The following is a 67,500-nucleotide window of genomic DNA, read 5'->3' on the forward strand; positions in this document are numbered from 1 at the left end:
TATATATATATATATATATATATACATATATATATTTATATATATCATACATACATGCATACACTACATACATACATACATACATACATATATACACACACACCAGTACCTCTTACCAGGCTTGTCATTCCCAGTAATCCATATTTTTGGAACCATGCTGACTAACCCTCGAAGTTTCATCTCACAGAATTTGTACGAATTCCGTCCGTTTTTGCTATTTGTATTCACTCTCGGCCTGAAATGCAGCTCGATTAACTAGTATTTCGAAATAAACTATTGGACCTTTCTTGTTGGAAATAGTACCTGCCGAAGGTAGCCTTTTAGTAGCTGTAATATATATTATATATATATATTAATATATATATATATATATATATATATATATACTATATATTCTATAAAAGGTTTAATGTCTCCTCCGTCCGTCTGTCACTCAATCACGGCCAAACGGCTGGTCCAATGGGCATGACACTTGGTGGGGTAATAGTGGGGACCACTAAGATGGTTTATAATGAGTTTTTATCCTACCTCCTCCCCTCCGAAGGGGGTGGGATTCCCTGAAACGGAGCTGGTCCTGCCCGTGAAAAGAGGCTGGTTACGCCCGTAGACTTAGTTAATTTATGATTTTCATACATATTTTCTGTATACATAGTTTGCTTATATATATATATATATATATATATATATATATATATATATATATATATATATATATATATATCACTGCTTGTTTGTACTCATCCATGTATACCACATACCCTGAATTTTGTAAATATCACACTGATTATTTCAAAGAAATCCATATACTAGATACTTCATACGGGAGATTAACCTAAGTGAGGTAGGAATTTTAGGAAACTAAATGTATAGTACCCACCTGTGCCTGGATTTTAAAAATGACCTCTTATTGATGCCATTACAGGATACCCTTGTCCACACAAGAGCATTTACAGTTTGCCATCTAAAATCCTTTTCCATTGATTACTGGAGGATTAGATTTAATCCGCCTTGCAACATTTAGTTTTATGGTATGATCTCGTTCGGTTTCTATTTCAAAAAAAGAAACGAGCTTGATATTATTGCGTTCTTGAATATCTAGCTTACTACCCCTTATTCTCATGTGTGCTGAGGGTAAACTAATCTCCTTTTCTCTTTTGTTGGATTGGTAAAGAGTAATCGCGGAGAAATCAGGATAGATATAGAGGAAATATTCTTTTGAAATAAGTGTCCACAACCAACATTTATCAAGGAATATATTATATATATATATATATATTATATATATATATATATATATATATATATATAATTTTCATTGATTTTTCATCTTTGCTGTAATTTTTCTTAGCATTATTGATACTGAATTGTGATATCAACGTTTCCACGAGGTTTGGATACGTCAGGAAAGACATTAAATGCAAATAAGGGTCTGAAAAGATCTCGCCCTCAATGTATCACTAAAAAGTCTAGTTTGTGTACGTGCGTGATTTTGTACTGGTCAAGCCTTGTAACCAAAAGCAAAATATGGAAAATCAGCTTTCGAAATAAGGGAAGGGACATTGTACCCACGAGTCGAATTCCCTACATCAAACGTTGAAACCTGTCACTGGTTTCCTTGTGAGATTATCATTTTCATTTTGGTAAATGGGCAGTGATTCCGAGATTCCCACTCCATCTTGATGCCTTGCGCTGCTTCTAAATCGGCTCAAAAGCAGGGGACAGTGTTAATTGATAAGCTCCCTTGTCAATTAACAAATAAACAAAAGCGTCCATCGGTTTTTGTTTAGACTAACCAACTCTTATTTAGCATTTCGTTTTACTAGCTTTTATTGAACATAATAAAGAAGCTCAGTGTGACTCACATCGTATTCTTTGCTTTGTTTTCTTGCAGGAACGAGATTCTACAGACGACAAACTCTTACTCAAAATGAAAATGACTGTCCAGCCTCATGTCCACATGAAATGACTCCGATCTCAGCTTTCACTTCGTTCATTTATCCATCACATTAGCCAGTAAGGCTACACCTTTTTATATAAATAATATATACTGCAGTTTTTACGTATTTCCACAGTTCTTGGGCAGATAATGTCTGTAAATTCAACCGCTACTTTATGGTTCTTATACTGATCATTCTAACTCTGGACTTCGTAAAGGTCCGAATGTGTATATACATGTCTTTTGCAGATGTGAGATAAATCTTCAGTCTGGCTAGCATGCAAGCACGTAGTTTATGGAAGCCCATTCACATCTTTGTCCCCGCTATAAAAATTTTACAAATCGGGGAACTCTTGCATTGGATACTTTCTTAGTTTGCTGGATGCCAAAACTAACAAATTTGCTGTTATTAAAAAAAGGAAAAAAATGGAAGAATTTGAACTGATTCATTTGCGTGATACATTTAGCATTGCAGAAACTGAAAGATGATAGGTGTGGAGAGTCGTGAAAAGTTATAAAAACGCGAGACAAATGGTTAAATGTTTCGACGAAGTTTGTGGACAGAATCAGAGACGATAGCAATGAAAAGATTGTATAATTCCTGACAGAGTGTTGGGAGACTGTCGTGTGCATGCAGTGATGGCCAAGAGTGCAGTGTTCGAAACTGCAAAGGTTGTGGAATTTTTCTATTGAGCTACCCCTGGTTGGCAGAACCATAACAATTTGACGTAATCAAGGCATAATCCGACCTCCAGTTTACTCGGAGCGCGTGCTAAAATCTATGCTTATATAGAGCATTGTTTCACCGACGCAAATTAAAATAAATATGCTATATTTTATTAGAAATAATTGTTCTGTACTGTTTAACATGCACATTATTTTGTACATTTCATTCTGATAAGTAAGTCACAAATACCCTATCCTAAAACTCTTGACCTCAATCCGAAACACTTTTCAGACACTTTTAAGCTTTCCTAACCGCCCCCCCCAAAAAAAAAAAAAAAAAAAAAAAAAAAAAAACAGCAACAAAGTAGTAGGCTTACTCCTCGAGTGTAGGCGACAAGAATGAAACCATATGCATTTCTTGTGGTCTAAAGATTACTTACAGAGATGACATCGGTCTAGATTAATCCTTTGTGTCAAAATATAATACATTCGTCGAACGGAACCCTCTAGAGTAGTCGGTAGCAATTCTGCTGATGAATGGGAGAAATATAAGTATGCTGATGGAGAATAGACTCGGAAGTTTTTATTGCTGCGTATTAATCAGCTAAAGGAGATCATCATCTTAATAGTCCTTTCTGTTAAGAATGCCTTGATTCTCCCTGGCGAGTGAATAGAGGGTCTCAATTATATAGAATAAAGTTCCCATTTTAGAAGATACCGAATAAAAAGAAAATAACTTTCTGATTCGTGGAATGTTCCTCCTCTCTCGAAGTATAGAGAAAAAAAAAGTAGTATACGTCAATCTTGCATAAACCAGGCATTTATTTACCTAGCCATTTTCTCTCCTAATTCCAGCAAATGATATCACAGGCACATTTTACCCGCAGGCTAGCTTTCCTCTATGAATAAACTACGCATTTCAGATAGTTCTTGTTTGTTTTGGACTGAAAACTTATTTCATTTTAGCCAAAACTTATAACGTCTAAGTTACCTTGGTCGGTACGCTGAAGATCGCTGGGTCCATGAATAACTGATGTCTCAACGACTGGATAACCTTTCGGTTTGTTTCACGTCTTATCAGTTTGTAATGTCGTCCATGTCTGCTTTTGTTAACCATAAGAATTCATCGAATTAATGTTTAGTAACTTTGCTAATGCCAACAGTCTTGGCTTTAAGAAATATGGGCGATATTTTTAGTCACTGGAAACTTTTATCAGTGTCCTTTCCAGTCTAGTTCATAGAGAAAATCCAAAATTATTCCATTTGGTTGTCATAAACGTCAAATACACATGGCTGACTGGGTTAGATCAAGTCTTTCTTTCTGACCCTGATCTTCAGTATGTCTACCAGTCCCACTTTATCAGATGCCTTTGTTTCAAGTTACTTCTATCTGTTTGATGTAATCCTTAGTACGCAGAAAAAATAGTCAAATACGTCTTTTCATTACAGTTATGGTCTAAGTTCCAATGATAGCATCAGAGGAGATCCCAACAAAGCGAAAGATAATGAGTATATTATATTATGTCATTATTGAATGCACGACAGGAATTTCATCAAATTAACACCTGACGAACTATAACCATCTGATTTCTAGCATATGTGTATCAATATAGAAAACACATGACTCTGCAGTCATAACCGTAAAAACGATTATAATATTTAACAAGAATTCTTCCGTTCTTTACTGCGTACTTTCCCGGCCTTTATTGAACCATTCGGTTATCAAAGACTAAGTACTTGTTAAAACTCATTTCCAGCTTTTATATTAATCAGGGGATGCGTCCTTGATGTTGGTTGTATAATGATTCGGTTCATACCTGATTATTGCAAATAATATAGGAATAATGGTTGGATTAGGAGGTAGTCCTGGAAAACCTTTTAAAAATACTACTTAGAATATAGTACATTGGCGGGAAATCAAGAATTAATGCTTGAATCTGAGTCGGAAAACTATTGAATTTGAACGTTATTTGGATATAATCTTATCCATTCGAAATGTGGGCTTCGCGGAGAAAAACATTTCCCAAAGAAAAAGTGGGCACTTACGTATACGTACATTTAGAGGAAGTCAGTTGAAAGTTGGTCGGTTGTGTATGGCACAGTCACTCATATAAGTTCAAGGATGTCTCCGGGTGTTTGTGAGAGAGAGATTTCCATTTCACCCCTTTCTGGATGACAGGTGTCTGGGAGCGCGAAACTGGCCAAATGTTCAACTACCTAACTCTGCAGTATAGAGAGTTTCGGTGTGAGCCCGTCTTACGTCACTATCCAGACCCGTTGTCCAGAAAGGGGTTTGATGGAATTTAGTTTTATACCCGGAGACATCCATGAACTTGTATGAGTGACTATACATCATTATGCCGTGACCAGAGATAGTGAGCTGAAAGCTCCTGTTTTTAAACGTTATGTATTTTTGAAAAAAAAAAAAAAAAAACAGTATCAAATACATTATTGTGGCTTTTACGTAATTACTGATTGGTTGTGGAAGAACACCTCTTTTCAAGAGACACATGCTTGAACTTACAAAAAAAGAAAAAAAAAAGACACAGAACACGAATTAGTTCCTTGGATCATAGATGCAACAAACGTTTAAATATACGTTTCAATTTCCCTCATTAAAGATAATCAAGATTCAGCTGTGGCCTATGGCCCCCATATCCCTTAATTGGCTGTGATGCAGGCATTGCCATCTATAATAAATTAAGCTTCATTGTACCACTCAGATCATAATTGCTTGGAAATGGGAAAAATTAAACGATGGTGTTTTCCTGTTAACTCAGTTTTGATCAGGATACACACACACACACACACACACACACACACACACACATATATATAAGATATATATATATATATATATATATATATATATATATATATATATAAATATATATATATATATATATATATATATATATATATATATATATATATATATATATATATATATATATATATATATATATGTGTGTGTGTGTGTGTGTGTGTGTGTGTGTGTTTGTGTGTAAAAAATTCATAAAATGCAATAAACGAAAATACATTAATTGTAATACGAACAAACATCGGTGAGCCGATAATAATAGCAATGATAGTGATTGACTTAGTACTATAAAAAGAGACGTCATGACAACATCCGGTGGAACTACTCAAGTATATATATATATATATATATATATATATATATATATATATATATATATATATATATATATATTGTGTGTGTGTGTGTGTGTGTGTGTATGTGTGTGCGTGTGTGTATGTGTAAGGAATTCATAAAATGCAATAAACGCAAATACATTAATGTAATATGAACGAATATCGGTGAGCCGATATGATAGCAATGATAGTGATAATTGACTTAGTACTACAATAAAGAGACGCCATGACAACACCCGGTGAACTACTCAAATAATAATAATAATAATAATAATAATAATAATAATAATAATAATAATAATAATAATAATAATAATAATAAACTCATGTTACCATCAAGGAAGCTAGAAAAATTCACAGCATTTAACCTTCAAGTAAGCTTGAAAAATCACAGAATTTAACCGTCAAGTAAGCTTGAAAAAATCACTGCATTCAACAGTCAAGTAAGCTTGAAAAATCCTCTGTATTAACCGTCAACGAAGCTTGAAAAAATCACCGAATTTAACCGTCAAGTAAGCTTGAAAAAATCGCTGCATTTAACAGTCTAGTAAGCTTGACAAATTCACCGTATTAACCGTCAATGAAGCTTGAAAATTCACAGCATTTAAGGAAGCTTAAAAAATCCACAGCTTTTAATCATCAAGGAAGCTTGAAATATTCACCGCATTCAACCATCAATGAAGCTTGAAAAAATTCACAGAATTTAACCGTGAAGTAAGCTTGACAAATTCACCGTATTAACCGTCAATGAAGCTTGAAATATCCACAGCATTTAACCCTCAAGGAAGCTTGAAAAATAGCACAACATGAAAAGCACGCACTTACCATCCCCAATTTCATTTTCTACCTCCTGTAGAATCCTACAGGACCTCCTCCGTGAGAAGCAGTTGAGGTGAAAAGATCCCTACATTTTAAGAACATCCTGGTATACCTTGAGCGACGCCAGCCATTACTTTTGTATTTATATATTTTTTTGCGTTTTTTTTTTTATCACTCCCCCACGAAGGCGGTATGCTAAACTATTCATAACAGCAATCAAGTAAAAAGAGGAGCAACATTTGGACCTAAGCGGGACGCCAGGAAAGCTTGTAAAGCAAATGAGATTCTTATCCTCCGCTGAATAGACAATGTTTCAAAGACTCTAGAGGGAGTAGTATCCCCTACCTTTTTTCCTCTCTTTAGCTTTTTGTGTGATTTTTTTTTCTTTTCTATTGTCTTTTCCCTCTCTGGGGTGTGCCGGTAGAAGCAGTATTGCTATTTTTTTCACCACATGGAAAAGAGGTTTTGTTCACTATGTTGGGAAAACTTTATGGTCATTTATTTTGCAGGAGAAAGCTCCTACTTCAGAACAAATCTAAAAAAATAATAATGAGATATATTCCATGTTTATGTCCAAAGAACACTTCTTCTGTAACGTATGGGTAAAAATAATCAAAATAAACTTTGGCTTAAATGATATACAGGAATAAGCATGTAAGGGTCAAGAACTATTATTATTGAATATAAAATGTCCTGACAAAGACATATTATGATGAAAAATGGGCGACTAAGATGATGTCTGTTTTTGTATACAAAGACAATATATATATATATATATATATATCAATTCAAGCTACAAATGTCCTTTAATATCTAAATTCACTTTACCTTCCAAATGATATATTTTCATATATGTGAAAATATATCATTTGGGAGGTAAAGTGAATTTAGATATTAAGGGACATTTGTAGCTTGAATTGATATATAAATGGATCACGGTTCGATGTGATAATTATTCATATATATATATATATATATTATTATATATATATATATATATATAAATATGTGTGTGTGTATGTATGTATGTATGTATGTATGTATGTATGAAACGGCAGAAAATTTAAGCTTGTTAAAACGAAGACCTTTTACAATACAGACCTGCCAATGTAAGCCGTACCTACCTATATCGAGAAAGTTAATGCTCATTTTTTATGCAAATGTTGAATTCACCCTTTATAAACAGCAATCATTCACGATGGATGACGCGTGCTCTATGTGTTAAACGGTTCCAGCTTTTATCAGTAAGTCACAAGTCTTTTTGCAGGGATCCATTCCCTCTTAGTTAGGACGCACTGAAGGAGGTACAGTAGATACCAGACAGACGCTGCAATGGACGTCGTCTGAGATCAGTGACGATACTTGAATGCGCAGTTGCTCAGAATCGAACGACGGATCCATTGAATCTTTAAGCAGAACATTTTCCTCTTGCTCCCAGGAACTGAGATCATTCTGGCAATTAAGAATTAAGAATCATGAGAAACAGAATGACTCAGTTGTTACTTGAATGTTTGATAATTCATTCCGTAGCGTCATAAAATACGAGAACATTTGGAAGAAACGTAAGAAAACGAAGAAGAGGAATAAGATAAAAAGCGAGTGTTAGTATTGACGGACGTAAATCAGTTAAATTGAATGGAGAGATAAAGTGGAGAACCTCTTTGAGCAGTTTTGAGAACTGCCGATAAATGACATCCTCCGTTGGGAATTCTTAACCTAATGATCAAATCTCGACGGCCTCGTGGAATATTCCAGTGCCAATATAACAGTAAACATCAGCAAACAAACGGAGGAAAATAGAGTGCTTCGCCAATTCTAAAAAAAAAAAAAATGTCATTCCTGACATATCATCGAGAAGTTAATATATCACAGCAAAACGAGATAGATCTCGGTAATTTCTACTTAATGAGATATCCGTCAACCTGATGCCTCGATGTTGATTCCTACATCGAAGAAATTCACAGACTAATTTCACCAGAGTTTTTCAAAAGACAGTGTTTTATTGCAACATGGTCTCATAAGCATCTTCAGGACTTGGACGCCCAGCTCAGTTTATCCTTATTGATCTCGTCAGTCAATTTCAACTTGAGTGGGAAAGAATCTTAATTGAAAATATTTCATTTCGAACATACAAAAAAAGCAGAAAATTTTAAACGACGAAACCTAAGAAAATGAAAGTAATTGGAAGTTCATTTTTTTCGCAAATATTCGTTTAAACGCGATAGATTCCTGCAAATTCCTCTACCAGAGCCCTTAAGTAAAACATTACATAGAAATAATTTCAAAATTATATAATCTGATGTTACCTAATTAATTTTTGAGTAAAAAAAAAGTAGAACGATAGGTATATGTTAAGATGATCCTGTCCCTAGGCCTCAAGTTCTGCAAGAATACAATTACCGAATTGATAATGTGTTGATTATTGTCTGCATGACAAATGAAGCTAATTCTTAATATCTGAAAAAAAAAAAAAAAAAAAAAAAAACAAGCGCCTCAGTGGCCTTGAGCGGTCGGTATGATCTTCGCCTGCCACCTCGGTGGCCGCGAGTTCGATCCACGGGCATTCCATTGAGGGGTCAGAGATGCGTATTTCTGGTGATAGAAGTTCACTCTCGATGTGGTTCGGAAGTCACGTAAAGCCGTTGGTCCCGTTGCTGAATAACCACTGGTTCCATGCAACGTGAAACTCAAATTCAAACGAACAATCAAACAAACAAACAAGAAAACAAACATTCGGTAAAAATAAAAAGAAATAAAATGTAGCATGTTTAACTGAACAGTGGCCGATATAGATAGCAATGAACAACACTGAAGAAAATTACCCTGGTGTTTTAGGGTACGGAGAAAAAAAATGGGGCATCTTTGCTATATGAACCCCACGGGTTTTAACAGGTCGATGTATACACCTTTGCGTCGTGTTTAGTAAAAACCCGTCGAGTATTAACGTAACATAAATGAAAGATTGTAACTATCATAAAGATATGACGCCCAAGAAATATTAGCCATAGATCACGAACAACCTCCTCCCCCACACCCCCTAAAACCCTTGCGGGGGTTGGGTGGGAGGTCACTACCAAGGAAAGATCCAATTTCTTTTATATCTACCCTTGGGGAATTTTCTTTCTGCTAAACGTCGACATCCCTCTTACTTCTAACACAATGCGATCAATGGCAATTACTCGACCGTAAAATGAAAGCAGATCTGTATTTAGCGCAAAAAAAAAAAAAAAAAAAAAATTTACACAGCTGATCGAAAAAAGTTCGCCATATAAGTTTTAAAAAATAAATATAAAATAAAATAAAGATATAGAGAGTTTTCGTTTTACTAGTTTGTCGTCTAGATGACTTGAAATAGCGCTGCTGCTATCTATCACTTCCAAGGAAATCACGTTAGTCTTCAAGACTCATGAAATATCATATTTTTATTTCTGTTAATTTCCCTGACAACAATTCTTATCGTGAACTTGAGGCAGTTTTTGTTATTTGCTAAATGTAACTCAAGATCTCGGCCTCTTGATTTTTTTTCATTTTTTATTTTTTATTTATTTATTTATCTATTTATTTATTTATTTATTTATTTATTTATTTATTTATTTATTTATTTATTTTGTTTTTTGACCAAACTAGAATCCCACAAGCATGAAAATTAATTTTGCACATACCAATACTAGAGAAGTACCAGTAGGCTGAAATGTATATATGTATGTATATATGCGTGTATATATCATATATATAATCTATATATATATAATATATAGAACATCGAGCTACAAATGTCCTTTAATATCTAATTCGCTCTACCTCGGAATTAATATATTTTCATATATGCTTGACCGAGGGGGAATTTTTTAGGCGATAAGAGAATTGTCGGCGCCTGGTGGTGGGGTGGGTTAAAGCTTCACTGTCGTCCTGGGTTTGTTTGGTTTCGAGGGTTCGCGCCCGGGAGCCGACAATTCTCTTATCGCCTAAAAAATTCCCCTCCGGTCAACCATATATGAAAATATATTAATTCCGAGTAGAGCGAATTAGATATTAAAGGACATTTGTAGCTTGATGTATGTATATGAATCATGGTAATGTATGGACATATGATATATATATATATATATATATATCTATATATATATATATATATATAATATATCTTTATATATTTTATCTGTCATGTTCTATGATAATTATAATCTCTTTTTAGGCCCTTATTATTGTACAGTTGGCTTTGCGCACACACACACACACACACACACACACACACACTGACATCAACCATAACCGATAAGTATTTTCATACCCTTCTTCTCTCAGTACGTAAATTGATAATATTCCATAATATTCGTATTTAATTTTAATTTTACACCGATTACACAAAAAAAAGTAGAAATCATACTTTGTGATTTACGTTTTAAAAAAACATTTGTCAACTTAACCCTCGAAATTTACTAACAATGTGTCTCTAGTATTGGAACCAGCCTTCACATATGTCCGAGGGACACGTTGCATACAGACAACGAATAGCAGAAGAGCAAATAAGTCCTCAAGGCCTTTGTAAATTTAAATAAACATCGAAGTGAATTCATGAATTCCTCGTACTCCCGTTATCGCCTTTTTTACTTCACTCATCTGTTATTCCTCGTAAAAGGTCACGGTGATATTATCCACCAGACTTTCATTTTGTCCTTAGAATGATTATGGTAAATAACGTTTCGTTGTTGATATAATTTCTAATAAATCCCATGAATATTACTTTAAAATGATCCCAAAGCTTGGCCCAAAAATATGCTTAGTCTTCCATGACTATTTTTTTTATATATACCTCAGTTCTTTTTTTTTTTTTAGTCTTGAGGCATAACACTTTTGGCAAACTTGTGAGACTATCGTAGGACAAACAAACTTGGTCTGCTATTAGCATTTCATTTTTTAGTTATCTGTGAAAGAAGGCCATTGTGCTGGCTTTGTCTGCCTGTCCGCACGTTGTTCTGTCCGCACTTTTTCTCTCCTACCTGAGATCGTAAAAACTGCTGACGGTAGAGGGCTGCAAATTGGTATATTCAACATCCATCCTTCAATCATCAAACATCCCAAATTGCAGCCCTCTAGCTTGAGTAGTTTTTTTTTATTTTTTGATTTAAGGTTAAAGTTGGCCATAATCGTGCTGCTAGCAACGATATACGATAAGCCATCATCCGGCCTTCGTTAAAGTTTCATGAGCCGTGACTCCTACAACATTATACCTAGTCAATTGTTTATATTCTGGTTAGTACTAAAATTTATTTTACAGCTTAGTACCAGTATTTACTGACAGGTTATGATCAGTATTTATTTATAGGTTATTATCAATATTCATTGACAGGTTATTATATTTACTGACACAGGTTATTATTGATTTACCAATATTTATTTACAGGTTATCATCAATATTCATTACCAGGTTATTATATTTATTGCCACAGGTTATTATCGATTATCAATATATTTATTTACAGGTTATTATCTATATTTATTGTCTGGTTAGAACCAATATTTATTAACAAGTTATTATCAGTATTTATTTACTTACAGGTTGTTATCAATATTCATTGACAGGTTATTATATTTATGGACGCAGATTATTAGTGATTATCCATATTTATTTAGAGGTTATTATCTATATTAATTGACAGGTTATTATATTTATTGACACAGGTTATTATCGATTATCAATATTTATTTACAGGTTATTATCTATATTTATCGACAGGTTAGTTCCAATATTTATTGACAGGTTATTATTAGTATTTATTTACAGGTTACTATCAATATTCATGGCCAGGTTATTATATTTATTGACACAGGTTATCATCGATTATCAATATTCATTTGCATGTTATTATCTATATTAATTGACAGGTTTATGTCAATATTTTCGATATTTATTTGCATGTTATTACCTATATTCATTGACAAGTTTGTGTTAATGTTTATTGACAGGTTATTATCAGTATTTACCGGCAAGTGCAATCATCTGGCATTATGCTAAAACAATGAAAGTTAATTCTTATTAATCCTGAGAACGAAATCTTCTGGTAGCCATTTCAAATCCAACAGGGAATGATACCTTCGCCTGAATGACTAAAGCATAGGGTTATTGATATAAAGAGATATAGACTAAGATTGCTAAGGGTTAACTGGGGATGCAGAAAAATGACACAATTGTTTCTGTTGTCTTAAAATTATCATAGTCATATAGAAAGGTCAACTTTAAGAGCTGAGATGATCATAATCATATTGAAAGGTTAACTTTGAGAAATGAAATATCATAGTCATATAGAAAGGTTAACTTTGAGAGCTGAAATCACCATAGTCTTATAAAAAGGTTAAATTTGAGAGTTGAAATTATCATAGACATATAAAAAGGGTAACTTTGAAAGCTGAAATTTTCATAGTTTTATAGAAAGATTGACTTTGAAAGCTGAAATTATCATAGTCTTATAGAAAGGTTAACTTTGAAAGCTGAAATTTTCATAGTAACATAGAAAGGTTAACTTCGAGAGCTGAAATTAACATAGTTTTATAGAAAGATTGACTTTGAGAGCTGAAATTATCATAGTCATATAGAAAGGTTAACTTTTGAGCTGAAATTACAATAGTCTTATAGAAAGGTTAACTTTGAGAGTTGAAATTATCATAGTGATATAAAAAGGGTAACTTTGAAAGCTGAAATTTTCATAGTAATATAGAAAGGTTAACTTAGAAAGATGGAATTATCATAGTCATATAGAAAGGTTAACTTCGAAAGCTGGAATTATCATAGTCATATAGAAAGGTTAACTTCGAAAGCTGAAATTATCATAGTCATATAGAAAGGTTAACTTAGAAAGATGGAATTATCATAGTCATATAGAAAGGTTAACTTAGAGAGCTGAAATTATCATAGTCATATAGAAAGGTTAACTTTGAAAGGTGAAATTATCAAAGTCATATTGAAAGGTTAACTTTGAAAGGTGAAATTATCAAAGTCATATTGAAAGGTTAACTTTGAAAGGTGAAATTATCAAAGTCATATTGAAAGGTTAACTTTGAAAGGTGAAATTATCAAAGTCATATTGAAAGGTTAACTTTGAAAGGTGAAATTATCAAAGTCATATAGAAAGGTTAACTTCGAGAGCTGGAATTATCATAGTCATATAGAAAGGTTAACTTTGAAACGTGAAATTATCAAAGTCATATAGAAAGGTTAACTTTGAGAGCTGGAATTATCATAGTCATATAGAAAGGTTAACTTTGAAAGGTGAAATTATCAAAGTCATATAGAAAGGTTAACTTCGAGAGCTGGAATTATCATAGTCATATAGAAAGGTTAACTTTGAAAGGTGAAATTATCAAAGTCATATAGAAAGGTTAACTTCGAGAGCTGGAATTATCATAGTCATATAGAAAGGTTAACTTGGAGAGATGAAATTATCAAAGTCATATTGAAAGGTTAACTTTGAAAGGTGAAATTATCATAGTCATATAGAAAGGTTAACTTTGAAAGGTGAAATTATCATAGTGATATAGAAAGGTTAACTTTGAGAGCTGAAATTATCATAGTCATATAGAAAGGTTAACTTTGAAAGGTGACATTATCAAAGTCATATAGAAAGGTTAACTTTGAGAGGTGAAATGATCATAGTCATTTCGAAAGGTTAACTTTCAGAAATGAAATATCATAGTCATATAGAAAGGTTAACTTTGATAGCTGAAATCAACACTCATGTAGAAAGGTTAACTTTTAGAGGTGAAATGATTATAGTTATATAGAAAGGTAAACTTCGAGAGCTGATACTTTTGAATACTTTCCATATTTGCTACTTCATACACCGCTGTCGCATCTTTTCTTGTATGCCTTATAAACCCTTTCCTAATTACTAACCTCGCCAAACTCGATATATCTTTTTAGTTTTCATCCGAGGCTTCTATATTTGATTTTGGTCATTTTTTTTTCTTTGGCTTTTTCTTTCTTCCCATTCCTCGGGAGTGTGGTTCGAACCATCTCCTGTGGGATTAGAACGAAACTCTGGGTTGCCGTGTAAGCTTTGGTCATACGATACCCGCTTTTTTTCTAACTATTTTCTCTTTTCTTTGTATGGAGGGAAGCCTTTTACCTTTCAATAATTCCGTTACGCAGCTTTTGTTACCCAACATACAAAGAAGGACTCTAGATTTTTTTCCTGTGCTTCTTTTTTCATGATAGATTGGGCAACAGAGACGGAGAATATGGATATCATTTTCGCTGTAAGATTCTACCGGGTATTTCTCACAATGCTGTATAATATTCGAACGGACCTAAATAAATACACACATACAACCGTACATGTGGCTCTTTTAATTTAATATTGAATTCGACATACTTCAGGAATAGCTGACGCCGAAGTGGATTGATAAATAATGTTTACTTAAGATTTGTTTTTGATGGATGTCAGGGTAACGGTACGAAATTTTGAGCCACCTAGACGTATTGGGCTTAATGGTTTGAAAATCTCCGGGGTTCCGTGGAATTTTGCACCTGTATGGACGCTTCTTATGCATTAAGCCAAGCTCCTTATGAGAAGAATTAAAACATTTAGGCATTCCTGTGAATAGTGTAAGCGAGGAGTATCAGTAAGTTCGTAAGTTAGCAAAGTACAGAGAAAAAAAGATCTCGAATTCTCCCGTAAAACTCAGTACATTACTGGAGAAATCTTCTAAGAATAGGGCATTTCTTCTATGTAGAACTTGCAGTTAGTATACGGAAGGCATTAAATCAGAGGGTATTCTAGAAATACCGTGTTAGGAAGGACCCGTCACCTCGCGTCAAATTCAGGTCCAGGTACACGGCCTATAAAATAAGCATGGCGTCCAGCGCTCTCAAAAAGGAATAATTAAATCAGCAGAGTTCCAGTATACTCTCTGCCACAGGGTATCGAAGCATCCTTGAAGCCTCTATAAACCATTAACCGTCCATTAGGCCTATGGCAGCGTTTGAATAATGCAGTCAATAAATCGGCCATCCTTCACTGATACAGAACTGACACAAAGAACAACCAGCATCCCCCTCATTTATATTCATATTCTATCAATGGATTTATACATTCAATTAAAAGTTTAATTCATTGTTTTTGTTTTCTGACATAATTTTAAGTGCCTAGTGAGGCACTTAAAATTGTAGTTATTGGATATCTGAAAAAAAAAAAATCTTTGTCAACGTCCTGAAAATAAAGTGAAGATTAAAGAATAAACAGGAATGTTTTGCCGGCACAACAGGCAAACACATTCATTAAGTTTTAAAGCAAAAGTTTACTCTAGAATAAATGGTGCCTAATCAAACCCACATGAAGATATCTAAAGATTTTTATACTTCCATTATTTGATATGTCCTCTCGATATTTCACCTTTAAAGATCTATTAAATGTGTGAGCCTGTGTGCGTATGTGTTAATGGTGCTGTGTATGTAATGGTTTTCTGTCTCATTCTTTCAAGGTAGCAGAATTTTTATCTTTGGTATTTAGTCTGAAGAGTGAAGGTCTGGTAATGATTCAGCCCACGCAACACATACTACGAATATATGGATATTTAATTACCTATCTGCCTGTTTGTAGTATGTTTTTCAACATACGAAACATACCACGAAACACTATTGCCGATGAGTATTTCGTAGTACTTTGGTATGTTATGCTGAAAAAATATAAAATCTATTTGCCACATTCACCACAACCTTATATTTATTTTTTTGTCTTTAATAGCTACCTTTGACTCCTAATAACTCGATTTCCTTAAACTTTCTAAACACACTTGATACTGGCTGAACAAGCTCTTGTCTTCAGCAAGGTCAGTCTTTCCATTGTGCGATTGAAACCAGCACACGTCGAAGCAAAGAGATGATAATTTATTTCAACTTATATTTATAATCACTCATATAAGTTCATGGATGTCTCCGGGCATAAAGCTGAACTCCATCCAACCCCCTTCTGGACAACGGGTCTGTATAGTGACGTAAGACTGGCACACACCAGAACTTTCTATACAGCAGAGTTAGGTAGTTGAGGATTTGGCCAGTTTCGCGTTCCCAGACACCTGTCATCCAGAAAGGGGTGAAATAGAAATCTCTCTCTCTCAAACACCCGGAGACATCCATGAACTTGTAAGGACGGTCCGCCCCTCCTCGTAAATACCTTTTTATCTCTGTATACGTCCTTTCTTATTATATGCTAAAATGTAGAGCGATTCACGGCCTTTCCGCTAATGTATGCATCGTGCGAATACGTTTCCTCTGCACCAAAATATATGTGTATTTCGGCTGTGAAGAAACAATCACAGCGGGGGTCCATCCCTTTTTGTTCATGTTTGTATGTGCGTGCATGACGGACACTACTACGTTCCCGTCCACACGCCGCCTTATGTCAGCTATCTCCGTAGAATAAAGCCTACAGGCTGCTCTGTGAGGAAGAGCCCGTGCTGGCAAAAGGCCAGCTTAATCTCAAACAACAACTGGAATAAAGTTAGAGCTTTCTCCTTGTCTGACTCCGTCCTCACAAACTTATATGAGTGAGTGACTGTATACATTCATCGGTGGAATTGAGACATGTTCTAATAGAGCTAACGATACTAAAGCCATCCTGCACAGTTCCAGCGAATGATCTGTTGGACCGACGCTTATCTCTAAATTACTTTAGCAATTTTGTTATCCTTAGATATCTGAGGAATCGGTTGCATTTCACTCCTTTCGACCCACTCCAAATCCTCCCTCACTTCACCACTTTCATGCAGTACTTTGCTTGCTTCGTCCTGGCCTTATAGGCTCCACCTTAGTCCCATTCACTCCACCTTACCAGAAGTGATGAAAGGATGTACATTTAAATAAAAAATGCCACGAAGCTTTTTTTTTATTATAGAGGAGTACAAAAAAGAAAAATAACTAACAAACAAGAATCCAAAATAAAACTTTAACAGAAATTTCACAGTCCAGAAAAATAAAGATTAAAACGTTTCACAGGCTAGGTTGTTTCTTCCTCACTTTAATCTACAAGCAATCGAATGAAAATATAAAAAAAAATTCATATTTAGTATGAAAAGGGAAATTTCAGGCTTAGTTGACATACACACACACACACACACACACACACAAATATATATATATATATATCTATATATATATATATATATATACATATATATATATATATAGTATATATATATATATATATATATATATATATATATATATATATGTATATATGTAGATATGTATATATATATATATATATATATATATATATATATCTATAGTATATATATATATCTACATATACATATATATCGTATCTATATATAATATATCTATATATATATATATATATATATATATGTATATATACATATATATATATATAATATATATATATATATATATATAATATCTATATTATATATATATATATACATATATATATAATATATATATATATATATATATAATAATATATATAATATATATATATATGTGTGTGTGTGTGTGTGTGTGTGTGTGTGTGTCTGTGTCTGTGTGTCTGTGTGTCTGTGTGTATGTGTGTGTGAGTGTGTAGTGTGTGTATATGTCACCTAAGCCTGAAATTTCTTTTTCATACTAAATATGATTTTTTTTTCATTCGATTGCTTGTAGATTAAAGTGAGGAAGAAACAACCTAGCCTGTGAAAAGTTTTAATCTTTATTTTTCTGGACTGTGAAATTTATTCTTGTTAAACAGTTTTAATTTTTGGATTCTTGTTTGTCGGTTTTTTTTAGTTTTTTTACTTGCTTACATAATATATATATATATATTATATATCCTAATTCTAATATATATATATATATTGATAGATATATATTAGGTTGTGTGTGTGTGTGTGTGTGTGTGTATAAATCTATATATATATACTATATATATATATAGATATATATTATATATATATATACTAGATATATGTGTGTGTGGTGTGTGTGTGGTGGTTGGTGTGTATAAATATATATATATATAATATATATATATATATATATATATATTATATATATCGTAATATATATTATTATATATAATATATATGTGTGTGTGTAGTGTGTGTTTTGTGTGTGTGTGTGTTCAAAGAAGAAATGGAAAGGCAGAAGAAAGAGAATTACCGATAAGTAGATTTCGATTTTAATCTGTTGACTTGTACCCACTATTTACATAGGCCCTTGCTTCTATGTATATTTAGTTGCTGTGACCATGTCTTGGTAATAAGACGAAAGCACTGAGCATCTCCAGTCTTTAAATTTTCCTTCGTGGCTGTAACTTTATTCGTATAATCGTCACGTTTTATTATGGTTTTATGATTTAAAATCAAACATATATCCGTATATATAATGGTACAAGAACTACAATACAGGCAGTGTATAGTGAATCCCCTTAGGTAGGGGAGTTCTGGTGTCCGTAGGGGCCAGGGGAAACCTACGGGGAAAATTACCTTTGTTTAGAGGAATATAGGGGAATTTCACTTATTTCTCCTGTGAATATGATTTTCTTCAATATTCCAAACGGAAACAAAATGAAACATTAATATAAAACGTATCGGTGCTAAATATTAAACAGCTCAGCATAATGAAAAACTCAGCACTTGCTCATTTTAAAGGACATCGTGTTTCAGGTTCAGAGTTGTGATTTTTAATCTCAGTTTAGCTTCATCCTAGCCAGTTTCCGATGAGGATTGCGAGATGAGCTTTAATATTAATCACAAAGATGTTGTTTGTGATTTATTTATTTATTTATTTATTTTTCGTAATTACGCCTAAAGTAACTGATAAACGTTACCGTGCCCAAACAATATAGGTGGGAATGGGAAGTGGAGAGCTGAAGTGCAGACAGTGAAGTGAATTAAATTCTCAGTGATTGAAAGATTTTTTTTATAATGTTACAAAAAAATGTACTTTCATTAGTTTCCTGAGTCCCGTCCCTGTATCCTTCTCATTGATTAAAGGCATTAATGTTTTTACAACCATGACTTTTGCGGTGAAACAGTCTATAATCTATTTACATGCAATATAAATTCAATACATTAATATAATTTTTCATGTCAAATCTCATTTTTTCTCTTTAAAGTAAACAAAGCTCTGTGACTAATTCTTAGAGTTGAATCAATTTACTTTTGTAATGAGATATTCATTTGCATTTTCTATAAATGCATTAAATTTGTAAACACATTTTCTTTAACAGAGTTCATTTATTTACCTAAAATTTGGAATGGTTACTTTCACTGTGAATTGAAACTAAAAACTAATACTTCATTTTCGTTTTTCCTATTATTACATTTAGTGTGTGGGGGAAAGTATGGGAAAATCACCTCTGGTGCAGGGGGAAACGGTTTTAGTGACGTGGCAACTCTGACTGGAAGTCTGGAACGCTTCCTACCTACAACTCAAGTTCAGAACTTCAGATTCCAGAACTGCAGACTGCACTTTCACTACTCCAACTCCACCAAACCTGTAACCTTATCCATCGGAACATCATCGTCGGGATAATTTCGGGGAACTCCTAAAATAAAGGTAAGATAAAGTACCTGTGCATGCAGCATCTGTATATGCAACTTCAGTAGTTATTTTCATGATTTTACTTTAAACAAGAGTTTTTGTAACAGCATAGAACCTTGGGCCACCACCCTTGCCATATCAGGGATCAATAATAATGAGTTATTTTCATGGTTTGGATGAAACAAGAGTTTAGGTAAGAACCTACGTAGATACTTATAATGATTGGTTATTTTCACGGTTTTACGACAAACAGAATAGTTAAGGTAAGAACCTAGGACCTTAGGCCACCACCCTAACTTGAAGGTTAGTTCGATGACTGCCATTTTCTTAGGCTATTTACATATTCCATTGCATAGGGTCGCTTGCAACAGCTAGATATTTGGTTTTAATATGGGTTACTTTAGGTAGGCTGTCATGAACCTAAACCTACCACCTTAGGTTAGGTAAAGATGAGGGTGGTCATGTTTGATGTAATTTTGTTTCCGGTAGATCTAGGTAATAAATCTGCATAGGCATTTCTTTGGAAATTGCAGTTTCCCATAGCATTTCGGTTGCTTATTAAGAATTTACTGTTATTTTGTGGGGATCGACTGTAATTAAACCCCAGCGGCCATTACTAAACATGGCAAAATACATTGGATTCCCCAATCCCTACCGGCTGTCACATTCGCAGGACCGTTCCTTTCAGTCCGTGTAGAGTTAGGTAATTCTATACAATAGCTCCGCCAGCAAGTTATCAAATTTAAGTACTTTCACTAAAAAGAGGGAAGTCCAAGGTTTCATTTGATATATAAATCTAAGCAGTGCTAAGTCTGGAAGTGGTTTAAAAATCAAAATTAAATTTGACCCACCTGAATAAAAACTAAGTCCCTCGACTTCATAACTCTCTCAAATTCCACTTAAGACTGAGCTCTCGTTTGTTCGTTTGTACGTTAAAAACATAGATTATGTCATTATTACATCAACTGTATTCTACGTAGCAAGACGTCACCCAAACATCTTAGTCTTTAACCAATGAGGATTATCCACATTTTACTTGCGACTAGCATTTTAACAAAACTAGAATCACGTGACTTGGATACTCAATCAGGTCACAGTTTTACTAGGAAACTAACACTTTTCGACACTTATCACACAATTTCCACCGCTAATTTTTCAGTCTTATGAGAGCCATGGAAGCGTGTGAACCTTCAACTTCTGGTGTGGTTTCTCATTTACCATCTACTTTGACATTAATTTCTGTGGATTTTCTCCCAAGTTCTTGTCTCAATTGTTATTTAAATTATAAAGATTTTGTCTTGCATTATTGTGGTAACATCGAAAGAATAATGAAGTACTGCCAAGAACACGATGTTATTAAAAGTGAAAGTGATTATATAGAGCTCGGCACTACCATCATTTCTAACTGTTGGAAGGCATACGATTGCCTAAATGAGGAGGGATTTCTTCATTTAAGAGTCAACCACTCCTTGAACTTTGTGGACCCACATACTGGAGTTCATACTAATACTATTGAGAGGCGGTGGCAGGATTTGAAGAATCTGTTGCCTAAATACGTTCGTCGAAAGGATCAGTTTGTTGGATACTTGGCTCTTGCCTATTTCAAATTATATTTTAAAGCATTGGATCATAGGCTCCATGCATTCTTAAAGATGGCAGCTCACCTTTACCCTCCAACCTAAGTAAGTACCCAAAGGGTTTTAGGCTATCTTATATTTAATATGGCTGTGTAAGGGGGGTTGCAGGGGGGCTAAGCTTCCCCCCCCCCTGCTAGGTAATGATACGGCTACTAGATTAGGTTAGGTGTTTTTTTTAGGTTAGCTGGTGGCCTTGTTTATTGCTAGTTCTACATGTGCCATTATTCGTATGTTAAAACGGATTCTTTGATTCATTTCCCACCCAGAAACCCTGGTTTCCCACTGGTGGTCCCCCAAGATTGTAAAAGTTAACAAATAGGGTAAAAATACTGTTCCTCCTCAAAAAAAAGGTCAGCTTTTGATAAAACACTAAGTAATTCGTCAGAAAAAAAATATTATCAAAATTATTTGTGGCGGAGCTATTGTATAGAATTATCCAGAGTTATTGCCAAGAATTACCTTATTTCCAATTGAATGCACCAAATCTTAAAGTTAAGGTATTGTCTTATAAAATGTTTGAGAATTTAAATGCAAAAATTAAAATTATTTGTAAGCCTTAAAATATCAATGATCCAATTATTTTCCAGAAAACCTTCAACAGGCCTTTGGACTGCATTCTTCTACCAAACCCTGTACTAATTTTACTATCCTTTGAAATTTGTAATGTCAGCGCCTGGGAAGCTTCAGGAAACTTCAAAAATAAAAGTAAGATAAAGTATCTGTATTTGAAGGTGTAAAAGTTTAGGTAAAGGTAAATGTGAAGACATTTAAAACGTACCCTGGCCATTCAGTTAGTGTTTAAAGTTTAGGGTTGACTCCAGGGTGTCTTATATCACTTAATTTCGGCCATATATGTGTCTCATGTTTCGGTAGGTTGTCATGAACCTTAGTGTACTACCCTAGCTAGGTTAGGAATGTATGAAGTTGGTTATATTAAATGCAATTTTCATTTCCATTTGCATAGGATTGCATGCAATATCTGTATTGGAAGGTGCCAAAGCTTAGAAAATGTGAACTTTGAAGGTATTTACTTATTTTCATGACTCTACACAAAATAGACTAGTTCATGAAAGAGCCAAGGACCTTAGGCCAGCACCCTAGCTTTGGGCTTAATTCAAATGTGGTAATTTTCTTAGGCCACTTGCATATACAATGTCATAGGATTGAATAAATTGTCTGTCTATGAAATATCACAAGTTATTTAAATGGTTTTACATGGATCGGAAGAGTGTAAGGTAAGAACCTGGCACCTTCGGAGCAGCCTAGCTTAGGAGTTATTAAAGATGCGGCTGTTTCCATACACCACTTGCATATTCAATTGTACAGGATTGCATGCAATGTTATTTATGCAATTTCATTAGTTATGTTCATGGTTTTACATGAAATAGATTATTTTATATATATAGTAACTTATCCAGTAATTACTTAGTTTAGAGTTTTTTAGGCGATGATAGCTTAAATTTTGAAAGTACATAAGTGGTATCGATCACGTTTTGTTTATGTAGGTGACTGGCCCCCTCCCATTTTTGAGGCAACCGAAAGGGGAATACCTCGGCCAAGAGCTCAATTTTGTTTCTGCCAGCTTCAGACCAACAAGATGTTGGAAACTCGACTTCATTTTGGTTTGCAGCTGAGCTCTTCCCAGATTTGGTGAAGTATTTTGTGCCTTGATAGCCTTTGGCTTTTTTTTTTTTTTTTTTTTTTTGGTGTGGTGGGGGGTGGGGGGCAGAATTGATTACGACTTAAACAATTTTGACTCAAAATTATTCAGGGGACTTACCGACTTTGTCCTTTATCGACTTTAGTGGCTAGTAGGCAAGTCTAATTCTAGAGCGTTGAGTATTCGGTATTGCAGCAGGGGCTGCAATACTAGGTTGACTAAGGCTTGCTATGACCCACGTACTTTATGTACAACATGTAGGGACCAAGTTTGCACTAGGGATTTGACTTGTAAGGAGTGCAGTAGATGGAAAGAGAAACAGCGGATGAGTTTATCATCGAATATTAAGATAGAGATAGATAAAAGAAAAGTGGCTTCTAGAGCCAGGACTAAATCTCTAGCAATGCAAGACGCGACTAAGAAATCAGGTGTTTCTGATATTCTTCTCACACCCCTGCTAAACCAATATCTCCTATTCCCAGTCCTCCTCCACAATCACTGTCTCCTATCTCCGTTTCACACACTCAAATCAGATCGCTACAACAGCTTCCAAGACAGGTTTGACAAAGTTTGATACTCTTGCTTCCACAAAAGCCCATATAGGGGAATCTATGAGGGTACTTTTGGATAAAGTGAGTGAGAATCATTCAAATGAAGTGCCAGTGGAGGAGGTGGCTGTCCGTCCCACTGACTCTCCTAGGCGGAGGTCATTGCTATACTCCCCCAGCCCTGGGAGGAAGCATGCTGGAGGCCCAAGGGAGGTCGTTGGGGTCTGACCAGTCACCCCCACGGTTACACCTGGAGCATCCCAGGTGCTGACAAAAGATGGCCATTGGAAAGACGTCTTAGTGAGGCATACTTTGTCTAATTCCTAGTGATTCTAGCCCCAATCAAGGGCACCAGTGGAGATTTTTGGACAATCTTGTCCACTGAAAAAGCTCTCCTTGTTCAAAGATAGTTCCGCTCCACTACCTAGAAAAAGGTTTTGGAGATCTTCATGTAGCCCCCAAACTTCGTGCAGTAAGTGGGACAGCCCTGAACGATTTTTGCAGCCAAAGAGGCTTAATGTAGCAACCAGGCAACCTTTGGATCTTCATGTGTATTCTTGTAATTCTCTGGAGCGCCCATTGTCAGCTAAGCACCCAATAACTAAAGAATCCTCTCATTTCTCACAGCGCCAGTCTGCAAAACAGTGCCCTCTAGTGCCTACTCATGATTTGGCACCTGAGAGTTCTTTGGCATCAAAGCATTCGAGCTCAGGTGAGTACTCAGTTTGTGTGGTGCCAGGCTCTGCTGCTTCGTCCACTTCATCCAAGCGCCCTGTGCTTTCAACTACTAGTGTGACTGCTTCTGTTCCACCGTTTCTTACTGATGTAGACCCTTCTTTAGTTTCACTTCAGAAGCAGATGGACAATATCCTGGGTCCCCTTCAGAGGTTGGCTGCTGCTTCATCATTGGTAGCACCTGGTGATCGTTTGCTCTCCTTGATCTCTTCAGATGAAGAAGACTTGGACCAAGAATCGACTACCACTTGTGCAGCCTTGCTCAAGTATCCTCTAGTGAACTTTCATGACTTCCTCACCCCTTTAGCACCTTCGTCTCCTGCTTCCTCATTCGTGATAAACAATCAACCCTCGGACTTGAGCAAACTTCCAAAAATGGTATTTTCATCTTCTTCAGAGAAAGCCATTTGTGAGACAGAGACCTGGCTTTCTGAAAAGAGATGACATGGCAAGTTGTTTTGCTATTTCACCTTCCTGTTTGGCTTTTAATGATACCACTCATATGCTACTGGAGAAGCTCTCTCCTTGGGAGTGGTGGCCTTCACCCAGGGGTACATCTCTGGATTTATAGACCCAACACGTAGATCAGCTTTTTTGGGGCTAAAAACTATGTTCTCAGCCCTGGAAATGGAGTATTTCTTAAAAACCTCTTTAAGTTACTTGAAGTTATTAGTTTTTTGGACTAGTCCACTGAGGCATTAGCGAAAAAGATTCAGGACTTGGACATCTCGGAAGATATTGCATCGGACTGGTATAGTGTGCTTTCATGCGCCGACAAAGCAGTGAGAGATGGCTCCATGGAAATAGCATCGCTGTATACAATGGGTGATCTCCAAAAGAGACTTGTGCATATCCTTTGCAAGCAAAGGATTTACCACTTCTCTTAATCCCCTTTGGATCATATGCATTTTTCCACAGGAGGCAGTAGAGGAGATAGGTTTGCATTCACAAAAAAAAAATCGATGCAGGACTTACTGATTCAGTCAATGAGGCACTCCAGAGACTGGACCACCACTGCACCCAAATCATCCTCTCCATCGCAACCTCCCTCTTTTGAGGCGGGAAACAGAGAACACAGTCAAGACTATGGACAAATGTTTGCTTCACCCCAAAGACTATCAAGAAACCCTCTAAACCTAAAACTCTCAAGTGAGATTCTTATTATTATCCTGCATGCACCAGTGTGGGCAAGATTACAGTTGTTTTTGGAAAAATTAGGAACAAAAGGGGCCAGATCAGTGGGTGATAGAAGCATAAAAAGAAGGTATTCCATCTCCCTCTGGGGAAGAGCCTTACCTTATCCAGCACTCCTATTTCATTGATGGCCTACTTCGTACGATCAAGGAAGTATTTAGCCTTCGCCAAAGAAGTTGCTGTTCTCATAGAAAAGTGATAGTTAGTCGAGAACGACTCTGATGGTTTTTGCAACAGACTATTTGTGGTACCCAAGGCCACAGGAGGCTGGAGGCCAGTACTAGATGTGTTTGCTCTGAACTTGTACCTAACCAAATGGAATTTTCGTATGTAAACAGTTCAGTCAGTCCGAGCATCCATACACCAAGGGGACTGGATGGTCTCTTTAGGCATGATAGACACCTATTCCAATATCCCTGTTCATTGGGATTTAAAGAAATACCTTAGGTTTGTATTAAAAAATCAAGTGTTCCAATTTCAAGGCTTATGCTTCAGGTTGTCAAAAGCAACAAAAGTTTTTACCAGAGTACTCGCCCCATTAGCCGAATGGTTTCATCTCCTGGGAAAATATTACTATACCTGGACGATTGGCTAATTCCTTGCCCTCAAAGGGCAAGTGCATGAAGGATCTTGAAAAGATGATTCTATTAGCTCAAGCCATAGGCTTGCTTCTAAACCTAGAAAAATCGCAACTGACTCCATCTCAACAAATGCTTTATTTGGGGATTCAGAAAAATAATCAGTTTTTGGGCTTCTCCCTCTCCCTAAAGGGTTTGAGACTGCCTGAAGAAGGTCAACCTCTTTCTCTCTCTCGGCAAGTGGTCAAACATGCAGTAGGTGACCCTGCTGGGCACTCTAGCATCATTAGAACAATTTGTGAGGTTGGAGAGACGTTTCATGAGGCCTCTTCAGTTATAGACAGGTTGATGGAGGGAAAATTTCTTTGTGTTGAACCCCGACGACCTGAGCTTTTCTCCAACATGCTGGATTAAGGCTGGAGAGTTTTCTTGGGAGGAAAAGAGATATCAGGAACACAGTCTCATCATCAGAAGTGTTTGCATATCAACTTGAGAGATTTAAAAGTAATTCTTTGAGGTCTGCAACTTTTCTTGGAAGTCTGCAACAAGGTAAATAGCAGTTCGTGCAGACAACACCACGGCCTTAGCTTACATCAGGCTTCAAGGGGGGGCACATTCATTTTCCCTTTACCAAACAATCAAATGCCTCTTGATTTGGGTGGACCAGAATCAAACGCAACGATAACGAGGTTCATTCAAGCCAAGTGCAATGTTGTTGTGGCGAGCTAAGCTGTCAAAAGCAAATACTTCCAACGGCGTGGACATTGGACCATTGAGTACATGCAAAACTTTGGAAGTTGCAGGGAAAACCAAAGTTGGATTTATATGCAATGTTCAAAAACCACTGTCTCCCACTATTCTGTTTTCCCTTTCAGGACCTGTTAGCATGGACGACAGAAGCGATGATGGTAGATTTGTCAAATCTGGACCTATATGCCTTTCCTCCCTTCAGAATGGTCAGGGAAGTTCTTATGAAGTTCCAGTCACACCAGAATGTCAAAACAACCCTAATAGCTCAATCCTGGTTTTGGGAAGAACGGTTCCCAGAACTTCTCAATCTACTAGTGGACCCACTAAGACTCCTTCCATCAATTCCAAGTCTGCTCAGACAATATTTTGGGTATGTAAAATGTAAAAAACCCATATTGTAGTACACTCTTCCACTCTGGAGGTTGAGAAGAGATTGAGTGAGAAACGAGTGGGTGTGTCTTCTTACCTAACTCTTAGCTAAGCCAAGGACAGGTGTTCAGATATCTACAACAAATGTTGAGGAAATTGAAAAAGTTCAAGAGCAAATTGCCTGAATGTATTCTGGTAGTTCATTATATTGCCCAAAATCCGGAGCATCTAAAACATGCTGTGCCAAAATTTCAAAAAGATACAGCTGATATACAAAAAGATATTCAAGAAAACTTACGCAACAACGGGCTTGAAATGGTTAGTAAATAATTACTAGGTAAGTATATTTAAAAAAACTCATTTTACTATAAAATGTCATTTTTAGGTTGGAGCCTAGACCTTAGGCCAGCATACTAGCTTAGGGGTAAGTACAGATGTGGCCATTTTCTTAGACCACTTGCATATTCTATTACTAAGGATTGCATGTAACGTATTTATATGCATTTTCAGTAATCATTTCCATGTTTTACACGAAATGGAAGAGTTAAGATAAGAGCCTAGGAGCTTAGGCCTGCATCCTAGCTTAGGTAGTTTTATAATAAAATCTGTAAAATTAAAATTTTAGTAAGAATCATATTAAACATTTACAGTTAAAAAAAAAGATGAAGAAATACTGAGAGTCATGACTGAAATGTTGGTTTGTTTTTGGCATAAATTTGTTAGGAAAATCTAACTTATTCAGTAAAAATGGTGAGCCTAATGTAGATTTTCCTTTTCAGGTGTACTTCATAAACAGTGCTTACAGTTCACGTTATACAGCAAAGGAAACTTAATTGATTACAAACCAAGAGCAGCATTACTTCAAGGTGAGCGTAGTCTTTTACCCTTGAACATTAGTAACAATGTTCATAGTTGCCTTAAGTTTGTACCATACATAATTATTCAATTGAGGTTTTAATCTTTCAGTTATCAGTCTAGTAAACTTGTAACATTTTAATGGATGGCGCCTATCAAATGAACCCATTGCCACTTTAACACAATACTGACTTTTTTTATCTAAGATTTATATCCTCAATTATAGGTTTAAATTGATGATAGACTTTTAAAATTTAAGATTATCTTTAACATCGTTTTAACAAAATTACCGTATTTGGTCTTGCATCAGCTTAAAACATAATTTGAATCAAATATCTGACTCATCAATGTATCGCTTCAGAGACAGTAATCAGTGCAAGTAATCAGTGCAGTGGAAACTATCTTTGTTTTGCTCCAAGATACAATCATTACATTTATCGCCACATTCACTCTTCAGTTTTGGGTGCTCGAAATAAATGTTGTAGCCAGAGTTATGTCTTTGTTCTCTCTCAGGTTTTTTGAAGAAACAATGTATTATGTGGTGTGTTCGTTTGAGGGGTAGGGTACAGCATTTGTTCATTAACACCCAGCAGCCATAGAATTTGGCTTGGGTGTTCATGGGTACTCTTGTGTAGAGGAGACTCCTTACCCTGGTCCCTTGGCGGTAGTCACTATTCTTGGAGTCTGATCCAATAGCTTGCCAACAGTATCATAAACTTCAAAGCATGTGAAAGGGTTTTAGATATGGTACTTGGCTGTTCTGAGAGGTTTTGCAGCTTCGTCGGAAGCCTCCGGCTGGTGTTGACTGGTGATTTCTTAGGCCTCTCCACGCTAGTGGGCATGCGTTTCTATAACTTCCAGCTGTTTATATTTTTCTCTTGCTTCTGAAGCAGTGTCACCAGGCAGTAGCCCATTCTGGCTCCATACTCTGTCAGTCAGTATAGTGAACGGATTATGGGAACAGAGTTTGCCTATCGGGCTGTGCCCGTTAGCGTGGGCAGGGCTTCAGATATTTGAGGTGATCTCTTGTTTTTTCTTTATTTACTTTTTGCCAAAAGTTGGCAATCTAATTTTATGAGAGTTTAATTTCCTTTTTATTTTCGTATTTTGTTGTTGGTTGGCATGCATTTTTGTACTGTGGTTTACATGCTTACACTACTGTAGATGCCTGAATTGTTAAGTTTCTCAGAATTGTCTACCTCTTAAAGTTTTTAACCTTGATTACATTATTAATTTGGATTGAATGTGTGACGTTCATGGGGTTGTAGAAAATTGGCTCCAGTTTATCAATGGATGGCTGTTTTTTGGTTTGAGCACTGGCCACCCCACCTTCCTTGTACAAGTCATGGAATGGATAGTTGTTAGTAAGTACAGAGGGTGGTGTGCCTTCAACACGCTTTGTTACAGTGCTGTAATGTGGTCCAAAAGCATTAAGGTTATGGCATATTGCAGTTTATTGGAATTTTCCCTTCTGGTCAAGTAAGCATAGCCTAATTTGTTAACCTAATACCGTACAATGATTAAACTCAGCAATGCATTAGTGTCAAGTTAAGGGCTTATGTGCCAGGTCTTTCACTTTCCAGTTCATGCCAAGTTAAGGGCTTATGAATCGGCTTTCTTCCATAACGATGTTCAATTGTTCTAAAGATTGTAGCCAGGATCTTTGCTTGATTTCCTTAACGTTCAGTGACCATTCAATTTGTTAGCTGAATGTTTTGTTTCTATGGTTGGTCAGAATTGGGAGTCTTGAACTTGTACCATTATGAATATGCTCTTGCAAAACTTAATTAAATCATGCTGGTTTTATAAAAGATTGCTCGTCTGAGAAAGTAGTCTGCTATTCCTTGACCAAGTTTGTACTTTCTAAAGCTCATTCTTTTATATAGAACTACTCAAGAAGAAGTTTGTACCATATGAAGCTCATTCTTTGATATAAAACTGCTCAAGTTGACCATGTCATACTGGAACTAATATCTTATTTTTCAATACCTCCCCTGTGTGGAATTAAGTTAGAAATAACCACTGGAGCAAATATTGCATTTTATTTTTCATTGCGTCCCTGCTGTGGGTTTTTGTCTTTCTGCCAGTACTCTTACTTATTTTCTCCTATTCATTGCTGTGTATTTCCAACCAGTATTGTACTTGTATACTCCTTTTCCTTTGTTGATTCTTTTGTATTTACATCCATTATTTCCCCAATGCCAGGAACTACCACAGGGACAAATATCCATTATTTCTCCAATGCCAGGAACTACCACTGGGACAAATATGTCATTATATCCCCCTACAGTGGATTCTGGTCTTTCTGCCAGTACTTGTACTTCCTTATTTTCTTTTGTATTTTCAGTCATTATTTCCGGAATATCAGACATTACCACTGAAAAAAATATTGGCTAGCTCTTGTGGTCTTTTACAAGAGGTCTTCTGTGGTTTGGTTTTTCTGCCAGTACCTGTATAATTCTTTCAATTTATTCGTATTTCCCACCATTATTTCCTGGGTGTTAAGGATTGTCACTGGAAATCCAACCATTATTTCATGGGTGTTAGGATGGATGGATTATGGAATTTAGGGCATAGCCCAAGCGCTGGGACCTATAAGATCATTCAGCGCTGAAATGAAAGTATGGCTAGATGTAAAAATGAAATGAAATTGATAAACTGATGACAATCCTGCACTTGAATAGGACTGTACATCAGCAAAGGCCAATTTACTCTCCCCCCAGCATTCCGATCATCCAAATATGAAAAATCCCTGGGTGTTAAGGATTGTCACTGGAAAGAAGTCTGAAAAGTTTTGAGGACTTCCCTACTGTGGGGTCTGGTCTTTCTGCCAGTAATTGGTTACTTATTTTCCGTTGTTCGTTCATGTGCATTTTCAATAATTATTTCCAGACTGCCTAGGATCATCACAATAGTAAATGATTTAAAATCTTAAAACAATTAACTTCTGAATCCCTCCCTACTGTGGAATTTGGTCTTTCTGCCATTTCTCTTAAAATACGTTCATCTTTTATTTCCCCCTTTTTTTCTAAATATCAGACATTCCGGAAAAAATTAAAGACTAATGCAATTTTGACGGTTTTGTAAGACATCATAACTTTCTTTAATCAGATCTTGAGAGCGTGGCAAGAGTTGGTAGCTGTTGCTTTTAATATGATAATTCTAAAAACTGGGTATGATGCTTTTATCAATCATTATGGGGTAATTTTGCCAACATGCAGCCCCAGTTTAAACTGATGGAAGTTAATTTCCATTATCTAACATTTTATAAGAATGTTTTTCTTGTTTCTATAAAATTGTGAGATTAGCATTTCACAATTTTGTGGTAAGAATTATGTTAATGTCAGACTATGCTTTGGTTCTACCTGAAGTTTACAATTGAAAAACAAGGTATTAAAAAATCCGTAGTTTATTAAACTAAGAAGTTTTATTTTATTCTGACAATTCAATTTGTTTTTTTTACAGTTACTAGAGGAAAGATGTCAACAAGAGAGGTACAACAAAAGCAGGTAACGTTTGGTGTTTCTAAAGGAGAGAGAAGTCTAAAAAGTGGCACCATTGAACACTATTTTCCTTGCATCGCGTTCATTTTCTCTTATTTTTTTTTTTTTTTTTTTTTTTTTTTTTTTTTTTTTTTTAAGGCGAGAGAAGTCTATATGAGATGTTCCTGAAGAAAGAGACAGGTCCGTGATGAAATGTTAGAAGTTTCTGAAGGGGAGAAAAGTCTGTATTTAAATAGTTCTTAAAGAAGTGAATAGCCGAAAAATATCACTTATTTTTATCTAAAGGGACAGAAATCTACATAAACTGTTTATGAAGAAGAGAATAGTTGAATGAGAAAACTATTTCAAGAAAGGGACAGAACTTTACATAAATTGCTGTTACTGTAGAAGAGAATTGTCGGAGAAAAAAAATCCTGAAGGGGAAAGGAGTCAACATAAACAAATTCCTGAAAGGGGCGGTAGTCTATATAACTGCTGTTCCTGTAGGAGAATATAGTTGAAGAAAAGACTAGTTCCTGAAGGGGAAAGAAATTTGCATAAGCTGCTGTTCCTGTAGAAGAGGATCTTCTAAGAAATGCAACTGGTTCCTGAGGGGGGAAAAAGTTAATTAAAGCTACTTTTGCTGTAGAAGAAATAAACTAGTTCCTGATGAAGATCAAATGTTGCTGTCACCGAAAGACACTCATAAGCTCTTCGAGACTTCCCTCCAGTATCACTCTCCTTGCTTGACCAGTTCCATTTTTAAATGTGGTGCTGGGGCTCCGTGTAAGTAAGATGAGAATTCTTGCTATATCTTCTAGTTAACTCGAGGAACGTTGCTTTAACTACTACCAAATGTTGAATCTCTGCTAAATTTTGTCACCTTCACGAATGTTCCCATAACTAATAAGAACATCTGCTGCATCTAAAACCACAGGAATGTTACCACAAGGCTTGCGTTATGTATGCTTTTATATCTTGTATTCAACTGCAGGAACGTTGCCATAACTAGTATGAAGGAATACCTGTTGCATCTTTATCTCCAGGAATGTTGCCCCAGTGTTTACGTTATGTAGATGAATGTCTGCTGCATCTTCAGGAACGTTGGCATAGCTGTCATAAGGCGTACGAATAAAATGATTTACAAGGTAGAAATGTACTAAATTCTTTAAAACCATTCCAATCTCAGCTTTAGTTTTGGCGAAAATGAGCAGATTGCTGAAGGCACGTGAAACAAGTCAAGGGTACTTTGTGAGAAATAAGGTTAGAAACTGAAATGACTTTCTAAATTTAAAGAAAGTTACATTCATGTATTCAAGCCTTCATTTAGGGTTATGGCATCAAAGTTGGGTAAAGCTACTGATCAATAAAAAGTAATGCAATCTTCACTCAAGCTTAAAGCATCAAGAAATATGGCCAAAGCAACGTAATATTGATTAATGTCCAAGTCGACTATGATTAATCAAATGTAGGTTTCTTAAATTACACAAAATACACCAAGTCGACTATGATTAATCAAAGGTAGGTTTCTTAATTACATCGAATACACAAGTATAACCAACAATAAGAGGATCACAAACCAATTAACTATTGGAAGCAAGCATCTCTACCAGAGCAGAAGATTAACTGGTCCATTAAAATCAAGCATCTTAGTGACTGACTCAATAGCTTCCAATCCCACAATCATTAATTTTAATTATAAAGTAACGGCACAGAAAACTAGGCCCCAGTTACCAACTGCCTAATGCCACATTCATATTTACCTAACATTTAACTAATCAGTATTAGTAGAGAAGTGGTAGGTGATCATTGTTATAAGGTAGATTTCTACCATCTTTATACCAGAATAAAGTATTGAGTATAGTCATACATAGATATAATTTGCTGTCGCAAGAGATAACTGTCACTTCTTCACAAGAACCCATTCTTTGCCGATTTTGAAGATTAAAACATTACCAGATAGAAAAACATTGGCCATAATTATTCTGCTGCCGCAAAGGAATACTTGACTGAAGTCCGGTATTTAAGTCAGGGTCATACTCAAGCTCCTTTGAGGATATTAAGAGATCCAGTAAACCAAAGTAATTTAAAATGACGTGCATAACACCTGTAGATGTGAAGGCAAAGAGGAACTTGAGTATTGATCCAGCACCTGAAATTGTGATTTATCTTACAGCTCTCCAAAGACTGGGGAGAGGAGACTATATATATCAGGATAGCAATTTACCAATTTTTCGAGGTTTGAAAAAATACACACAAAAAATTACATCTGAAATAGCCAGTGTGACATGCTCACCAATCAGCAGTGAACACACTAAGGTCTCATTTAAACATACATGTGAAATTCTTCTGTAGCTTGGAATGATCATGCTTCAACCCAAATCAAGCTGCAAATGCTTGCATCACAAATGTAAGGAACTTCAGTGTTATTTCAAGGTAAATTGCGTCCAATTGAAAGTGACAGCTCCTGGTTATTACTAAGTCAGTCCCAAGTCTCTCCAGAAACAAAAAATTTCACCTTAATATCGCAGTCAGCGTAATTGCAAATCCATCAACAGTAAAATTCTAAAGCCCCGTCCACATGGTCGAACTTTGCTTGACAGTCTTTGTTCAATGTGGCGTCAGAAGCGGTTAAAGTCAGAACCTTATCTGCAGTTTCTCCGCTTCTGACATCACATCGAATAAAGTCTGTCGGGCAAAGTTTGACCATGTGGACGGGGCTTAAGAGCAAGCTTGACAAATACAACAAAACTTAAATGCAGCATTTTGCATAGGATGTCCAGTGCAGGCTCACACTTTTAAGTGCCAAAGAACACACCCCCAAGAACAATCGAGTCTGGGTAATTTTGCCACCCTCTGCAATTACAAGGAGCACAGTAGACACCAGTCAATACATAGGATGCAGAAGAAAATAGTTCCCTCAAGAGTAGTTTCTTTTGGTAATATAAAATACCTGCACGAAGAGAGATGAACATTAACGCCAAAAAATAATCACCCAAGATGTCACTATGACGACTAATATTGCACGCCAAAAAGCATCAACCAACCTGAGAGCAGTTCCATGAATCCAAGGTAATGTTATTAAAGTGTCACTCAGTATTATTTTGGGCAACTTTCTTTCCTCAGGCTTAGCGGAATTATATTTAGCCAGATCAGTTCAGATTAGTGCACACATCAGATTTTGTACATATCTACCCAATCTTCCTCACTATTAACACAAACTACAGAAGAGTGCTCTTATACCTTTGCAGCGCTCATAAACACAGGCTTATTTATAGCATGTGGAGTAACCTAAAATGCTTCAGACAGCCCATCTACTACCAACTGATGAAAGAAATCTGGCTATACCAGAAGTATTATTAATTTGGTCACAAAACCAAGGTCATACGTCCCCATTCTTTCCTGCCATTAAGGGTTTCAATGCACCAGAGTGCAAAATAGCAAAAATTAAACCAATTATACCCAATTAACAGCCAAGAGCAATTTTTAGTGAATATTTTTAAAAATGAAAAAAAAATATCCAATACCTACAAGCATCATGGGATTCAATCAGTCCTAAAAATAAATAGGGTATCCATTATTGTTAGGATATTTAATCTGCATATTCAGGCCCAATGAAACAATTTCCTGTGTACAGACATTCCCAAGAAACAAGGCAATCATAACTACCTCCCCTTACCACTTACAATACAAAGTGGCATTAACCTGTCAATCTTTATGGCATTAACATTTCTATCCTCATGAAGTTCTTAAACCACAGGACCAAAAACGAAGTTTCATTGGTCAACAATTCGGAAAAAAAGCAAAAACCTTTCACATTACAATTCCATAGAACAGGAAGTTCTTCGTCACCGAGTATTGGTACTTTACAATATGTAGTTATTAACTGGTAGCTTCCCTCAAACCTTATGGGCTGTCCACACGGTCGAGCTTTGCTCTACGAACTCTGTTCGATGCGACATCAGAAGCGGAGAAACTGCAGATTTAGGTTCTGACTTTTCCCGCTTCTGACGTCACATCGGGCAAAGTTCGACCGTGTAGGCGGGGTTTTAGAGACTTGTGAGAAAGGGCCTAAGTAAAAGTAATAGCCATGCAGTGAACAATGCCTTTTAGCACCATATAAGTAAAAATCTCGGAGCAAACAAAGCCATCAAACAGCCAGTAACATTCAAATCTATTCAGTGGCAAAGGTTACAGCCCTGATGTCTACGAAACAAACTAGGACCACTTGGTACTGTTGCTATTGGATAAATCACAAGTCTACCAATATTTTTATGTCAGAACCAGTATTAGATCATACCAATGTGTTAACTGGCTATTGGATTGGAATATAACCACGAATTCACAAAAACGCAGTTTAGTGCAATCCCTCGAATGATTAATAAGAGGAAGAGATATTCTGACTACAAGAGAGCTAGGCTGGCCTACCTGACCCTTAGCCTTAGGTCAGTATGGTGCATTCACCAGCCTATAGTTCCTTCATCAAGGACCAAAACTTCTGTATTTAATTTGGCCTGCAGATTTCAGCATTAGCTAGCGTGATTAAGGTACCTAAATTCTGGATTTCTCCCAAAAAGTTCGAGATGTGGGACTGTAGAATTGAAGTTGGAGCAGGGTTTATTGGAAGCTTTCATGAAAATGGTAAGGTTTTATTAAAAATGTTTCAAATATTCATATATTCACAGTATGCACAGTTACATTATAATCAATTGATGTCACCTTAAAAATTTAGTTTCGTTAATATTTTTAAAGTACTGTACCGTGTTTTACTTCGTAGCACTCACTTTGTATCTCTGGTAAACTTGAAATCTTTTTACAATCTGTCCAATTAATTTACTGAATTTTAATCAATAAAACTATGCTTAGGTAGGAACAAAACCATATAACCATGCTGGGTGAGGACATGGGTCAAGAAGTTCAAGGAAAGTACCCAGAGGAGATATGGTGAGGAGTACTTTGGATTAAGTTTGATTTTCATCAGACGTCAAGTTACACTTACAAGTTTAACCTCTAACTATGAAATGCTAGCTATCAAGAAACCTCAAAGAAAATTAACAGTAATCTAAGCATTCAAATTCTCAACCACAAGAACATGAGTACCATGGGAAATAAGCAGTTATGGGTTGGAATATTTAAGTGCTTCAGCATTGACTAAAACCTGTGAAGATACTCAGTCTAAAAAAAATTCCTGGATTTAAAATCTTAGAAAGATTTGCCTCTAAGTGACTAGTCCATCAATTCCGAATTCCAATAAATTCCTAGATTCAAATTCAGGAAAAGGCTTCTCAGGAAGTGACTTGTCCGTCTGGTGCTAACTCAAGTTTGACTACTTAGCTTGAGATCTTGTAACTGCACAATTCCTGCAAAAAGAATATTTACTTTTTTAAAGATTTACCGTTTAACATTTCGAAAAGTATATATAAACTTAAAAACGTGTCTTAATCCCTAAGGGGCTGTGAATGCTTTGCAGCTTTGGAAAATACAGGTTATGAACCAAGAAGCCTTAGAAGAGACTTAGAATCCCGAAAATATTATCAAAGCAAATGGGTTTCCAGAGATTACCAAAACTAGGCTAAAAATCTTAAAAAGTACTAAAATGGGCCATTTAAAATTGAAATACAGCATTTACCCAACATATCCAGTATTTTTCAAAAAGTTGCAAATCACTTTGGGAAAGCTGCTGCGATCTGAGTTCTACCCATGTACCCTTTTCTTAGAACAATTTAGTTCAAACCAATAACTAGTGTAAAACTAGTTACTTAAACTGATACGGTAGGTCCAGTATGTATCTGTTTTCAAGGATTATGATATTGGATGCCTAGTGATATAATGACCTATGAAATAGTTAAAATTACCACATTAAATTAGTATACATCAGAACTATAGCTCTCGACTGCATAAGGTCAGTTTTTAAAAGTATACTCTTTTTCTCAATTATACATACCTATCTCCTTTACAATACGAAATGCTTCAGGCTACGCCTCAAGCATTTCCTATAGTAAAGGACCGACTACTTTGCAATTATCTTTCCACAATGATTTAGCATTTAAGATTAATTCACTGTTGCGATGTTATGTCTAATTAAAGGTTATGTCCGCCAGAAATTCAATTTGTTGCAAGAGACCGATAATTCCTATGTCAACATTCTATACTAGATTTCAGAAGTTGGCCCCCTCTCGTTAGTTAAAATCTGTCCAAATTAGGAATGCAGACTTATTTATCTTAATTCACTTTACCATGATCATGAAAATATTTTTAGTTAATCTGAAAACTACCATTTTGACATACAAGTGACACTGCTCTAAAAGAAATGTCCAATGACTCACATTCTAGAACCAGAATGGATATGGACCACTTCAAATTTTAGTATTTTATCAGTAAGTAACTAATATTAATACAGATTTTCTATTTTCCAAAACTTACAAGCAAACCCTTTAAAGTCCATAACCATATCAATCTAGTAGGCATCTAAAGTCACAAATTTTAAAACCATTTTGGTACATTTTCCTATGCGCTAAAAGAAAAAGCTATTTAGCAAGAAAAATCCTAATTACCAAGTGCTAAGAAAGACAACTAGTTCAGACATATACTTCCCACCTATCCTTTGAACACTAATACTTTTAATAATTAAAAATAATATCAAGGATAACTCCAAACTGCATTCTTGGTAGCTGCAGTATTTCATCCACTTAAATTAATGGTAATAACTTTCTACTAAATTGTAATTCTTTCCTAAAATGCTTTTCAAACCTCACTGATCTTCGATCGCCTCAGTGAAAAAGCTAATGGTTATGAGCATTAATATCTTTCCTCTAATATCGCATCCTGTTCTATAATTTTCTTGAACCAGTTTCTAACGCCATTTCTCTCAGCAGATTCTAAGTGCACTCCAAGTAACATTTCCTTGCTATTCTATTATGAGCGATCTTTGACTTGACCCTCTCTTTAACCTGATACTGACCAAACATTCCATCTGTTCTTAGAAAGTTTCTATAAAAAAATGGTGCAGGATTTCTTGCAATTACTCTGAAAGAAATGGACACTGCTCTATCTACCTCGATACGAACTGAGTCTCCAAGCACAATTTTTGTTTTCTGTAAAGAAAACTTTTGAGATTTGTCTATCCTGCCGCACTTTCTGTTCGCCCTCAGGTCTCAAAAATTACCGAGGCTGAAGGCTGCATATTGGCATGTTGATCCATCACCCTCCAATCAAGTGCACCAAGTTGCAGCCCTCTAGCCTTAGCTTTTTATTTAAAGCTTAAAATTAGCCATGATCGTGCGTCTAGCAAAGTTATAGGACACCACCACCACCGGGAAGCGGTTGAATTTCCTGGGACGCGGTTCAAAGCATACGCTGTACAGAAAACTATTGCGCCAAAGAAACTTCAAGCAATTTTTACTACTTGTTGATCAATCATAAAGTGTGAATTTACTTAGGTGACCAATCACATTTTTAATAACTTTAGGAACGTAGTTATAATCAGGTTCATATATACCCTGACTGGTTATTGAAATACTTACTGCCAAGATATTTATTTCACTTTTCCCCAAGTCACCTGCTGTGTTTTTACTGGCCTCATCCTTCACTTCCTCCATTCTATCTATGCTCAAAGTCCTGATTATTCAACCTTTTTCATCAGAAATCTTAACCCAAATATCTTGAGGCTAACCAAGGATCCTTTAAATTAAACCAATTCAAGTAAATTTCAAGAATTGAAATTTTAATCATTTATTTATTGGTACGCATGGTTTTAAAGTTTAGAAATCCATGAAATAATTCTAGTCTACACCCAGCCCGTGTTCATACAACAAGGTGAACTATCCCATGAAAATTAAAGTCACTGCTCCTTTATTCGACTTTACCTTTTCCCTTCTGGTCTACAGGAAAAAATAAATTACCCACTGCTTTTTTATCCACGAGGCTAGAAACTTTTTTCAGCAGCTGTCCATAGTGAAGACCAACAGTCACGAAACTACCAAATTTTTCGCCAGTCAGGAGAAAAGCAATTTAAGACCCCTGGGTTCATGGAAGTTTTACAAATTCTTCCATACTCTACAATTCCTCTTCTCAGTGAACGTTGAGTTTAATCTGACATTTATGCACAAACATTCTATAGGATGGTAAAACGTGTATATTTCATCTAATAAGGATCTTTAAAATTCCCCAAAACATCACGGACCTAATTTCCTTAAATTAAGGTCAAATCTAATGTTAAGTTTCATTATAAATAAAATTGATGAAAACTAGGACTAACACATTGTTATTCACCCAAACGCCTAAAAATTGTCTTAAATATTACTAAGAATTCAATCTAACAATGTAAACATTTAATCCATCATATCTCAATACGTAATAAAAACGGATATTTACCTTTTAACAAATCTCGATAATGGAGTTTTCGGTATAAAGTCTTAATACCTTTTAAAACTAAATGTATAACTTCACTGAAAATCCACTCTAAAATATGATCGCTGAATAGTGATCCACTTGTCGCGGCAATGTTTTAGACACCGTCAGTTCATAATTACAATCTTGCACCTGGAAATGGCTACGTGGGCTAAGCTAAATCTAAATTTTTATTTGTGGCATTTTGGAATGCATGCGTTGCTTAAACGGCCTTCAGGTAAACAACTTTAATGAAAACCTATATTTCAGTTTTTTCCACCCCCGAAGAACTGTTCCAAAAAATGTTCGGATTTAAGGATGACCATTATCAAATGTGCTACAAACTAAATTTTTAACTAGAATGCAATCACCGTTTTAAAAAAAATACCTTTACTGATGGCACACATTTAGACTTTCATTCGCAGTTTGAAGAAAAATTTATCTAAAATTACATTTCCACCTAGAGGGAAATTTGAACTTATGCCATCGCAGTTTTGAAGAAAAAAATACGCTAAATTTAAATTTCCACCTAGAGGTTAAACTTTGGCAATCGCAGTTTGAAGAAAAATTGCCTAAATTTGCTACCTAAAACCGTATAAACTTATTGAATAAAATTGTGGTTCACTCTCTTGGCTAAAAGACCTGGTTCCCTGGGTTAAGCAAGGTTAGGTTTAGATTAGAATCTACCCTTGCAAATATCCTTGCTGTTTTGGCACGCTTCAGAAATTGGTAAATCTAAAGGAGAGCTCCGTCTCTTGTTTGCAGAAGAATATATATTTTTCCGATGTATTTTTTATTGATTATGCTTAAACTGATCATTAATATTGGTGGCATCAAGCAATTACACCCTTGTTCCCATTTAACAATCTTGGGGGAGACCCCAGTGGAACCGGGTTTTTGGGTGGGGGGGAGCAGGAGAAAAGTGATTTCCAGGGCACTACCTAACCAAACAAACCACCTAACCTAACCTAGAGCGCCGTACCCCTACCTAGGCCTAGTGCGGGGGGGGGGGGGGGGGGGGGGGGGGGGGGGGGGGCTGCGACCCCCGTTAGGGGCACTAACTTCCCTGCACACTTCATGATAATTCCGAAAAATTTGAGCGGCCATTAGGCTAACCGAGACAATACTCCAGCATATTTCACACGATAATCAAATTTTTCACACGATAATCAAAATATATACAGGAAATAGCTGCCCTTACATAGGTTTTATCGCACCGAAAAGGCTTTTTTGTTCAAGTCAAGAAGGCACTTTTCCTTACACGTCGGGCAAATATGTTCACTCTTGATTAAACCGTGATTTTGGGCAAAAGTTACGAGCCTTTCTATAGGCCCATAATAATAGTTTGTGAAATCTCGATAATTCACGCAACAATTTTCTCACACTATGGGGAAACTTTCCTGGGGAAGAAAATCGGAGCGTGTAGGAGGTCGTGCTAATTCACTCATGGCGTTAGTGCAACTAACGCTTAATTGGAGAAAATAGGTGTATTTGCCGAAAAAATTTACGACTTTGTAACATTATATATTGTCATTGGCTGAAAAAAACTGTGCTTTCTTTTGTTTCAGAGAAAATTGAAACTTGCTTATTTACGATTGGATATAGTCTATAATGTCACTTTTTGGGTGGAGTTTTTTTCGTGACGTCATTCGGACAATTCGAGACTGCGCAGCACACAAACGAACGAACAGGAGCTCATTAAAATAGGTGATACGACAGACACAACAACATGAAGGACTGTTTTCTGTAGGTACAAATATTAAAGTTGTGTTTTCTAGACCGATAGGACTTACCGCCGCCAATTTCCGTCTTCCTTAGAACACACTTAGTATCTGCTTTCAAGGTATACACACATTTACACTAAAAATCGGCCGGAGCGCTTATTAAGATTTACCCCTGATTAGGCCATTGCACTTTGCCACACTCACCAAACATTTTTCTCAAATACTTCCTTAACATTGGAAACTGGGATGGGAAAAAATTATTTCCACCACTAATAGTTAACCGAGATATTAGACAAATCTGTAATTTCCTGCTTATTTAGGAAAATTAGTACTACCAAATAATGGCTATTAATCATATCCACATAAATAAAAGTTGTTACTATTTGCACTGACAAAACATAATTCACATTATTGAACCTCACTACCATCCTCAATCTTCAACTTTTAAAACTAAATTAAAAGCACAAGCCTCAGTTTAATAAGAGTACCCACTTGAGCTAGAGACAATTGTAGTAAATTTTCGTAAGTAATAATTCGGAGGACCCACAAGGTACACATTTCTGAACCACAGTTAAAGCAAAACATTTGCAAAAAATGAACTATAAACCCTTGATTAAAATTAAAATTGAAACTATTGGTAGAATAAAATATTTAAAATAACTTTGATATCCACCAAATCCACACTGATTATATTATTACACCAGCAATACTGTAAAAAAAATTACCTTCACACTGAAAATGGATCTATTAACACTTAATATCTGACTTAAAAGACACTATGGGTACCACAGTAACAAATAAAAAACCAATGGCCACCTAACAAATTAAAAAACCTTAATAAGCTTCCTTAGTCTTTACCTTTCCCGATTTCCACCATATAACAGACAACAACGTTTAGATATTAGATGTTTCAGAAACTAAAGGCAGAGCGACACACGAGGGACGAGCAGCGATGGCGAGGTGAAAAACAAGGATTCTAAAGAACACAACCTCCTCACTGCCATGAGACGTGACGTCACGCCATACACGAGCGACATCTGTTGACAAGTTGAGTTGCTATGAAAAAAATCTAATTCAAATAGTTTATTGATATATATGATACATCAAAAGGGGCTTGTTAGCCAGCTAACTAGCCCAGTCTAGAACTTCTCTAACAAGATATGTTTTAACAATACATTGTACAGGCTGAAAATTTATACAATATGAACCTCATTTCAGTGGATAGAATGTAAAAAAATAAACATTTCCAAAATATTAGATATATCAGTTCGAAAATTACTGTTTTTATTTATTTATTTATTTATTTATTTATTTATTCATTTATTTATTTGTGTGTGTCTGTGTGTGTAACTGAAACCACCTAAATAGGTTTTCACTTCTGTATCAAGGCACAATAAGTGTTAATGGAATTAAGGCCAATATGATAAGGACTCGTAGGCAGTGGGAGCAGGATGCTGCTCGAGCGATCTTGAATAATGGTAGTAGTAGCACGAAACATTATGATGTAATAAATAATAATACTTGCTATCCCTATGGTAAAGCTTCACATAGACACGACACATTTGTGATGAGGCTCCGTCTTGGCTATAAATATGTTTTGGGGGTATGTGAAAGGGTCTGATAGTATCCCCTGTAAATTATATGGCAATACTCAGTCTCATACCCTTTACCATTATATAATGGACTGGAATGGTATGGATCAGAGGTGATGGGATCTTAGATATGATCGAAATGATTTATTATATGATAAATAACAACATGATAAAGAAAATGATTACAAAGTTCTCTAATTCTAATATCCGATTCTGATTCCATAACAATGTTCTATGCATTGTTCATAATTAAAGTTTTTGTAAATATATGTATAAATTATCTTTGCTGTAACTGACATGGTTTTGGTGGGGAGGTATTAGTATGCTAATACCTTCCATTTGATTTATGTCTTTTTACATAGGGCGTCCATAAAGTCATTCTCTGATTAATAAAATCAATAACTTTAAAATTATTGTGAATATAACCGTACAACTTTTACATTCTGTTGAGCAATTACTAAAGTTATTTTTTTTGTTTGCCTACAGATGCCACTGTGATCACTCTATCCACCAGCTCAGTCAAGAATAGCAGAAATGGTGTCATTGCAGGGGAAAGCCCATTGTGCGTTATGGTACCACGAAACAGAATCACCTGTTGCAGTTCGGAAGTGAGTATCGACGAGATCCACCAGATGTTAAAAGCATTAAAGACTCGTATAAAAAGTTCACAAAGATTGGAAGTGTTGAAGACCGCAAGAGAAGCGGTAGACCCAGTGTGAGTGATGCATCCACTGGGAGATGGCCAAACAGAATGGCCACCACGTTCACCAGACATTGCCCCTCTTGATTTTACTATGGGGTTATATCAGGATAAAGTGTATAGTACACCAGTACCTATGTTGAGACCTTAAAAGCAAGGATAATAGCAGCACTAGCAACAGTAACTATGAAGATGTTTGAGGACACTTGGCGTGAGATAGAATTTTGCTTAGACACAAAACAAAGTAACTGGTCACCTACAGTGACGACATATGGATAATAATTGTCTTTGAAACAGAGATTTTCTCTTTTTCTGATTGCAAAATCAAGCATACAAGTCTTGATTTGAAGTGTGCAAACATACTAGAGGTCCAGAGCCATGACATAAATTGTATGAATTCAAGACAAAGTTATCGTAGATTATGATAATGGCAATATTTGAAAACGTCACACCGCTTAGTAGTAAATATTGATAACCACTAATCAGGGATTAGCTTCATGACATCATTATAAACCAATGACAATGCTAGGTCCTACCCGCCAAAAATACCAGCTAGAGAGTAACAACCAGAGTTATGGTTTGCTGTTCAAATTCCTGCCTCTTTCGCATCTTTTGGGAATATTTATGGCAAAGTACTGTGGATAGCATATCAGTGTTTGAAATCACCTAATTATGGCCCATACAGTCCAGAACATAAATATTTGAGAATTATGAAAAATGTCAAGTCAGTTGATTTAGTTTTGGTCACCCTATGTTGACTTTGGAATTGCAGTTCTCCTTTCAGTCCTTCTGGTCTCAGGGCCAGAGAGAATACTCCCCGACCATGAACTTTGTTGAAATGGACCTACGTAAGGTTGTCCTCCCACACTGCTGTCCCTGAAAGGAAACGTAGATTGAAATTGACAGAAAAATTCAACTGCTTATCAAAGTTGATTTCCCAAACAGGCTTATTTTAAATAAGTAAAATCGAATCTAGAAAAAGCGGTGCCAAGAATCCGCTACTACAACAAACGAGTACAAAATGCGCCAAAGAATCTTCGACGCAACCAAGTACATTAAGGCCACCTAAAACAGATCTATATTTCAGTGTAATGCTGTAAGAGCAGCAGCCCATGAAACTTTAACCACTGCCTGGTGGTGCCGGACCTATATCGTTGACAGACGCACGATTATGGCTAACCTTAGCCTTGAAAAAAAAATACTGAGAATAAAGGGCTGCAATTTGGTATGTTTGATGATTGGAGGGTGGATAATCAACATACTAATTTGCAGTCCCTCTAGCCTCAGTAGTTTTTGAGATCTGAGGGCGGACAGAGCGGACAGAAAAGCATGGAAAGCAAAAGTGCCGAAGGGGAAAGTGCGGACGGACAGACAAAGCAATCTCACTAGTTTTAGTTTCCAGAACACTAAAAATAGATTAATGACCTACCTTCCCTCCCGAAAATAGGAGACATTTGATCAAATTTCGAAAGAGAGGACCCCCTTATTCATATGTTGTTATGAAGACCAGTCTTTCCAAGCGTCTTTCTTACCCTGTACAGGAAGACATAATAATTAAGCACCACTGATAAAAGAGTAAAGTAGCTTGGACCTCCCTACGCTATTAAATTCACTCGTAATCTAAGCCAGCAGTGATCACCGCTGACTGCAGCAGTTCCTAGAGCCTCTGTTTGTATATATTTAGATTACAGCCAACGAACCACTCACTCTTCCTTATATCACCTTACATAAATCGTACTCACTGCGATGCAATACCTAAGAATTAGATATAACTCTCTCTCTCTCTCTCTCTCTCTCTCTCTCTCTCTCTCTCTCTCTCGATCATGACGACGATAAAGACGACGCACCTCCTCCCACCTAGGCAGAGTCGAGGCACAGATATATACTGTCTCAGAAACAGTCCCTGACCTATCGAGACGAAGCGTCGACCAGCGGTGAATACCACCAAACTTCAATTCGGTCCTCATGCTGTAATATAAACTGTCTATCCTACCGCTTGTATGTAAGAGTCGTATTGACGTGAATCTTTTCCTTCGTTATACGCCGTGTTCTCTTGCTTCAGAGAGAGAGAGAGAGAGAGAGAGAGAGAGAGAGGAGAGCGAGAGAGAGAGAGAGAGAGAGGAGAGGAGGGAGAGTTTTTGAGAGGAGAGAGAGGAAGTTTTCAGATAGACGTCTACTTGGAGAAGGCTGCCTTCATCTGTCACCATGGAAGAAGACAGGCACCTTGACGACAATAAAGGTTCAAAGCCTTCAGCAGGGGGAAAAAGGACAGCCATATCGATGCCTCATTTACAGGCCGGTCACTGACACACTGAACTGATAAAAAGGAATAATAGCTATCGTGTCGCAAACACAATAACAAATGGAATGAACTGCTCAATGAAAAACACAATAAGCAGGTTAATATATCTACACGAAGAATTGGATCCATTCAAAATCTATGCTGGGAGCCTCCTTGCAACCAAAAAAAGACTCGTTCTCTCCCTCTGAAGCAATGAACGCTCGTCAACAATAGTGATATGCATCTCAGTATGCAATTGTCTGAACAACTGCACCCCTTGTTAGAAAGCTACAGACCTCGCGACGATGATGCTTGCTCCCATCGAGCAGAGTTAAAAGTCAGCGCAAACGAGGAAATGCTAAGGTCCTCGCCGACTTCAAAGGCACCGCCATTTAATCGATAACTAAAACCAAAACCAAGGGAAAATATTAAACTCAAAACTCAAATTTGGGTAATCGCTTCTCTTCACGAGAACAGAGGCAGACAAATAACATTGAGCTGGAATTTTATTCAGATGGAAATAAACGCAACAAGCGGTCTGCTGTTCGGTGCAATAAGAATAACTTTAGTGCCACTAATAAAATAAATGAAAGCATTCGTATATTGCCAATGACAAGCATGAAGTATTGACAAGCAGACCTTAAATTAACTACCAAATCACATATTACACTACCGAACTTCACCAACATAACGTCCTCAAAGAAACTTCACGGAAACTAGCAGCGACATCCACACAGATTAAGATTTGGATGTCTGCGCTGAAGAACCCTTGCTATAATAGCCAGAAAACATGCCCGCTACTAACGTCGGAAAGAACCAGAATTGCAACTTTGGAAAGAACGTGGAATTTTATATTTATGTCCAAATTAAAAATGTGAGAGCGTGTCATATGGCGCATGGCCGGCTGTTTCTCTAACTACCGTATTCCTAACTTCGTCTTGTTCTCTCATTTTACAAAGATTCATATACACAACACAGTACAAAAATGTTACCTTTTTTATTTATTTATTTATTTTTTATTTTCAAGTCATTATTCCTGCAATTTTCCTTCGTTTCGTCACATCACTGCAGGGAGATAAACGAACAAAACCAAATTTACCTTCTGGTAGTGCAGTCTTCGTTTGAGTTAATAATATTAATATAATAATAGTCCACAGTTCTGCTTAAAGATTTCAAAAAGTCGTCCTCCATCAGTGCTATTTAACATCGTAGAAAATGTGAGTAAATGAAAGGCGGCATGGTGATCCCGTAGAATTGTTCACTCATGAAGCCTACGTATTTGCCTTCTTATGCTCATTTTTCTCCTTTTCCTTTGTTTGTTTGTTTGCATGGTGTTTTTACATTGCATGGAACCAGTCGTTATTCAGCAACTGGACCAACGGCCTTTTCTTTTATGGCTATCTACGACTTGTCAGTACTCGACACCAATATGATACTCTCTCTCCCCTATAATTACCTGCTACCTCAGGGTTTCAGTAGGACCCAACTTGGCCTGTTCAGCGATTCATTTTAATAATGACCACAGCGACCACTTGCATACCATTAACATGACAATTCATCATGAGTGTCTGTTTCACTTTCATATCATTAGAATAACTGATGGGTGCTGCTCTAAAAGGAAGAGCCCGTGCTAACACGAAGAGAAACCAAGGTCTAATGTTCCGGAAAAGTAGTTGTGAAGTAAGTAGACGAATAATGATCATAAATCTACCAATACCGCCATCCACGTCCATTACTGTTTATCTTTAACCAATTTTATCAAGAACTAATGAGGCATCCTTCAACTAACTAACCATAAGGTGAGGTAATTGGGCATTAGTTCTTTTATTAACATGAATATGAAGCGATGGCCTTTTTAAGAAGGACAGATTGTTGAAAAGCTTTATTCTTGAAGATATAAAAGTTAAACGAGTTGTTAGATATTTTAAAAACAGATAGTTTTGTACTGCTATTTGTAGTAACTGCATATTTCCGCTAAATACGTTTTTTTTATCTTGAACAATGTTTATTTGCACACTTAAGTAGGTTGTTGATTTCTTTTATTGTTATTTGTGACCTCATGTTGCTTTCTTGTGTAAGTTGTTTTCTTAAAATTGTTTAGTACCATGAAGATGACTTTGGAACAAAAGTTGAAAGTCTTAGTACCTACTTCATTCATTTTCACGTGAGAATATCTTACACACACACACATACATATACATATATATATATATTATATATATATATATATATATATATATATATATATATATATATATATATATATATATAATATCGTGGTGCTCCAGTCTTCTCTCTATTCTCTAGCCTAATAACGTGTGGTATCGCATTCCGCTCATTAACAGAGGTGTTAGAGTTTGATCACCTAACCGGACAATGATGACTCAACCTAAGCAGCGAATTGCGTCCCATGTTTGTTTGAAATTACTGTAGATCAGAGTTCAGGAAAAGGAAAAGGTGCACCGTCAGCATGAACACCATCAAAGTGGGAAGGATTTGACGAGGTCGTACTTACCTCAACGTAGTGAAAACATTGATACTTCTTACTCATACCCCAGCTGTAACCCACAGCGGTCGAATGGCAATTAAACGCATACAAGGATATTGTTATAAAACGCATTTTTTTTACATTACGATCCGCATTATACCCAGATCAAAGGCAAAAAAAATATATATATATTTCTCACCTATTGCAGGCGTCGAACCCGGTTCCTCGATACTGAGCCGGGAGCTCTACACACACACACACACACACACACAGAGAGAGAGAGAGAGAGAGAGAGAGAGAGAGAGAGAGGGGGGGGGGTGGGGGGAAGGGGGGGGAATAACCTATCGGTAAAACATCGCCCTTGATAATGGCCACCTATTTCTAGGTTCATTTGTTCCAGTTTCAATGTACGTAACTCTTCATTAGATCAGTATGACATATTGGACACTGAACGGTCAAAAGTATTGCAGACTTAACTGACATTAATATGGCAAGACTGGCATTCCTTTGAGCGGCTTTTCCATCCGAAAAAACATTAATACTTGTCAAAATCGGGTGCTGTGTACCAAGCGGCTGTTTTAGATGTCTGATACAGAAATTTGCTCTGCTACATAGCCGTTGATTTTTCAGGTAATGAAAGAACGTCTGAATTTTGTTTACACAAAAAGCGATCGTTGTTACTTTGAAAATGCCTCGCTTGTCCTTATAGAGATGCTACATGATGTTATTTTATATAGTTTGTCAACTATCTTACCGAATCTATAGTAGTCTTTATAGATATATACAGACATAGAAATCGATCGGCCCTAGAATAAAAAGAAAATAAGAAATGCATTCAACGATGAAGCTGATTGAAAGGGAACTAATGCATTTGGTGCTTTTTGCATTTATATATATGTATATATATATATATATATATATATATATATATATATATATATATATAATGCCAGCACCAAATTATATATATATATATATATATATATATATATATTATATATGCAAAAAGCAAAAATATATATATATATATTATATTATATATATATATATTATATTAATATATATATAATAGAGAGAGAGAGAGAGAGAGAGAGAGAGAGAGAGAGAGGAGAGCATCTTGTAATTGCCTTAGGCAGCAAACCTAGGCAGAAAAGTAGCTAACTAAGTTGCTAAGAGCGCAATCACGCAACGTTACCTTGGGACATTTACTTTTTTTTCATAAAGATCTTATTTTCTTTTCAACACTAAATATTAAAGCCATTCATTAATGCATAATAATTCAAGAAAGAGAACACTGTTTGTAATGAATTTCACGGAAATAAAACTTGACGTAACTCTAAAACAACGAATGCAGTAAACTTTATGTGACAGTTAAATCTAGAAACAATAAATGAGTTTATATGATGTCCATATATAAGATTACTCACGGTATTGTTATAATTAGTTTGAGGTGTACTCGTATGTTCTTTCACATCGCTGGCTAGGAATACCAGATCACGAATTCCTCTCTCTCTCTCCTCTCTCTCTCTCTCTCTCTCTCTCTCTCTCTTTCTGCGAAATTTGCATTATACACACGACCTTAACCAACCATTCATGACTTCTGAGAACGTACTATCATTTCAGAACATAACACACCACGATACCTGTTTCGGAAAATGATAGAGCCTGTCTTTTCACGTGTTTGCAGTTCGTTTACCATCCTGTCTCTCCTTCCTTAGTTCTTTTTGTTCTCCGATTACTTGCATTTGTCTTCGTTCACCCTCTATGAGATTTTCTCACGCACTTCCATTGCATTTGATAGTCCCTTGTTGGACGAGCGGTTTTCGCGCTCGGCTACCAATCCGGTGGTCCTAAGTTCGATTCTCGGCTCGTGCAACGGGGAATCAAGATGTGGTTCGGATCCCACAATAAACTGTAGGTCCCGTTGCCAGGTGACCAATTGGTTCCTAGCCACCTAGCCACGTACAAATATCTAATCCTTCTGGCCAGCCATAGAGAGCTGTTAATAAGCCCAGTGGTCTGGTAAAACTAAGATCCAGCTGGAATCGTTTATTTGGCTTTCAGTAGGGTCAGTTGAAGTTGATGATTAGTGCACATTTCTAATTTTACTATTCAGACGAGGTTTGTTACTCGTCGAAAATAGTTTGTCGTGTAACCCTACCTTCGCTCTGAATACCTGTTGAAACCCTTACTACCACCTGAGACACGTCAAAATAAAAGTCCAAAGCACAATCATTTCTGTGACATTTAGGTAGCAGTTGTTTCTCATCAAATAGCAATCTGTCGCCTTTAAGTTGACACCATTATTCACATCACTAAATCAAGACCAGTTCGAAATCGAAGATAATCTCTGCTGCTTATAGGCGAGAAGAATTTTGTGTACCTCATCAGACAGACTTAAAGAAATGTAAAGGTGTTCTGTATCACTCGCCATTGCTGATCTACGTGATAATCATGGGGGGCACAGATTTGCTTTCGAAATATTAAGGGGCTGTTGAAAGGTTACGCGTTCTGGAGAGCTACTTCGATATGGATGTGACCTTTTCTTTTAAAACGATCGGCTCGACCCCCAGCCACTCTTCCTCTCGGCTTGGGTCTTCTCTTTTTCTGACGTTTCGTTGCTTTCTTGAAATCATATTACTTCGTTAGCAAAATATTTACGCCAATTCTCTGTTTTCTGCATCTTATTATTACCAAAAAAAAAAAAGTTATTTTCCTTAACCAGAAAGTGTCCGTCTACTAATCTATAATGAAGCCAATAAATATTGTTCATATAAAAAATATATCTGTATCGAAAAAGAACATACATAAACAGATGTCCATATGCCTATCCTTTGAGAATTTTATAAATGATTGATTATAATAATGCAGTCCATTTTGTGAATATTCTTCGAGAGTGAGTTATAAATCTTTGCCATACGTATGGAACAGAAATATATAAAACGTAGTATTTAGAACTGAAAATATATTCAAATAAGATGTGTGTTTATTCTAGAAGGTAACGAATTCACCACTGTACCTACTTGTGCTCGATTAAGAGTGGATGAAAAACAGTTCTTCTTTGCTTTATTAGTAGTTGTTTGCGATAACGAAAATTATCTTAAAACAACATATTGTTCTTCCCTCAAACTGTTCTAAAAAAAAGTCTTATACAAGGGATTAGATTAGCATGACTAATTTTGTGGATAAAATAAGACCTAACTCCATATGTGTGTAAATAATGGTATATTGTTCAAACTACAATTAAATTCCTTAATCCTGACAAGGACTATTGTTCCCATTCTCTGGATTGTATTATTACAATGGTGAGTTGATTTCATCTTGCTGTACGTAATATTTTGAATGGAATTGAGCCCTTTATTCCAGCTATGATCCATACATTACATAAATACATACACATATATTTACGAAAGACTTTATAGAGAATATTGTTTTGTAAATAAGCGTTAGTAAATTACATAATACAAACTAATTATAAATTAAAATATCGAATTGTCTATTTTTATGATTCACTAAAAATGAGGGGACTCCATTTTCAAAATGTTGACCCTCCAAAAATAAAGCCAATTAAAAACTGCTATAAGAAGACTTTCTCAATTTAGAAATACCACAGAACCTGTCAATATTCATATAACAGACACAAGTTTTGTTCAAAGTAACCTTTTCTACTTTCCAACGCTAGTGGGACAGCATAATCCGAGGTGATGAATGATTTAAACAGGTGACTTTTAACATTGTCACACAAATTACCTGTCATGCACTGACCCCGGTATAATGATGTTGTGTGTTCATCGTCCTCAAGGTCACATTTGATATGTATTATACCTAAGTATTTGAAACACTGGACGACTTCGAACTTCTCTTTTCGGTTTAAGTTTAACTGTCACACTCAGGTCTTATAAGAGAAGGTAGAAAAGGGACCCTAAAGACCAAAAATAGGTTTCCAGAGACTGAAACTGGTCTCTAAAGTCCGAAAGCGGCCTCTAAAGTCCAAAAATGGAGTTAACCATAAAGTAGTGTTCTTCGAAATACAACAAGCAGAGTCGTTTTGTTTTTGAGGGGCTTCACAGAAGGACTGGGTCGTATTAAGTCATCGACATGTAAAATGTGATTAATTCTGTTCCCACTTATTGTACATCCTCTCTCAGTTTCCAGATGCTTTCTGCTTAAAACATCCATATAAATTGCAAATAACAAAACAGACACATTTTGTTTGGAATGGTGAGGAGAGCGGTTTTTAGTTTTCCAGTTTTCTATTATTTGGGTTTTCTAGTTTTCCAGTTTTCTATTATTTGGGGTTTTCAGATTTCCAGTATTTCTATTATTTAAAGTCTTTTTCTATCATTTTATTATAAAAAAAAACTTCTACATTGTTATATGAATGTACATGCATTTATATTGATAAACTATAGCTTAAAACTAACAAAATGATTGAACCACCAGTTATATAAAGCAAATATATACATCACAGTGGTACATTTCTCTGCCTTAAAATATCAAACTACAGTAAACACGGTCGAATGCTCTGGAGAGGCCTAAGGAACAAAGAAAAACGGGGGTATTGTTAGAGCGAGACAGTTCAACAGTTTGTTTTAATCCAAAATATTTGTAAAGTTATATAGTGGATGCCAAAGCTATTGGTCTATTATTAGACATAGCTGATAAAACTTTTCTGCTGGTATTTCATTAGAGAACATATTGTGATGTATAATCAACATTTCTGGCATGTAACTGTGAGTTCGTTTTCCACTAGGGGACATCATGATTTCTTAAAAGAAAAAAAAAATTCTTTGAAGCTGGAGCTCAAGGCTTTATAGTGACAAGCGTATCCAACGAAAAAGCAACGAGTTTGAGAAGTTAAGAGGGCATTGTGGCCATTAAAATTTCATATGTATCTGGTAAAAGTGACACCAGTAGATTCTAAAAATAAAAGTATATATATATATAAAAGAGGGGTGAATAAACAGAGCAGGATGAGCACATTTTAAATGTTCTCCTGTCACGTTATCTAACAACTCGGGGCGCTAGTTAATGACAGCCTGTGCAAGGCCACTTTCCCTTCATTTACAGACACACTCGGAATTTCGGTGATATTAAGTGGCCCACGGTCCTCCATAGAATGGTGACCTTCTCCTGACATTATTTTCGCGTCTAGTGCACTCCAACACTCAGCTGTTTCCTTTTCCATCGATGAGCCGTTCATCTGAACAAGCCGTTTCAACATCTTTTCTCTTCATTATTCGTTCGCCGTGGCAGTTTCCTCCCCATGTCTTTGGCCATCTTGTTTCTTAATATGACGTCCTTCATTCCAGTTACTGCTTTAAAGGCAATTTTGAAGTTTCTTTGATGCGATCAATTGCTCATGTGTAACCGCTTCTAGGGCACCCTATATTTTGCGTCAAGAGAGGTACTTTTCCCTTCACATTTTATAAATATCTCGAATAAAATCGTTCCATCCTGGAACTTTAAATGAATTCCTATTTGAATTAAAAGTCTTTTTCCTCCCGCTTTTCAAAAGGGCGTAAATTATATCCTTAGCCAACGACTTGATCTGAAGTAGATGACCCTTGTTGGAACAACGTTTTTCTTCGCACGAAAGAGCACCAACTGGAATTTGAGTTTGCTTTTGTCCAATCTCAGTTTTAGTTGCATATCTTATTCTGTAGCCCATTTCATATCGAACACCTCGATCTATAGTTTCCACAACAAACTCCGTGCACGTGAGGTTCAAAGATCTAGATTAAAACCTAAAGGTTTGTGGTCAGAACCTATCTCGTCATAATGAATTTTCAGTAGATGGAGATGAGGAGAAAGCGAATCAGGACAGGTCACACCGTCCAGCCATCTGGTACGTCCCAAGGAATCACTCACCCAGGTGTGCGAAACGACAGGTAGTCCCGTTTGCAGTAACTGTATACACCGCACCTCCCTATAAGCTCCCTACCTAATTCCCCCTTGGGATGGGCATTAAAATCCCCTAAGGCAATAACATGGCTATTAGTATGCTTTTAAGAGAAAATTCCCCTTCCCTAAAAAAATACACGTAATCAGCGAAATTGGATCCATTATAATAAGGCATATAACTGTTGACTAACATAAAACTATTATCATTTATATTGATGTTAATGCACTAAAAGACACTCGTCTAATGTTGGTACAATTTTGACATTTGGTGCAATCCTTTCACAGCAAAAGAAAGCTGAGACACCATATGGCCTACCCTTCAACAATCCCCTGACTCAGATCAACAGGCGAGGAAGCTACAAAGTTAAAATCTGGATGAATAGTGTTCAAAGAGTAATTTTCCTGTTGTGGTACAAACGTTTATTGCAGAGCAAATGACATTATACCTTTCACAAAGTCCCGTAACTAATATACGTATATGTATATATATATATATATATATATATATATATATATATATATATATATATTATTATATATCTATATCTATCTATCTAGGATATATATTTAGATATCGATATCGGTATCTCTATCTTAGAGATATATCTATATATATATATTATATATGATATATATATAGATTATAGATATAGATCTTAAGATATAAGATATCTATATATATCTATATATATATATACTATATATATATATATATATATATATATATTTCTATATCATATAATATATCCCTATATCTATATATATATAGATATTATATCTATATATAGATATATATATATACTATATATAGATATATATATATATATATAGCTATATATATATATATAATATATATATCTATATATCTATATGTTTATATATCATATATATATATATATATATATATATTATATATATATATAAAATATATATATATATATATAATATATATATATATGGATATATATATATATAATATATAAGATATATATATATAGATATATTCTTTACTAACCTACAGTTAAAAGGAACTATGTTAGCCATTCTGTATTCCATGAGTTTTCTGGTCGTAACATCTCTTTACAACTATTCCCTTCGGCCAGTTTTCAGATTGAGAGACATTTGATTATTTCATCCTTTTGTAAATGACCTATAATCATTTCATTATGATAAATAATTATCGTGCTTTACTTGAAGCTTGACGCATGTACATTGTTAGAACCTGATACATTTGCAATGTGTATTCTCAATTATTCTTCTGTTACTGAGGGCCGAAATCTTAAGACAAAAATTGGAATGGTCTTCTATTATTTTCAATAACTTTCAAGTAAATAAAATGATTTACATCAGGTTTCTGCTTGATCTTGTGACCTCTTGACCACTCCTGTTTGTTATGGTTTTGTTGTCCTTCTGTTAAATGTGGGCGTTAATCCAGGGGTCCCCTAGCGTTATTTATTTGGCTTTCATAATGCTAGCTTTCATTACGATTCTGGAGACCTTAGTTTCTCTAAGGACCTGGCTATCGTTTATCTTATCAAGGGGTATTAAAAGATTTTTGTTCCCAGGCAACGCTGGTATCGAGTTAACTATAACCACCTCCAGAACCCAACGAAGCTTTACCTAAAAGTTTTATTTTTTCTTTTGTATAAAATGGTTTACTGTCCTCAAAACTCCTTCTATCTCTATAATCCGGACAATGTGTGGCCATAGCATTGTTTCTTTTGATAATATCTGAGGTCCCGGAAGCGTTTTCGAGACTTTTTCTTCCGATCTCACCCACGCAAGCCAATCTGCAATTGCCACAATCGATGGCATATATACATCCCGGCTGCATATTCCAGAACTGTAATCGAGTACCAGGACCTTCCCTGAAAAAGCGGGACGCCATATCTTAAAACCACAACCAAATTACCTATGGGGAAAACTTCTTTGAAATAACCTAGCCTAACCCAACCTAACCTGACCTAACCTAACCTAGGGGCATGTCAAAGAAACTAAGGCTGATGCAACACTAGTATACATCTCGGGATTTTGTATCCCGGCTTCGTCCTCATCCTTTATTTTCCAAAACAGTTTTTTGAAGAGTATTAAGTATATTATTGGCAAAATTAAGTATAAATTTATATTGTTTAAACCTAAAAGTTTTCTGTATCGCTTTTTAGCTGTTTGAATTGTAAATACTTTTTTTTTTTTTTTTTTTTGGAGGGCACTTCCCAGAGCTTATCTCTACGTCTAATCTGGCAAGGTCACAAATTCTTTTGGCTCCTAGGAAACGTCCTGCTACTCTCTTTGCTTATGTTCGAATTATGGTATGGAAAACAGCGAAAGCAAGGCTTTGAATACATCGATTTCCAGTAAATTTTTGTTTGAAATCCATCTGGTGTTCTGTTATATTATGAAGTCTGCAAAGGGAAGGTTGCTGCCTCTAACTCCTTTTCAATGCGAAATTTATGGAATAATCTTTAGGACTCAAGCGTCTAAAGAATGAAATGTGAGTTTTCGATATCTACTTCCAATAAGTCACAAATATCATTTGCATACCGCTTCAATAATATTCATTTGAGTCCTATTTAACCCATTTGCTCTGCCGAACGTCTATTTGTAAGTTTTGTCATAAAAACTAAATACCGCTTCGCTTCTTTGACGTATTATTTTACCAGTGTGCATATTTTACCCACTGATATCAGGAAGCTCTCTCTCTCTCTCTCTCTCTCGTCTCTCTCTAATAATCTATATCTCTCTCCTCTCTCTCTCTCCCTCCCCTCTTCTTTTTTTTATATATATATATATATATATATATATATATATATATATATCTATATATATATATATATATATAAACTCACCTCTTTTGGTCTAATGAATTCGAATACTTCATCTAATGGGGTGTCAGCGTATGACGATGCCACGTCGAAGCTTATCTTCGAGTTAAAATTGCGTCAGTGTTTTGGGACTTATTTCTAAAACTGATGGAAAGAAAAACAAATACCTGACCTTCATGACCCCCACGAAAAGGATGGGCTGCACATCCATTAAAACCAGAAAGGCTCAACGGTCAGAAGTTCAAGTAGAAAACTCATAAATTATCTCTCTGTGTATAGGAGCTCTCCTATACCTCAAGTATGTCAACTGTATCTTCAACAATATACCAAGAGTTATTCTAAAGAAAGGGCCTTATCGCTTACTCAGGGAGTAAGCCTACAGACTACTTTGTTGTTGCTGGTGCTGTTGTTGTTCTTGTTGGGGGTAGGAAAGGTCTATGGAAAGGCTAAGAAGGTCTGAAAAAGGTGTTTCGGGTTGAGTTAAAGATACAGGAATTTTAGGATAGGATATTTATGACTTATTTATTAGGAAATGTGAGAAAATAAAAAATGTGGATGTTAAACAGTGCAGAACAATGGTTATTTCTAATGAAATATAGCGTATCTATTCTAATATTCATTGGTTGAAACAACGCTCTCTTTAAACGTAGATTTTAGCACGCGCCCGAGTAAGCTGGAGGTCGGGTCACGCCTTTTTTTAGCCTCACATTGAAAGAACAAGGTTGATCTCTATACTATTCGTTACTGATCTCTTATTTTATAAACGCCAATGTGATCTTTATCATATTAATTTCAATGAAATATTCTATAATAAAGACATGTCACTAGATAAGCGGAGAAGTTTTCCCAAGCTAAGGATATGACAGTGCTTCCATATTAAGTTGTCATACTTTGTGATAGTTATTGAAAGTTCACTAAACTGATGTTAGAAAGGAAATTTAGGAAATTTTAGTGAGCTAACCCAATGGCATAGAACATTTCTCTTCTGCACGAAGCTAAAGAAAAAGATTGCCAATTACAAAGAGTGGTCAACGTTTGTCAAAGTAGAATTTTGTCAATCAGGTGTGAAGTAATCATTTATCCAGATGCTGTATGTAATCATTATCACAGATAAGGTTTGCTCTCAATGGGTTAAGCCCTCAACCAATTTGTTTTAATATTGATGACAGACAGCATGATAACTAGGATGTTCCATTTACTAAAATAAATTATTTTAGGTTTGGTAAACAAACAAGGATGAAAGGACGCAAATAAAATCTAGAAAAAGAAACATTCATTTGGGAAATATGGTAAATATGATTTCCACTTGAAATAAAACATTCCTGTTTTGAAAAAAGTAATATATTTCTCATACACTCATATATAGGAAGACATCTCCTTAATAATCTTTTAGGATGCTACCTGCCTTACATTTTTCAATTTGCATATATTAAAAGCTATATACAGCTGAGTAACAGAAAGTATAAAAAAAACTATTATTATTATTATTATTATTATTATTATTATTATTATTATTATTATTATTATTATTATTATTATTAAGCAGATAAACCCAATATATACAGAACAACCACACACGTGCAACTGACTTGAAATTTAAGCTTCCATAGAATATAATATTCATTAGGAAGAAGTAAGAGGAAGTAAAAGCAAATACAGAAAGAAGAGATCCCACTCACTTATTAAAGAGGATGAGAAAATGATTAATAAACAGATAAAGAAGAGATCCAACTTATTAAAAACCCAAATATTTAATTGATAAACAGATAAATAAAATTATACTCATTAAAAGGCAAGACGAATAGCATAAGATTAGTAATGCATTGTACATTCGCGTGAACTTCTGAAGTTGCAACTACACGACATCCTCTGGGAGGCTGCTCCACAGTCCAGCGGTGTGAGGAATAAAGGTCCCCTGGAACTGAGAAGTTTGATAGCGATGAACATTTACTGCACATTGGTGCTGCTGTTCAGCGAATCTGGTTGCTCTCGGCAGATATAGGGGATCAGGGATCACTTGTGAATGTATCAGATCTAGGTTGAAATACAGCTGGTAAAAAAATGACAAACAAGAGACCATTCGTCGATGGTCCAAGTCATAACTGCTACTATTAGGAAACAGCAACCTACCAACACAAACCACTTTATCTACAAGAAATAAAAATCTGGTAGAAGCAGACATCCACACCAGAGAACAATGTTCCAGTGAAGAAAGGACAAATAACTTGAAACAGGTTGCATTGATTTTGTCACTGTTACTTTCGTGTGGCATTTGCTGAAACTTTCATTAGGAGTTTCTCAAAAGTTAGATGTGACTTAAAGGTTAAAGCTAGAATGGTTAAAGCTTCAGACTCAACTAGCAAAGTTCCGTCCAACTGAAGGGGAAGATGGGGTGGGAAATATGTACCAGATTTACAAATCTAGCTGCTGCCTACATGTAAGGAAATATTAAGTAATCCTAAAACAAGTCCATCTACTCCATGAGTCTGAAGTTTATAAATAAGTGCCCTGTGATTTACTTAATCGCCAGCAGCACTAAAATATATGTTAATTACTTTGCAATCAAAACGCTTATCAAGGATGTCTTGCAAATAAGAACGTAGAATGGTGTACAACGATACAGTAATCAAAAGTATATCAGTCACATATATGGAATAGCTACCAGACAAAATAGTCTACGTCCTCTATTAAATAGATGAAATTTTCATTTCAGATTTAGGAGAAAACCATTTTTTTTCATGGCAATACTTTTCTGAAAATATAATTACTCTCTCTCTCTCTCTCTCTCTCTCTCTCTCTCTCTCTCTCTCTCTCTCTCTCTCTCTCTCTCTCTCTCTCTCTCTCAGCTGTGCCTTCATCATATCTATATTTGAGAACTTGTTGATTGCATGCTATCTTATCTCCGATCGCCACCTAACAAGCATCAGACATTCTCATTTTCCATGCAAGATCAAAGGAACGTAATCAAATCTTGTTGATTTTGTCGCTCGGCCAAAATGTTTACCCAGCTTTAATTACTGAAGTCTTTTGCGGGCACTGATGTTCGTCAATTTGTACATATTGTTTAGTTCAACCATTTACTCTTCAATACATTTGTAAATTATTGCTGATATTGTTTGTGAGTGAAGTCTTTTTTTGATTTTAAACCATTGATTATTTGTTTACTGAATTAATATGAGTATCTTTTGTGAGAAGTAATGAAACGAATGAGCGATATCAGACATTACATATCAACTGTCACGGCTCTTGTCTTCTAAGTGGCTACGCATATACTACAAGATCTTGCTACTATTTCACTATAGTTTTATGGTGGAGCTGACCTTAAAAAGGAACAGCTTTAAAAACCTTGATATCCAATGGAAGGCTTTATGCTGCCTAGTTTCCCGAAGCCTTCTGTACATAGTCTGGAATGTTGCAGGTCGTAAACTGGGCAAAGCAAGAACTCACAGAGGTAGTCTACAACTCTGAGAAGCAGAACACGGCAATGACTGAAGCGAGGCAATCCCGTTACTGAGAAGAGACATACATGGCCCTCAAATATTTACAAGAGTGAAATTATGTTTCGAAGTGACCTACGTATGCAGAACATTACCACAGCACCCGAGTCCATCCTGACCTCATCGCCAATGTCAGTATATCAAAAGCAGCTAAGTTTGAATATTGAAGGCTATATGGGTAAAAACACCCATTAGCACCTATCAACAATGACAGCTCAAAATGATATAAGGCTGATGATGTTTAGGACAGTACTGGACCTGATGCTCTAGCAGAGACTACTTAAGGCACACAGTATTTCTTGGACGTCGTGGCACCTGCTCAATTAATCCCATAGTCCCATGGAACCAAGAGTGACTACGCAACAAAAAAGCACCCAAATCTATAGTTAGGCTCTTTGGTTATAGGATCAATAACACAAGTGACATGGTAAAATAAAACTCACAGTTATTACTGCTGACATAAATGACTGTTACAGTGAAGAAGGAGGAATTATTCATGAGCAAGAAGAAAAACAAGCAGGAATTCATATTTTAGCTGAGTGAGCGGTTTGTAAATGACCAGTGAGACACAGCATGCTCAGGAGGTTCTGATCTCGTTACTGCATGGGGAGCTGTGCCACAAACAATACTGCGCTAGCAGGGGATAACGTACACTCGTTCATTATCCTTTATGCCAATGAAAATTCCATTATCTCTTTTGTTGTGCTCAGCTTCATAGGAAAAAGAAACCTTGTGTCTGGCAAATTCATGCCGTGGATCAATTGCTTGCACCAGACATAAGCAAGCCCACCTCTCTTCTTCCTGGAGTTCTTGGGTGCACCATTACGCACACCTCGACAGGTTTGGAAATGTAGCTTCCTTCCAGAAATTCAAAGAAACCAACGCATTCCATCAGCAGGCACATTCAGCTTCGCCACACCATATGGAATTAATGCAGGTTTAAGGAAGGAAGTGATCTGCCGACTGACTACTAGTCCAACGGAACTGGGGTAGCAGATGTATTCTGAACAGTTTGCGTCAGGCAGCTCTGCCCCTTGTTCCCAAATACTTCATAGAGCCCACCAGAGACAGATGCCAAGCTTACCGAAGCTACTTGATATTTATTCGCAAGAACAATGAATTGAATTTACTCTAGCCTTTAAAAAGTACAAGGAATACGACCAACACAATACAGGCGCTATGTGATAACGATAAAGATCATGACACTATTAAGGATAAGATGTAGGTGTAATTATCTACTGCTATGCCATTCTTTTTATTACCCTGATAGTATTGGGGTATAAAGCGCGGATTTTCATAGACAGCTTTAATTCAATGTAGATAAACTGCTTCTTTTATCGGCATCTTAAAATTCATTGACGATGCGACTGATGACCTTTGATATCGAAACATCCACATTGAAGCGCATTCATCTGTATTTTGGCTATACTTTAAAACACTTGTACCAAAAGTAAATTAGAGTAAACAGTTTTAGATATTTAAATGAAAACATATATATTTAAATGAAAACATTATTTATCGCTCAGTAAAATATAGATGACATCCAAATATCACCTGGGGCGATAAAATCATCTAAATTTTACCGTCCTCTAAATTATTTTTACTTGAAAAAAGATAAAAAAAAGGCTCTTATTATAATGTATTTCTGGTACAGTAAAACTATTTTTTTCTCTGGCATTTACCACTTAAAGGGAAAATAATTTCCTCTCTGCTATTAATGGGAACTTTTTTTCTTTAATTTAACACAGTCTGATTCACAGTAACGCTATAACTAATTCTCTAACTAAGACAAATTTCAAAAATTGTATTTGAAGTTTCTTGGGGAACCATAATTTTGACGACCAACTTTCCTTGGGACACATACCAAAATATGTACACACATACTTCCCATGATCCTGTTAAGGCAACTTAGTTTTTTTCATTTGTGTAAGTAAATGGGTATACCCATTTTACCTATAGTTTTTTGTATAATCATTTACGACTCAGATGAAAATATATAAAGAGGATATTAGACAACAATGATATTGACATTTCACTTTATATGCCTGTTTACTTAATAAGATTTTGCTCTATCTAATGTCTCTAGGCCTGTCCACTGGCTTCATTTTACACACACTTAACCAAACTGTGTTAATGTGAATTGAAAACCGCGTTCAGAGGACGATTGCTGACTTAGCAAATTATGTAACCAATTTCGGGTAAGCTTGTGTTCTCGAGTCTTTATGTATTGACATTTCCGGACATTTATAACTTTCGGCCAAGTTATTAGCAATTTTGTTTAATATTTACATCAGGAAATTCAATTTAAAAAGTAATTATATATGTTCTTGCTTATTCATTTCTAACGCAGTGAATGTGGTAGAGAAACAATAAGCGCTTTGAACGTAGTCAGTGAATGGCTAGCCATTCAGAAGTGAATGAAGGGATATTCATGAAAAACCGAGTAATTCAAGTACAATACAATATTCTTCTGGCTGTCTCATGCTTATTTCATTTAAGCTACGTAGAGTTTTTTCTTTTTGCTGAAAAAATGTCATACCTACTTGATTAAATTAAACGTATTGCAGAGAGAGAAAAAAGAAGAAATCTCTAAATAAATGTCCCCATTCCCCAACCCTCGCAGCGTCATCATTGTTTCATCGCGAGGATAGGCCTAAAAATTCGGTTTACCAATCTTCTTATTCTGAGCTGCCTCTTTTCCTTCTCAAAATCTTACTTTCTCTCATGCCTCGGGGAACCGGTATTATTGTAAGCTTCCTTACCCAATTTTTTATGTTTTTTTTTATTTGTTCAACACTAAAGTTTCCCATCGTTTTCTTAAATTCACTTCTTCAATGCAGTGTTGATTTGCATGTAATTCCAATCGTTTGAAAATATCCCAGATTATCGTTCGCTTTTGTCGAACCTTCGTTGAAATCTGTGTACTATATTTTACCGTCCCCTTCCTCCCAAAAATCACTTTTCAAAGGCGGCTCATATTGATGACCTTATTTATTTACCGCTAGAGTCTTGAATCAAATACAGACCAAAGTCAGCTAAACATTTTGCATCTTCATGTCCAAAAAAATCGCTCGCCATTATAATTTATTTTTTCACTCAGGTATTGCCTGCCGTTATCAGATATTAATCTTACCTTCCTAGAAGATGCAGAGGCAATGGTTCTTAAAGAGGCGGGAGGGGGGGGGGGGGGGGGGGCAGCGCCCCCTAGGGGGAAACGACAGCAATTTCCAGGGGAGGGACGAGCACTTGGAAATTATAAAAAAAAATTATCTAATGATATTCGTTATTCTCTTAACATACGTGAGGAACTAATATTCAGAAGTTTATGAATAATGCCAAAGTCTCGCCTTATAACGATCGTTTCCTATAATCTACTACTCTAGTTAAGACTCGTTGGGCTTCCTATGTTTTGTGATTATTTATACCTCCCTCCCTATCCCTCGAAACTATTTCTCTTTCTCTTTATCTTTATTGTCCTTTAAATGTGGGAAGGAATTTTGCTCGTAGGGGAGGCGTGGTCATAAAATGTTTGAGAACCACTGACATGTCCATAAAGTTAAATGACGATGCCTATAGAGGTAAATGACGGAAATAACGACACAGTAGGATTAGTTGGACATGAGCTAGCGAGTGACAAACCTCTTTCATGAATGACAGAAGGCAAATGAAACTAGGGAAACTGGACTGGAGATAAAAGAACAAAAAATCTGTAGTTTGTAATAGAACATTTTTGACATAGTCTATATGATACTTCTCTGATTAGCGAGTGGACCAGCGTTTGATAACCGGTCACAAATTCCTGAGACTTATACTAGAATTGAACAAACCCCGGTTTTTTTTTTGCTATGCCTATAGGTTAGGTTAATTTAGGTTAGATTTGTTCATAATCGTTGCCATGTAGTAATTTGGCAGTGAGATACATTAAGAGAGTATTTGTAATGATATTCTATGGTTAGTTTTTAAGATATGGCGTCCCGCTTTTTCAGGGAAGGGTCGATACTGGGTCGCATTTCGGGAATATTCCCACCGGGTAGAGCGATCAGTAGCAGGCGATTCCATTAAACACTGCTAAGTCTACGTTATCATAAGCAGTGAGTTAGGAACCTGATAGTAAGCAGCCAGTGGTAGCTCGCAACCATGGTAGAGAGAGATTTCAGAGGCCTAATTTAAAATATAAATATATATATATATATATCTATATATATATATATATATATATATATATATATATATATATATATATTTATATATATCTTTCAATTGCAAGACCTGGGTTCGATCCTGATGTGAGTCAGAACTTTGTTTTTGTTCCACATGTTGTTGTGAGTGTTGATTACACACACACACACACACACACACACACACACACACACATATATACATATATATTTATATATATATATATATATATATATATACATATATGTATATATATATAATATATATATATAATATACTTAATATATACATATAGATATATATATATATATGTGTGTGTGTGTGTGTGTGTGTGTGTGTATAACAGATGTCACCTTCCTTCCTTCCTTCCGCCCCTAATATCTACACAATCATACGCCCAAGACAACGGACTTCTCAACTCGGAAGCAGAAATGAAGCCCGTTTTCCCTGTCTCATTTGCATTCAAACACGCAACTCTATCCAAAACAACAGCCGAATAATGGGGAGAGAGGAAATGTGAGAGAAGGTAAGAAAAGCCGAATGGAGAAACGATGGGGTAAACGCTGTGGAATAGAGAAAATGCAACAGTCAAATCTGAATTAAATGGTATATGGATTTGTTTTGCTGGCGATACAGTAGTACTCTAGTGTGGAGAGTAATGGCATGTGTTCAATATTTATTTATTTATTTTTTTTTTTTAATTTACAAACACCATAAAATGTATTGCTTTCTCATTAAACTGACTTTAAATGGACGTGGAAATTCAGGTTGATTATGTCACAGCATATATGCATAAACGGAATTAATTAAAATAAAAACAAGTAAAAAATCCGGCGCAATCGAGTTTTCTGTACAGCGTATAATTCTATATGAAACTCTCACCTACAGCCCATGAAACTCTCAGCCGCAGCCCATGCAACTTTCAGCCACGGACCGGTGGTGGCCTATGTTGTTGGCACCCATGTCGGTGGCAGACGCACGATTATGGCTAAGTTTATTCTTAACTAAAATAAAAATTACTGAGGCAAGAGTGCTGCAATTTGGTATGTTTGATGATTGGGGGATGGATGATCAACGTACAAATTTGCAGCCCTCTAGCCTCAGTAGTTTATAAGATATGAGGGCGGGCAGAAAAAGTGTGGACTGGCAGACAAACAAATAGTCATCTCAATAGTTTTCTTTAGCAGAAAGCTAATAGCGATACAACTAGGTTCCCTCAACCGTATCTAACCTTGTTAGAAATGTGTCTGAGTGCATTGCCAATCACAAAAATGTCGTGTAAAAAAACTGACGATTGACGAAGTAAGGACCTACAGTCACGGTAATTTTGAAATGCGTAACGGCTACTAACCGATGACAACATTGTTGCAAACGGCAGAATAATATACCGTAATTGGCCAATCAAAAGAAAGCACGATCCTCAAAAGGGGGTTTCGCTTAATAAGAGCAACTTTATCACCCTCTCGTCATCATTTTTTCCAACGAGAGAAACACGCCACATTGAAATATTCAGTAGATTCATGAAACAAAAAACCTTTGAGTCCAACATCAAGTTTACACTAAAAAGCAGTGAAACAAACCTTACAGCAAAAAAATTGTGAATACAATGGAGAAAAAAAAATTGTACCGACGGGTGAAAGTTCCTTGACTTTCGTAGAGCTTTAACTAAATTAGCCTAATCCTCAGTCAATGCAGATATGCTAAATTCAAAACGCCCATAAAAATCCAATAGACTGTATAACGAAGCTTATTAACCTATCAAATTGTTTTAGGATAAACTAATCTTCAAATAATTTGAGGAAAACTTTACTATATCGTTCTCTGTGTAAATGATTACTACCCAGTCAACTTGAATTTCTGTAAGAGTTTTTATGTCTGGCTCTATTTTTTAAGCCGTGAGTCGAGGTCAAGCTTAAAGGTGGTGCTAGCATGTGTTTCTGTAATATACAACCAACAATCTTAAGCAAAAAACCAACAACCAACAATCCTAAGCAAAAAACAAA

General features: G+C 35.8%; 1 long non-coding RNA gene across 1 annotated transcript; it reads left to right on the plus strand.

Annotated features, from left to right (window-relative positions):
* The first annotated feature begins 19,932 nt into the window (after positions 1–19,932).
* Positions 19,933–32,073, plus strand: LOC135220504 (uncharacterized). The gene is made up of 4 exons (XR_010315716.1): positions 19,933–20,129; positions 22,339–22,456; positions 28,365–28,451; positions 31,906–32,073. It is a non-coding gene; the product is annotated as an uncharacterized LOC135220504 (long non-coding RNA).
* The last annotated feature ends 35,427 nt before the right edge of the window (positions 32,074–67,500 follow it).

Source organism: Macrobrachium nipponense, chromosome 2, assembly GCF_015104395.2.
Source record: "Macrobrachium nipponense isolate FS-2020 chromosome 2, ASM1510439v2, whole genome shotgun sequence".
Lineage (NCBI taxonomy): Eukaryota > Metazoa > Arthropoda > Malacostraca > Decapoda > Palaemonidae > Macrobrachium > Macrobrachium nipponense.